The sequence below is a fragment of the Hemitrygon akajei genome, chromosome 11, assembly GCF_048418815.1.
Source record: "Hemitrygon akajei chromosome 11, sHemAka1.3, whole genome shotgun sequence".
In the NCBI taxonomy this organism is placed as follows: domain Eukaryota; kingdom Metazoa; phylum Chordata; class Chondrichthyes; order Myliobatiformes; family Dasyatidae; genus Hemitrygon; species Hemitrygon akajei.
This window is the reverse complement of record NC_133134.1, coordinates 98,004,236-98,076,324: the sequence shown is the minus strand read 5'-3', so window position 1 is coordinate 98,076,324 and position 72,089 is coordinate 98,004,236. Positions and strand designations below refer to the sequence as shown.

At 45.0% G+C, this 72,089-nt stretch overlaps 1 protein-coding gene across 1 annotated transcript; it reads right to left on the bottom strand.

The window, feature by feature from the left end:
* Window positions 1–24,326: 24,326 nt before the first annotated feature.
* LOC140736365 (membrane progestin receptor delta-like) lies at window positions 24,327–46,221 on the bottom strand. Its single transcript, XM_073062353.1, is given in 11 exon segments — window positions 24,327–24,718; window positions 27,062–27,206; window positions 27,925–28,014; window positions 28,016–28,022; window positions 28,934–29,060; window positions 35,826–35,914; window positions 38,129–38,380; window positions 40,872–40,888; window positions 40,890–41,000; window positions 42,172–42,320; window positions 45,596–46,221. Coding segments are annotated over 10 exon segments (1,161 nt in total). The 5' UTR covers window positions 42,223–42,320; window positions 45,596–46,221; the 3' UTR covers window positions 24,327–24,446.
* Window positions 46,222–72,089: the final 25,868 nt, after the last annotated feature.

Here is a 72,089-nt window from a genome sequence, read left to right as displayed (position 1 = left end):
ACTTGCTGAGTTCTTCCAGCGTTGTGTACGTATCCTATGTTGGCTGTTGTCTATAAAGTACAAAGGTCTAGGCCCAGGCAATTCATTGTTGCCCCCAGCTAGCTGAAGCTGGTGGGCACCTTGAGCCGGGTTGGCACCCTTGTCACCGTGAACCATGAGCAGCTCATGGTCATCCGACCAACTTCCTTCCGATGGAGGCCGCCCTAATCGTCGGGTGACGCTGGGGCTGTAATGGTGGGTCCTCTCCCACCGCCATATGTGCGCTGCTTAGCCGGTACTCCGTACCGCCCGATGGCGCTGCAGGCCGTTCCCATTACCAATTGATTGACAGAAAGGGCAATTAAATTAATAAGAGGCGTAAAGAGATTCTTCAGCAGGGGAATAAAGAGTTGACGTTTTAGGAGCAGATTCTTCCTCTCTGCCATTACATTTCTGAAGGTTCCATGAACTCATGGCCATATCGCTGTTCTGAAGGAAGGTCCTTCTATTCTCAGTGATTGGAAAGAATTCTTTAGCTAGAGGATGTTGAATCTGTGGAATTCATCGCCACAGACGACTGTGGAGGCCAAGTCATTGGGTATATTTAAAATTGAGTTTGATAAGTTCCTGATTAGTAAGGGCGTCAAATGTTATGGTGAAAAGGAAGGAAAATTGGGTTGAGAGGGACAATAAATTAGCCATGGCCGAACGGCAGAGTAGGCTCGATAAGCCGAATGGTTTTATTCTGCTCCTTATCCTTGGGGTCTTATGGTAATTTATAAAAAAATATGTGTATATGTATACCATGTATTACACTGTACTGCTGCCGCAAAACAAACTGTGGACTCACTTTTAAGGACTCTTTACATCTCATGTTTTTTGATTGCACGACTTGCCTTCTTTTGCAATTTGTTTTGCGCCAGTCTTTGTGTATTAATATGCAGTTATTCTTAAAATTCTATTGCATTTCTTTTTACTTATAAATGTCTACAAGATGTAGTATATAGCATATAGTATAGATGTAGTATATGGTAATATATAAGTACTTAGATAATTAGTCTTCTTTCACCTTATTAACTTTGAAAGAGCCTCATTTAGGAAGATACTCGTCAGTATGGACAAGTTAGGTCGAAGGGCCTGTTATAACTATGACTCGTTGTGGCTTCAGTGTTGGAGACTGGTTAATCTTGAGGCTCAGAGATGCATATGGAGGCTTTTCAGTCCATTGTGTGCATAGAGTCATAGAATGATAGGCACTACAGCACAGAAAGGCCTTTTGGCCAATCTAGTCCTTCCCGAACTTCTATTCTATTTATTCTAACTTTTATAAGATGACCCACTGCCGGACTGTATCCCTTCATATCCTCCTCATCCATGTACCTGTCCAAATTTCCCTTAACTGTGGCCGTCGAACCGTATCCATCACTCTGCTGGCAGCACGTCCCACAATCGCACCAAATTCCCCTCAGATTAATCTTAATAAGTCACCTTTAACCAAAAGAGGATGCCAAAAGTTTCTTCAGATAAATAAAGTGTAAAAGAGAGGCGAGAGTGGGTATTGGACCGATGGAAAACGATGCTGGATAGGTAGTAATATGGGATAATGAAATGGCGGACGAACTGAATAAGTAATTTGCATTAGTAGTCACTATGGTATACACCAGCAATGTACAGGAAGTTCCTGGAGTCAGTGGTCATGAAGTGTGTGAAGTTACCGTTTCTAGAGAAAAGGTTTTTGGGAAAATAAAAGTCTGAAGTTTGATATGTCACCTGGACCAGAAGGTGTACACCCCTGAGTTCTTAAAGAGGTGGCTGAAGAGATCGTGGAGGCTAGTATTGATCTTTCCAGGATCACTAGATTCTGGAATGGTTCCAGAAGACTGGAAAATTACAAATGTCACTCCACTTTTCAAGTAAGGATAGAGGCAGGAAACTATAGGCCTGTTAGTCTAACCGTAATGGTTGGGGAGATGTTGGAGTCAACTATTAAGGATGAAATCTCAGGGCTCTTGGAGACATATGATAAAATAGGCTGCAGTCAGCATGGGAACATCTTGTTTGACAAATCTGTTGGAGTTCTTTGAAGAAATAACAAGCAAGATAGACAAAAGAGAGTTGGTTGATGTTGTGTACTTGGATTTTAAGAAGGTCTTTGGCAACATGTCACACACGAGACTGCTCAACAAGCTACGAGGCAATGATATTGCAGGAAAGATAAAGCAGTGGCTGATTGGCAGGAGGTAAAGAGTGGGAATAAAGGGAACTTTTCTGGTTGGCTGTGGTTGACAAATGGTGTTCCTCAGTGTTCTGTGTTGGAACTGATTTTGTTTTACATTATATGTCAATGATTTGGATGATGAAATTGATAGCTTTATTGCACAGTTTGCAGACAAAATGAAAGGTAGGGGGTAGGAAGTTCTGAGGAAATAGAGAGGCTACAGAAGGACTTAGACAGATTAGGACAATGGGCAAAGAAATGGCAGATGGAATATAGAGTAGGAAGTGTTTGAGCATTCACTTTGGTGGAGTAAATGAAGGGACTGAATATTCTGTAAATGGAGAGAAAAAACGAGAAACTGGGGTGCAAGGGAATTCGGAGTGCAGGATTTCCTAAAGGATAATTTGAATTGAATTGAATTGAATGATCTTTATTGTCATTATACATAGGTACAATGAAACGCTGTTTGGCTTCCTCTCAGACAATCAAACAAAGCAGCAGATAAGAACAAGACAGTAATAGAAAAACAGTATTAAATAGATAAGTAGCAGAAAATAAGTTGCAGCAGCACCAGAATGTCACAGTAATGCACAAAGTGCCGTTAGTGCAAGTATTTGAGTCCTTGTGTGTGCTCACAGTTTCAGTCATTGTTCTGTGGGAGTGGTGTAATGGAGGCCACAGCTCTGGGGTAGAAGCTGCTCCTCAGTCTGTTTGTCCTGGCTTTTAGTGTCCTGAACCTTTTGCTGGACGGAAGCAGGTCAAACAGGGAGTGGCCGGGGTGTGTGGTGTCTCTGGTTATGCTGTTTGCTTTCCTCCTGAGTCTGCTGGAATAGATGGTATCCAGTCCTGGGAGCTTCATCCTGACAATTCGCTAGGCCGCCTTCACCTCACCAGGCAGGTCTTGTCGCTTAGCGGCTGTGCAGCTGGCATACCACACTGTGGCGCTGTTGGTCAGAATGGTTTTATTTGTGCTTCTGTGGAAGTTAAGAACCAGCTTTTGTGAGAGTTTGGCCTGTTTCTGCTTTCTGAGGAAGAGTCGTTGTGCCTTTTTTTTTTACAAGCAGTGAGCTGTTGGTGGTCCATGTCAGCTGTTTTGACAACATAACTCCAAGGAACTTTAGGTTTTCCACACTTTCCCCTACCTCTCCATGTATATGGGGGGGGGGGGTGTACTCTGTCCTTTGATTTCCTGAAGTCAATGATCTTCTCTTTTGTTTTAGAAGTGTTAAGGACCAGGTCTTTGTCCTTACACCATTCTGTCAGATGATCCACCTCGAGCCTATTTACAAGTTAAGTCTTTGGCGAGGAGGGCAAATGCCATGTTAACCTTCATTTCAAAAGGACTAGAAAAACAAGGATGGAATATTGAAACTTTATAAAGCACTAGTAAGGTCTCACTTGGAGTGTTGTGAGCAAGTTTGGGCCCCTTAGAAAGGATCTGTTGAAATTGGAGAGTGTCCAAAGGAATTCACGAAAATGAATCCAGGGTTGAATGGCTTGTCATATGATGAGTGTTTGATGGCTCTGGGCCTGCACTCATTGGACTTCAGAAGAATGATGGGTGCATTAATTAAAACCTATCTAATAGTGAAAGGCCTTGACAGAGTGGATGTGGAGACGATGCTTCCCGTGGTGGGAGAATCTAAGACCAGAGGACACGGCTTAAGAATAGAGGGGCATCCTTTTAGAACAGAGGTGAGGAGGAATTTATTTAGTCAGAGGGTGGTGAATCTGTGGAATTCTTTGCCACAGGCAGCTGTGGAGGCCAAGTCTTATTTATATTTAAGGCAGAGGTTGATAGATTGATCAGGCATAAAGGGATATGGGGAGAAGGCATGAGACTGGGGTTAAGAGGGAGATTGGATCAGCCATGAAGAAATGGCGGAGCAGACTCAATGGGCCAAATGACCTAATTCTGCTCCTGTATCCTGTGGTCTGTAATCCATCTGCTATTTCTTTGTCCAATCTCCGAACGGACATCTCTTAAGTCCCTATGTAGCCTATTTACATCTTCAAAGCTGTCTGCCCCTTCACCTATCTAAATATCGTCTGCAAACTGTGCAACAAAGTCATCAATTCCATCATCCTAATCATTGACATACAAAGTAAAAAGAATCTGTTCCAACAAAGATGACTTTGGAACACTACTAGCCAGCGGTAGCCAACCAGGGAAGGCTCCTTCTATTACCACTCTTTACCTCCTGCCAATTAGCCACTGCTTTATCAATGCTGGAATCTTTCCTGTAAATACCATGGGCTCGTAGCTTATTAAGCAGACTCATATGTGGGACTCTGTCAAAGGCCTTCTCAAGATCCAAGAACACAACATCAATCGATTCTCCCTCCTGTATCCTGTATTTCTTCAAAACATAGAAAAAACATAGCAGCATAGAAAAACCTACAGGACAATACAGGCTCTTCAGCCCACAATGCTGTGCCGAACATGTACTTACTTTAGAAATGACCTAGGGTTACTCATAGCCTCTATTTTTCTAAACTCCATGTACTTATCCAAGAGACTCTTAAAAGACCATATCGTATTTGCCCCCAACACCGTTGGCTGCAGATCATTCCATGAACTCGCCACTCTCTGCATAAAAAAACTTACCCCTGACATCTCCTCTGTAACTACTTCCAAGCACCATAAAACTGTGTCCTCTCGTGTTAGCCATTTCAGCCCAGGGAAAAAAGCCTCTGACTATCCACACGATCAATTCCTCTCATCATTTTATACACCCAAGTCAGGTCACCTCTTATCCTCCGTCGCTCCAAGGAGAAAAGGCCGTGTTCATTCAGCCTATTTTCATAAGGCATGCTCCCTAATCCAGGCAACATCCTTGTAAATCTCCTCTGTACCCTTTCTATAGTTTCCACATCCTTCATGTAGTGAAGTGAGCAGAACTGAGGACAATACTCCAAGTGGGGTCTGACCAGGGTCCTATATAGTTGTAACATTGCCTCTCGGCTCTTGAACTCAATCCCACGGTTGATGAAGGCCAATGCACCGTATGAGCTCTTAACCACAGACTTAACCTGCGCAGCAGCTATGTGCGTTCTATGGACTGGGACACCAAGATCTCTGTGATCCTCCACACTGTCAAGAGTCTTACCATTAATACTATATTCTGCCATCATATTTGACCTACTAAAATGAACCACCTCACACTTATCTGGGTTGAACTCCATTTGCCACTTCTCAGCCCAGTTTTGCATTCTGTTGATGTCCCGCCATAACCTCTGTCAGGCCTCCACACTATCCACAACACCCTGAACCTTTGCGTCATCAGCAAATTTACTAACCCATCCCTCCACTTCTTCATTCAGGACATTTATAAAAATCACGACGAGAAAGGGTCCCAGAACAAATCCCTGAGGCACACCACTGGTCACCGACCTCCATGCAGAATATGGTCCGTCTACAACCACTCTTTGCCTTCTGTGAGTAAGCCAATTCTGGATCAAGTCCCCTTGGATCCTATGCCTCCTTCCTTTCTCAATAAGCCTTGCATGGGGTACCTTAACAAATGTCTCGCTGAAATGCATATATACTACATTTACTACTCTACCTCCATCAGCGTGTTTAGTCACATCCTCAAAATATTCAATCAGGCTCGTAAGGCACGACCTGCCTTTGACAAAGCCATGATGACTATTCCTAATCATATTATACCTCTCCAAATGTTCATAAATACTGCCTCTCAGGATCTTCTGTATCAACTTACCAACCGCTGAATTAAGACTCACTGGTCTCTAATTTCCTGGGCTATTTCTACTCCCTTTCTTGAATAAGGAACATCTGCAACCCTCCCATCCTCCGGAACCTCGCCCCTCCCCAATGATGATGCAAAGATAATCGCCAGAGGCTCAGCGATCTTCTCCCTTGCCTCCAGCAGTGGCCTGTGGTATATCTCACCTGGTCCCGGAGACTTATCCAACGATGTTTCCCATCTTCTTTCTCAACATCTATATGCTCAAGCTTTTCAATCTGCTGTAAGTCATCTTTACAATCGCCAAGATCCTCTTCCGTAGTGAATACTGAAACGAAGTATTCATTAAGTATCTCTGCCATCTCCTCCGGTTCCATACACACTTCTGCACTGTTGCAAGAGATTAGTCCTATTCTCTAATGTCTTATCCTCTTGCACTTCACATAGAATACCATCGGGGTTTTCCTTAATCTTGTTCGCCAAGGCCTTGTCATGGTCCCTTCTGGCTCTCCTAATTTCATTCTTAAGTTCCTTCCTGCTAGCCTTATAATCTTCCAGATCTCTATCGTTACTTAGTTTTTTGAACCTTTCGTAAACTTTTCTTTTCTTCTTGACTATATTTTCAACAGCCTTTGTACACCACGGTCCCTGTATCTTACTATCCTTCCCCTGTCTCATTGGAATGTACCTATGGAGAACAGCACGCAAATATCCCCTGAACATTTGTCACATTCCTGCCGTTCGTTTCCCTGAACATCTGTTCCCAATTTATGCTTCCAAGTTCCTGCCTGATAGCTTCAGATTTCCCCTTACTCCAATTAAACGGTTTCCTAACTTGTCTGTTCCTATCCCTCTACAATGTTATGGTAAAGGAGATAGAATTGTGATCACTATCTCCAAAATCATCTCCCACTGACGTCCGACCAAGTTCATTTCCCAATACCAGATCAAGTACAGCCTCTCATCTTGTAGGCTTATCTACATATTGTGTCAGTAAACCTTCCTGAACACACTTAAAAAACTCTTCCCCATCTAATCCCCTTGCTCTAGGGAGATGCCAGTCAGCAGTAGGGACATTAAAATCTCCTACCACGACAACCCTGTTATTATTACACCTTCCCAGAATCTGTCTCCCTATCTGCTCCTCGATGTCCCTGTCACTACCAGGTGGTCTATAAAAACATCCAGTAGAGTTATTGACCCCTTTCCGTTTCTAACTTCCATCCACAGAGACTCAGTAGACGGTCCTCTATGAGTTCCTCCTTTTCTGCAGCGGTGACCCTATCTCTGATCAGCAGTGCCACGCTCCCACCTCTTTTGCCTCCCTCCCTGTCCTTTCTGAAACATCTTAAGCCTGGCACTCTAAGTAACCATTCCTGACCCTGAGCTAACCAAGTCTGAGCTATCCAATGGCCACAACTCCAAGTACTGATCCACGATCTAAGCTCATCCGTCTTGTTCATGATGCTTCTTGCATTAACACAGACACATCTCAAACCATCGATCTGAGCGCATCTCTTCGCTATCACCTGCTTATACTCCCTCTCGCATTGTCTCCATGCTTTCTCTATTTGTGAACCAAAAGCCCTTTCCTCAATCTGTACAGTTCGGTTCACACCCCCCAGCAATTCTAGTTTAAACTCCCCCCAATAGCCTTAGCAAACCTCCCTACCAGAATATTGGTCCCCCTCGGATTCAAGTGCAACCCATCTTTTTGTATAGGTCATGCCTGCCCCAAAAGAGGTCCCAATGATCCAGAAATCTGAATGCCTTCCTCCTGCTTCAATCCCTCAACCATGTATTTATCTTCCACCTCATTCTATTCCATTACTCACTGTCGCATGGCACAGGGAGTAATCCCGAGATTACTGCCTTTGCGGTCCTGCTTCTCAGCTTCCTTCCTAACTTACTGCTTTCAGGACTCCTCCCTTTTCCTACCCATGTTCGTTGGTACCAATATGTACCACGAGCTCTGTCTGTTCACCTTCCCAATTCAGGACATCGTGGACGCGATCAGAAACATCCCGGACCCTGGCACATAGGAGGCAACCTACCATCCGTGTTTCTTCTCTCGGTCCCACAGAATCGCCTATCTGACCCCCTAACTATAGAGTCCCCTATTACTGCTTCCTTCTTACTTTCCCTACCGTTCTGAGCCAAAGGTCCAGACTTGGTGCCAGAGGCGCGGCCACTGTTGCTTCCCCCTAGGTAGGCCGTCCCCCCCAACTCAAACAGGAGTATTTATTGTTAAGGGGGTCAGCTACAGGGGTACTCTGTAGTATCTGACTCCTGCCCTTCCCTCTCCTGGCTATTACACACTTACCTGTCTCCCGAGGCCCCGGTGTGACTACTTGCTTAAAGCTCCTCTTTGTCATCTCCTCATTTTCCCTGATCATACGAAGGTAATCGAGCTGCAGCTCCAGTTCCCTAAGCCGGTCCCTTAGTAGCTGCAGCTGGACGCACCTGGCGCAGATGTGCACTCTCGGACTTCCCACATCTGACAGCCAGTACAGAATTCTATCAGATTTGTCAGGCAAGATTTTCCCTTGAGCATATTTTACCAAATATTCTGTGAACTTATCCTTGCTAATCGACTCCTACAGCTTTCCAACCACTATGGTCAGGCGAACTGACCTATATTTCCCTTTCTTCTATCCCACACCCTTCTTGAAGTTTGGAGTGACATTTGCAATTTTCCAGTCTTCTGGAATCATTCCACAATCTAGTGATTCTTTAAGGATAATTACTATTGCCTTCACAATCCATTCATAACTCTGAGGTGTACACCGCCTGGTCCGGGTGACGTATCTACCTTCAGCTCTTCCAGTTTGCCAATAACCTTTTCTCTACAAGCGGTAACTTCACACACATCATGATTCCTGACAACTTTCACTTCCACCATATTGCTAGTGTCTTCCACAGTGAAGACTGATATTTTTTTCAGTTCGTCCGACATTTCATTTTCCCCATTACTGATTGTCCAGCATCGTTTTCCTGTGATCCGATATCCACTCTCGGTTCTCTTTTACACTATAAGTATCTGAAAAGACTTTTGGTATCATCTTTTTTTTTGTAATTTATTTTTCTATTGAAGTTCATCATCAAACAAACATTTCCGTAAGATGTATTTTAGACATTGTACATATATATATATATCACAAATCTCCACTAAGTATTTATCTGAGGTATACACTTATAGAAAAGAGTGGAAAGAAAAAAAACAAGCAAAGGGAAAGAACTATGTACAAGTAGGGAGTGATCTTTTTTTTACAACAGATTCATTGATTTGTGAGAATAAAATCAGGCCTATGAGGCATTACGTAGTTAAACCATTTTTCCCAGTATGAATCAAATTGTTCCAACTTATGGTTAACAGACGCTGTTATCTTCTCCATTTTGTAAATGTCCATTGTAATTTCCATCCATATATTTAAAGTCGGGCTCTCCTGTGATAACCATTTCCTAGTAAGAGTCTTTTTACCAGCCACCAACAGTATATTCATTAAATAGTTATCTCTTTTCAACCATTCTTGAGGTATATATCCAAAATATAGGGTCTTACTCTCTAAGGGTATTTCACATTTAAAGATGTCTTGTAGGGCATTGTGTATCCCCCTCCAATAGTTTTTGATAACAGGGCAGTCCCAAAAAATGTGATAATGATTTGCATTTTGAATTCCACAATTTCTCCAGCAAACAGGGAGGTTACTATCATAATGGGATTTCTGAGAGGGTGTAATAAAATATCTTATCAAGTTTTTCCATCCAAACTCCCTCCATTTCTGTGAACTGGTACACTTCCACTGATACTTCCATATTATTGTCCATTCTTCCTTCTCCCATTTTGTTTTAATGTATGAAGTCGAATGTGTTTTAAGATTTGACAACCCCTTATACATGCTTGAAATTATTCTACTACCATTATCTGAATTATATGCTTTTCTAAAGAGCTCTATCAAGCATGTATTTACCTTGGTTACATTTTTAAGCGTCTTATTAACATATTGCCGCAATTGTAAATACCGATAAAAATCTTGTTTTTCTAATAAGTGTTTCTCTTTAAGCATTTCAAAACTGAACAGTCTTCCTTCTTTCATTATGTTGCAAAGAACTGTTATTCCTTTAGCTGTCCAGTCCTTAAATCTAGCATCCAATTTATTTGGTGTAAAATCCGAGTCATATGCACACCATTTAAGAATTGCAATATCTCCCTCTAGATTATATTCTTTTATAGTAGTATTCCATACTTTAAGAGACAATTTCACCCATGTGTTATCAATAGTATTTATGTACCTTTGCAAATTGTTATCAGCCAAAATTGCTTGTATGGGGATGGGAAGTACCCGCTCCTCAATGTTTTTTCATTGAGCGTCATATGATGGGTTGCACCAACATATCACAGCTCTCAACTGTGCTGCAAAATAATAATCTCTAAGAGAAGGTAGGCCCCATCCCCCCTTTTCCTTTGCTAATTGGAAAGTTTTGAGACGAACTCTAGGCCTTTTACCTTGCCAAATATACCTTGATAACATCTTGTTACATTAATTGAATTGATTTTGATTAATCTCTATTGGTAGGGTCTGAAAGAGATAATAGTCTGGGCAGTATTTTCATTTTAATGGACTCAATCCTTGAACTGAGACTGAAACAAGGAATCGGGTTCCATCTTGTCACATCTTCCTTAATTTTTTTTTATATAAAGGCTGATAATTACATTCTGATAATTTTGCCAAATCTTTTGGCATAATGATGCCCAAATATTTGAAAGACTGTGTGTGCCATGCCCAGGGGTATCGACTTTCAATTTCTCTCAGTTGGCTATAGTAATATGAAAGTAATTGGGATTTATCTATGTTGATCTTGTATCCGGATAATTGACCATGTTGTTCAAAGGATTGCATCAATTTAGGTAAAGAGTATGTTGGTTGCCCTAGATAGATCAAAATGTCATCCGCATAACAAGCCAATTTATGCCCTGTCCCTTTAATAGTAATTCCCCTGATATCTCCATTTTGTCTGATGTATTGAGCTAATGGTTCCAGATATAGAGCGAAGAGTAGTGGTGACCATGCACAACCCTGTCTCGTGCCCCTTTCTAGGGTAAGACTATTTGATAAATATTCATTGATTTTAATCCTAGCAGTAGGATTGTCATATAGTGTCCGTATAGTTTTAATAATTGTGTCTTGGTAACCAAATCTATGTAAAACTCTGTAAAGAAAATTCCAATTAACCGAATCAAATGATTTTTCAGCGTCCACGCTTATCACTATTGCTTCGATTTTGTTTTTTTTGTATATGATCCATAATGTGAAGTGTCCTTCTTATATTGTCTTGTTTCTGGCGTTGTCGTATAAAACCTGTCTGATCGTTACGTATCAGTATGGGTAGAAACTCCTCTAATCGTTTGGCCGTGATGGAGGTAAATAACCTACAATCTACATTGCGAACGGATATTGGTCTAAATGACCCGCATTCCATTTTATCTTTGTCTTCTTTCGGTATAGCTGAGATGATCACTTCCTTCCAACTGGGTGGCATTTGTGCCTTTTTTAGAGCCAAGTTTAGTGTGGGGAGTTAAACAGGCCCATCTGATCCTGGTGACTTGCTTAATTTAACCCTACTAATTGCAGCTTTTAATTCAACTTCAGTTATGTCAGCAGTCATCGTTCTATTTTGTTCTTCGCTTAAAGTGGGTAACTCTAGAGAATTCAAGAAGGTGTCAATTTGGGTTATGCTTCCCCCTGGAACTTTGGAATATAGAGTTTTGTAAAACACTTCAAACGCTTCTTGAATTTCACTTAGCTTATTTTTTTTAAAATCATTTTCGTTCTTGGGTCCCTAATTCTATGAATTGTATTTTCTGCTATCGTTTTTTTTTCAATTTCCACGCCAGTATTTTCAAAGATTTCGATCCACTTTCATAATGTCTCTGTTTCAGAAGCATTAAGTTTTTCCTGATTCCTTGCGTAGCCAAATTATTTATTTCATTCCTAATTCTTTTAATTTCCCCGAATGTATCCTGTGCCAAATTCAATTTGTGTTTTTTCTTCAGTTCTTTCAGCCAATTTTGTAATTCTTCTAATGTTTTTTTTTCTTATTTTTTCCTTATATGAAGATATCGCTATAATATTCCCTCTTAAGACCGCCTCAGAGTATCCCATAAAATGGGAGGTGAAATCTCTCTGTTATCATTAAATTCTAAGTAGAGACCGATTTCTTTTTTTAATTCGTTCCTTAAAGTACGGATTATTGAGTAGACTTGAATTTAGTTTCCAAATAGTATTATTTGGTTGTAGGTCAAAATCAACAGATAAATATATAGGTGCATGGTCACTTACATCTATTGTCCCAATTCCACAGGTGTTTATTTAGTCTTTGTCTTTTCCAAATGTTATGAAATAGTCTATTCTTGTATATACAGAATGGGGAGCAGAATAATGAGTGTAATCCCTCCTGTCAGGGAAAAGGTCCCTCCATATATCAAGTAAACCAACATCCTCAAAAAGTGTATTAACTTTCTTGTGTAAAGATTTTGTTTCATAGGTTTTTCTATTGGAAGAGTCTAATTTTGGTTGTAATTGTAAATTTAAGTCTCCCACATATCAGGAGACCTTCTGCTTCCGTTACCATAATATCAGTAATTTTCTGAAGGAAACCAATATCACTTCCCTGAGGTGTGTATATATTCAATAGAGTAACTGAATTGCCGTCTATCCTCCCCCTTACCAGAATATATCTGCCCTCTTTATCTCCCATTTCGAATACTTCTTCAAAATTTACCTTACTTGAGATAATAGCCTATGTCCTATGTCTCCTATGTCCTGATTTATATGAGGAGAAAAACAGATTAGTGAAGCCCATTCTCTTTAGTTTTTTATGCTCATTATCATTTAAATGGGTTTCCTGTAAATATACCACATCGGCTTGTTCTTTTTCATTTTGGATAAAATTCTCTTACGTTTGATTGGATTTAATAGCCCATTGACATTAAAAGAAATGAACTTTACCTTGTCCTTAGCCATCTGTATTTATCTGTCAATGTATCATTAAAATTAGAATAAAACTTAATCGATCTACTCCCTCAACAAATAAGAACCAAGAAACGCAAATAATAATAAAAACGGCAAAGAACTTGTGATTCCAAGGCTGAGGTCTCTAGTAGATAACCCTGCATTGAGCTAGACGAAATGTCTAGCTGTGGGGGATAACCCCTCCTACTTGTGAGTTGAGGGCCCCCATTGCAGTATTCATAAAAGTCAGTGAACAAATCCATTACACAGAAAAGATTTCCCTGTGTACTCCTCCTATATATATATATATATATATATATATATATACATACACATCACACACACACACACACACACACACACACACACACACAAATACTTATATATATATATTCTCATTTTGGTGGGGAAAAAGGAGTAAATGAGCAAATAAAGAATAACAACTAAGTAATATAAAATCCACATTATAATAAGTATTTCTCGAGATAGGTATATCACCGTGTACTTTTGCTTCCGTTTAGCTTATCAACATTTTTAAAGTTAGCCAAACCTTATGGCTCTTCTGAAGTGGGTGTGGACTGTCTTTGGGAAACTCCCTGTCTTCCTGATTTATTTCTCTCGGCCTCCTCCAGTCTCCTGCCTTCTTGTTTCTCGCACTATTTCCCAAGCAGAGCGGGATAATTCCTCTGCCAGGCTTTCCCTCGGTTTGATCACGCTGACGGGCAACCCTCTGGCCTTCATGTCTGTAGTCGCCTCTTCCACTGTCTGGTACAACCGCGTCCCGTCTCCATAAAACACGCGCAGTTTAGCAGGGTACGGAGTTTGAAATCTAATCCTTTCTTGCTTTAGTACTCTCTTTACTTCAGAGTATTTTTGCGTTTCTGGAGGACCGCGGGGTTGGGGGGGGGGGGGGCGTAATTTTGGTCGAAATTTATCGTCTAAAAACACTCTCTTCTTACCCCAGGCCCTTCGTAGAATCTCCGCCTTGGTGCTGTACCGAAGGAATTTAATTATTATTGAGCGTGGCTTTCTATCCTGGATAGGTTTTGGGACTAACGCGCGATGGGCTCTCTCGACTTCCAGCTCCTTAGCCGGGGGAAGATCCAGCGCGTCCCGCAGTAACTTTCCGACAAACTCCGTCATGGACGAGCCCTCCGCTCCTTCGGGAACGTTGTAGATTCTGATATTTTTCTGCCGTGCTCTTCCCTCCAGGTCAAGCAGTTTACCTTCTTGGTGATGTAATATTTTTATTGTCTTGCTCAGTATCCGTTCCACGTTTTGAACGCGATCTTCCACCTTCTCAATTCGAGTCTCTGCCACCGCTATTTTTTGATTGACGCAGGCGAGCTCTGACTTGATATCACGGAGCTGCTGCTTTATTTCTTTCTGGACCTCCATTATTTCTTTCAGGATTTCGAACATATTCGCCGCTTCGCCTGAACGAGGCTCGGCAGCCGCCTCGCTCGCACGCGGTCGGGTAGGAGAGCCGCTCGCTGCACTCCTCTCAGCCGCAGGCTCCGCAGTGTCGCTTTTTTAATTTCCATTCCTTTTCCCCATTCTTGGCCCTCTTTTCAGTTCAAATATTTTTCGAAAAATATTATATTTGATTGGTTAACGGGGCTTAATACGCTTTTTTTCCGGAGGAGCTAGTGACTTAAGCTGCCATTCTCGTTGATGACGGCACCGGAAAAAAGTTGGTACCATCTTTAATATTATTGGTTAGCTTACTTTCATATTCCAACTTTACCTTCTTAATGACTTTATAGTTGCCTTCTGTTGGTTTTTAAAAGCTTCCCAATCCTCCAACTTCAGACTGATTTTTGTTCTATTATATGCCCTCCCTTTGGCTTAGTGATAGCTTGGACTTCTGTTGTAAGCCACGGTTGCGCCATTTTCCCTTCAGAACACTTCTTCCTCTTTGGGATGAATATGGACCGGTTCCTTCTGTATTGCTTCCAGAAGCTCTGCAGCATCCAAGCCATTGTTCTTTTCCAATCACTTCTGGCCAACTCTGATGACTCTGTAATTCCCTTTACTCCACTGTAATACCGATGCACCTAACGTTAGCTTCTCCTCAAATTTCAGGTTGGACTCGATCACCTCCCGTCAGGGTTCCTTTACCTTCAGCTCTCTAGTCAATTGTGGTTCATTGTAGAGCACCCAATCAACTACGAGATACTCTAAAAAGCTGTCTGGTGGACAGTCTAGAAATGATCCCTCCTGGAATCACGCACCAGTCTGATTTTCCCAATCAACCTGTATATTAAAATTTGCCTTGACTATTTTAACATTGCCCTTTTGGCATTCATTTTGTATTTCCCGTTATAATTTGTAGACCACATTGTTATTACTGTCTGGGGGTCTGTATACAACTCCATCAGGGCATTTTTACCCTTACAGTTCCTTAGCTCTACCCACAATAATCCACAGGGGAGGCAGAGCGAATTCAAGATGGCGCTAAACGGCGACTCCTTTATTTGCATCTTCGGAAACAGCTGTATTTACATCTTTAACTTTATTCTTCCATTTCAGGGTTGCTTTGAAGAACCTGACCTGGAGTTATACGCTGACTTATGTTTTGCAGGAATGGGACCCGTTCACGGTGTTTCAGGACTGCCTGTTGTTCGGAAGCGGAAGATCTCAGGGCTCTGGAGACCGGCGGATCGAGGGTCGGTGTCACCGCAGGAGACCCGTGTGTCGTCGCGGGAGTCGGGATATCTGTTGTGGGCCCGAAGACCCGGGATCTTTGCGATCTTCAGGCACAGAGCTCGAAAAAAGCGACATGACGGACTTTTAACATCGTAAACTAACGAGTTGTTTGTTATATCTCCCTTATTACAGGAGAGAAAGAAACTGCGGTATGTCGGATGAAACGCGAAGTCTTTGGGGTAACTGCAAGTCTGTATCTTTGCTATTGCTGTGCTCACTGAGGGCTCGGTGGCGGTACCGATGCTCGCTTTCTTGCCGGTGGGGAGAGGGGGGTTTGTTGCCCGCTGCAGCTTACGGGCGGGAGGGAGGGGAGCTGGGGGGGGGGGGACTTTGAGGTTCTTCTTGCCTGTCCGTGCGACAAAACGTGTATCCTTGGATATTAGGCTGCCAACTTTAATCTTCTTTCAGCTATGATTCAGTGAGTCTTCAACATCACACCTGCCAATGTGTAACTGTGCTATAAGCTCATCTACCTTATTCCTTATCCTGTGCGCATTCAGTTATAACACCTTCATTCCAGTATTCATCTGTTTCGATTTTATCCACCTGTTTCGATGCAACTTATCCCATTAACTGCAATTTTGCCCTCACAACAGCCTCTCCTCACTACACCTTGCCTTTGTTTGTAAACCATCCGCCTTTCCTACAATAGTCCTGGCAACATCTTTGCCTACTATCCCTCTTAAAGATCCATCCAGATGGATGAGTTCTTTCCCATTATTTCACGTTATTCCAAGTTCCCATGGAAGTTCCTAATACATTCTAGGTCATAATAATGCACCATGCAAGTAAAATTTTTATCTATCTTCTCCCTCCGTCCCACGAGTTAGTTTTCCCCATCATCTTCCTTGTGTGTCCTTTGCTCTCACGTACTAATTCTTCCTTTTTTTCTTATGACGCTATAAGGCAGAAAAATCGGGTTGAGAGTGATGATAAATCAGCCATGATCAAACAATGGAGCAGCTCCGATAGGCCGAATAATTCGGTTCCTATGGTCTAGTTAATGCTCCTGCCCCATCAGGACTTTGAAGCCTCTAACCCATAATTCACCCCAACCTCTCCAATGTATCCAGTCACTGAAGACTCCATCGCAAGTGAAAAGTACCAAGGAAGGTCAGAGCTCATAATAAACTTTAATGTCAACCACGATGACGTGTGAACCTTTTACTTAGAAAGGTCGGGAATCGATCTCCGCCGCTCTGTATAATTCTCAACCCTCTCCAATCATAAGAACGTAAGACATAGCAGCAGAATTAGGCCATTTGACCCATGGAATCTGCTCCGCCATTCATTCACGGCTGATCCTTTTCCCTCTCTTCAACCCTATTGCCTGGCTTTCTCCCCATAATCTTTGATGTGTACGATCAAGAACCTATCAATCTCTGTACCCAATGACCTGGCCTCTACAGCCACCTGTGATAACAACTTCCACAAATTCACCACCAGAATTTTCTACAGAAATTTCTCCGCATTTCTGTTTTAAATGGACGTTCCTCTATCCTGAGGCTGTGCCCTCTTGTCCTAGACTCCCCCACCGGGGAAACATCCTTTCTACAACTACTCTGTCTAGGCCTTTCAACATTCGAAAAGTTTCAATGAGATCACCCCTCATCCTTTTGAATTCCAGCAAGTCCGGAGCCAGAGCCACCAAGCGTTGCTCGTATGATAACCCTTTCATTCCCGGAATCATCCTTGTGAACCTCCTCTGGACCCTCTCCAATGCCAGCACAACTTTTCTCAGATGAGGAGCTCAGAACTGTTCACACCACTCAAGATGAGGCCTTAGCAGTGTCTTACAAAGCCTCGGCATCACATCCCTGCTCTTGTGTCTAAGTGTTCTTGAAATGAATGCTAACATTGTATTTGCCTTGTTCACCACCGACTCAACCTGCAAGTTAACCTTCAGGGTGTTCTGCACAAGGACTCCCAAGTTCCTTTGCACCTCAGATTTTTGGATTTTCTCCCCGTTTAGAGAATAGTAAACGTACTAATTCAGTAGAATTCTTCGACTGAATATTTTTACACCATACGACATTTGTATCGGTCAGTGCTGCTCTCTGCAGGTGCGCCGAGGTGAGAGCTGACCAAACTATTATCATAATACTCTGGTTGCCATCGGGAAGGAGGTACGGGAGCATTAGGACACATACCACGAGGTTCAGGAACAGTTATTACCCTACAACCATCAGGCTCCTGAACCTGAGTGGATAACTTCACTCACTTCAATACTGAATCGATTCCACAACCTATGGACTTAAGAGCGGTTGAAGAGAAGTTTCTCATCCTAAATCATCAGACTCTTGAACAAAAAAGAATAACTACAGTCATTCTATTTCAGATGTTCCCACAACCAATGATATCACTTTAAGGATTCTTTTTCTTGTTATTTCATGCTCTCATTATTTATTGTTATTTATTTATATTTCCGTCTGTAGATTGTTGTTCATTGACCCGGTTTACAGTTGCTGTTCTATAGATTTGCTAAGCATTCCTGCAGGAAATTAAGAATCTCAGGGTTGTATGTGATGGTGTGCATGCATTCTTATAATAAATTTTACTTTGAACTTTGAACGTTGGATTCACTTTCAAAGCCCCCCCCCAACAACTGGTTCTCAATGTTATTTATCTGTCTATATATTTAATATTTGCAGGTTGTCTTATTTTACACATTCGTTGTCAGTCTTTGTGTGCAGTTTTCAACGACTCTATTGTATTTGTTCTACTGCGAATGCTCGCACGAAAATTAATCTCAAGGTAACATATCCGTACTTTGATATTAAATTTACTTTAAATTTTAATCTGTGAACAAAGACCATCTATACAAATATTGCTTTAGAAGGCAGTTAACAAATACTCTGTTAAAACATCTAGACATCCAGTTTAAAAGCTCGGATAACGCTGAGGATAAGCAGCATTGTTTTGAGAGAGGTCTACTTGTTATTGAGGAGAAATGAGAGTTAAGATGTTTCTTTTCTTCAGACAGGAAGGCACTGTACAGTTCATAAGGCACCCAGGCAGAGGTAGGAGGTTACAGTGGGGAAGGATGAGGAACGGAGTATAGATGCACACATACGTAGTCACAGCCCTCTCCGCCTGCGACATCGGCTCCGGGCGACTGGGAGACTGTGAGCATAACAATCTGCTAAGGGATTGACTAGTTTAACTGGAACGCAGCTCCGCTCAGAACCGAAATTCAAGGGATTCTGCAGATGCTGGAAATCTAGAGCAACACACACCAAACCCTGGAGGAACTCAGCAGGCCAGGTAGCACCTATGGAGGGGAATAAACTCGATGTTTTAGACGAAGGTACTTCATCCAGACTGGGGAATGGACAACCGACATTTTAGGAACAGCTTTTCCTCTACCATCAGATATCTGAACAGTCCATAAACCGAAGAGCATTTGGAAACAATTCTGTCTCTTTTTTGCACTATGTATTGTTTATATGTTTCGTATTGTAACATATAGTAATGCCTTGCATTCTTCTGCTGCCGCAAAGCAAAGCATTTCATGACTTACCTAACTGACTACACGTGGAATTATGACATTGTAGCCATTACAGAAACTTAGCTACAGGAGGGTCAGGACTGGCAGCTTAATGTTCCAGGGTTCCGATGTTTCAGACGTGATAGAGGCAGAGGGAAGAAGGGCGGGGGTGGCATTGCTCGTCAGGGAAAATGTTACAACAGTGCTCAGGCAGGACAGATTAGAGGGCTTGTCGACCGAGACCATATGGGTGGAGCTGGGAAACAGGAAAGGTATGATCACATTAATGGGGTTGTGTTATAGACCACCCAATAGTCAGCGAGAATTGGAGGAGCAAATTTGCAGAAAGATAGCAGACAGCTGCAGGAAACATAAAGTTGTGATAGTAGGGGATTTTAATTTTCCACATATTGATTTGGACTCCAATACTGTTAAAGGTCTAGACCGGTTAGAGTTTGTAAAATGTGCCCAGGAAAGTTTTCTAAATCAATATATAGAGGTACCGACTAGAGAGGATGCAATATTAGATTTGTTATTAGGAAACGAGTTAGGACAGGTGACGGAAGTATGTGTAGGGGAACACTTTGGTTCCAGTGATCACAACGCCATTAGTTTCAATTTTATCATGGATAAAGACAGATCTGGTCCTCGGGTTGAGATCTAAACTCGAAAAAGGCCAGATGTGAAGAAATGAGAAAGGATCTAAAAAGCATGGAGTGGGACAGGTTGTTCTCTGGCAAGGATGTCGTTGGTAAGCGGGAGGCCTTCAAAAGAGAAAATTTGAGAGTGCAGAGTTTGTATGTTCCTGTCAGGATTAAAGGCAAAATGAATAAGAATATGGAACCTTGTTTCTGTAGGGATATTGGAACTCTGATAAAGAAGAAGAGAGAGATGTATAACATGTATAGGAAACAGGAAGCAAATAAGGTGCTTGAGGAGTATAAAAAGTGCAAAAAATACTTAAGAAAGAAATCAGGAGGGCTAAAAGAAGACATGAGGTAGCTTTGGCAGTCAAGGTGAAGGATAATCCAAAGAGCTTCTACAGGTATATTAAAAGCAAAAGGATAGTAAGGGTTAAAATTGGTCTTCTTGAAGATCAGAGTGGTCGGCTATGTACGGAACCAAAAGAAATGGGGAGAACTTAAATGGGTTTTTTGCGTCTGTATTTACTAAGGAAACTGGCATGGAGTCAATGGAAATAAGGCAAACAAGTAGTGATGTCATGGAACCCATACAGACTGAAGAGGAGGAGGTGCTTGCAATCTTGAGGAAAACCAGAGTAGATAAATCCCCAGGACCTGACAGGGGATAAATCCCTCGGACCTTCAAGGAGACTAGTGTTAAAATTGCAGGGGCGCTGGCAGATATATTTAAAATGTCGACAACTACGGGTGAGGTGCCGGAGGATTGGAGGATAGCTCATGTTGTTCCGTTGTTTAAAAAAGGCTCTAAAAGTAATCCGGGAAATTATAGGCCGGTCAGTTTGACGTTGGTAGTACGTAAATTATTGGAAGGAGTACTAAGAGATAGTATCTCCAAGTATTTAGATAGACAGGGACTTATTAGGGAGAGTCAACACGGCTTTGTGCGTGGTAGGTCATGTTTAACAAATCTTTTAGAGGTTTTCGAGGAGGTTACAAGTAAAGTGGATGATGGGAAGGCAGTGGATGTTGTCTACATGGACTACATGGTCTACAAGACCTTTGACAAGGTCCCACATGGGAGGTTAGTTAGGAAGATTCAGTCGCTAGGTATACATGGTGAGGTAATAAACTGGATTAGACATTGGCTCAATGGGAGAAGCCAGAGAGTGGTAGTGGAGGATTGCTTCTCTGAGTGGAGGCCTGTGACTAGTGGTGTTCCACAGGGATCAGTGCTGGGCCCATTGTTATTTGCCATCTATATCAATGGTATGGATGATAATGTGGTAAATTGGATCAGCAAATTTGCTGATGATACAAAGACTGGAGGTGTAGTGGACAGTGAGGAAGGTTTTCAAAGCTTGCAGAGGGATCTGAACCAGCTGGAAAAATGGGCTGAAAAATGGCAGATGGAGTTTAATACAGACAAATGTGAGGTATTGCACTTTGGAAGGAAAAAACAAGGTAGAACATACAAGGTAAATGGTAGGGCACTGAGGAGTGCAGTAGAACAGAGGGATCTAGGAATACAGATACAAAATTCCCTAAAAGTGGCGTCACATGTAGATAGGGTAGTAAAGAGAGCTTTTGGTACATTGGCCCTTATAAATCAAAGTATTGAGTATAATAGTTGGAATGTTATGGTGAGGTTGTATATGAGATTGATGAGGCTGAATTTGGAGTATTGTGTGCAGTTTTGGTCACCGAATTACAGGAAGGACATTAATAAGGTTGTAAGATTGCAGAGAAGGTTTACAAGGATGTTGCCAGGACTTGATAAACCGAGTTACAGAGAAAGGTTGAATAGGTTAGGACTTTATTCCCTGGAGCGTAGAAGAATGAGGGGAGACTTGATAGAGGTATATAAAATTATGATGGGTATAGATAGACTGAATGCAAGCAGGTTTTTACCACTGAGGCTTGGGGAGAAAAAAACAGAGGACATGGGTTAAGGGTGAAGGGGGAAAAGTTTAAAGGGAACATGGAACATTAAGGGGGGGGGGGGCTTCTTCACAGAGAGTGGCGAGAGTGTGGAATGAGCTGCCAGATTAAGTGATCGGGGCTCACTTTTAACGTTTAAGAAAAACTTGGACAGGTACATGGATGAGAAGTGTATGGAGGGAAATGGTCCAGGTGCAGGTCAGTGGGACTACGCAGAAAAATAGTTCGGCACAGCCAAGAAGAACCAAAAGGCCTGTTTCTGTGCTGTAATGTCCTATGGTTCTATGGTTCTATAATAACCCTGACTCAGATTCTTATTGCCTCACGCACTGTGTGATCATAGAGCCATCTAGTCGCACAACATGGAAACAGGCTCTTTGGCCCACTTACCCATGCCAGCCAAAGTGACCATCTAAGCTAGCCCCATTTGCCTACTTCCGCCTATATTTCTAAACCTTTCCAATCCACGAACCTGTCCAACTGCTTTTCACTGCTGTATCTGCTTCAACCGCTTCCTCCGGCAGTTCGTTCCATATACTGACCACCCCCTGGGTGAATACGTCCCCTTAAAATCTTTTCCCTTGCACCTTCTGACTCTTAATTCCCCAACCCTGGGAAAAATCTGAATAAACATTTGAATAAACTTTTGTAAACAAGAAGAGAAGGTACCCGAGCATCCACTGTTCATTCTCCTCCTTAGAGTCATAAAACCCCTTTTCATGAAACTCAGGTTTTCTAGACCCGGCACCATCCCTGAAAAAATTCTCGGCACTCTTTCAATGTTATTGATATCTGTCCTGTTAGTACGTGTCCAGAACTGCATACAATACTCCAAATGACATCTTAGCAACGTCTTATATAACTTCAACACAGCATTCTAACTCTGTCAGGCCAGAACAGGCAGGCAACTACTAGTCTCCACCCAGCCAGGAGGAGTCGCCTAATTGTCGCTTCTGCTCTGCCTTTGGGTCAGCCTCCTCTCGTACTTAATACTTGGATTTAAGAAAGATGCTGTCTAACCTGCTTGGTTCGTCCAGCATTTTGTGTGTGTTGTTCTACTCAGATCTGCCCTGTGGTGGTGTTGTAGGGGTCATGGGCAGAGTCAGCCCATGCAACTATTTAAACCTAGCCCAATCACCGAATAATTGACGATGACCAATTCAATTATTAATTGGCACTTCTTTGGAGTACGGAAGTAACCGGATCAGCTGGAAGTACCCCACGCGGAGAACTTACAAATTCCTTACAGACGGTTCTGGAATTGAACTCCGAACTCCGACGTCCCGAGCTGGAATGGTGCCGTGCTAACCGCTACGCTACCGTGGCGCCCCATCTCCAAGGGGAATGTAGTGTCTATGAAGGGGGAACTTCTTCAGAATCTGACACAGTCGTTTCAAAATAAGGTGCAAGGCAAAAAGACCACTCCGCACTTCCAACGTGTTCCTAACTATTCAGCGGTATTGTACTGTAATGGTTAGGGCAAAGTTTTTTTTAGCGCTCGCGATCCGAGGTTCAATTTCCTTCGCTACTTGTAAGGAGTTTGTTTGTTCTTCCCATGACCTTGTGCTTTTCCTCGTGTTCTACGGTTTCCTCTTGCATTCTAAAGCCATACAGGGTATAAAAGGGTATGGGATGAAAGCAGGCGGGTAGGGATGACTGGAAGAATTGGATCAGGGCATGATTGAATGGCGGAGCAGACTCGATGGGCCGAATGGCCTACTTCTACTCCTATATCTTATGGTTTTCTCGGTTAGGGTTAGTAAGTAGTGGACATACTATGGTGTCACTTGCAGACCGCTCCCAGCACAAGTTCAGACTGTGCTGGAGGTGGGCATAGTCTGGCATATTTGAGATACAAATGTTATATGCTACTTACAAGGTTGGTCTTGACTGCTGTCTAAGCCTTACTACATGCAGCAATGGACTGCTTCACTTGTTGAGGAGTTGTGAAGGGAATGAAAATCAGAGCATTCTTTATCTTTATCTTTGTCTTCATTTGGAACATACCAGCTCTGTACCACAATGCTCGCTGATCTCTGAGGGAGGACGAGGAAGGTCTGAAGTCCATTATCAAACCCCCGTTACACAGTGGCTGACTGGCATCAATAAGAATAATCATTCGCAAGCGAGCAATTAAATCTGCCTGGACATCCGACAATGCCCCGGGTAGGAGATTGAGGAGGAAAAATATTAGCTACGTTTGTCACATGCGGAGTGGAAAAGGCCTCAGTTAGTCTCGATAGACGATGGATTTGCACCCTTGGAAAGTTTCCAGGGCGCAAACCTGGGCAAGGTTTTTTTTATGGAAGACCGGCAGTTGCCCAAGCTGCAAGTCTCCCCTCGCCACGCCACCGATGTTGTCCAAGGGAAGGGTATCACATGTACTGTACTTCGAAGCATACCGTGAAGTGCATCGATTGCTTCAAGGACCTACACAATCTGAGAATGTGCAGATGCCGACAGGCTTACCGCACCCGTAGCATGCCCACAACTCACTAGCACCAACTTGGAATGTGGCAGGCAGCAGGAGCACCCGGAGGAAACCCACACGATCACAGAGAGAACATGCAAACTCCTTTCAGACAGCGGCAGGAATTGAAATCGGAACGCAGGCGCTGTAAAGCGTTGTCCTGTCCTGTCGTATCACTGCACGGTCGGGCTGAAATCCCGCCGAACTCCATGATGCCATCCCAAGGAGAAGTGGGAGGATGTGTGGTCACTGCCCACCCTCCCCCACCCCCCGCTCTTAACTTAGTCGGTCCTTGACTTGACCTGGTCAGATAGGGCGCTGAGGAGGAAGGGGGAGGAACCAGGCGCCAGGGCCAGCAGTCCGATGAAAAAGGAGATGACCAGAAGGTTGAGGAGCAGGGCGGCCAAGGTCACCCCCAGGGTCCCCGCCAACGAGGGGAGTGGTGCGTTGGCCAGCAGCCAGGTCCGACGGCAGCCCATGTCGGTGATGATGGCCTCCAGCTGGAAGTGGGTGCCGGCCACCGCGCAGATATGGAAAAGCTGGTGACTGTGACCTGTGGGAGGGGAAGAAGCAGAGATAGATAAGTGGGGGAGGTATTCCCTTGCGCACACCACGGTTGACCTCGCGGCCATTTAACCCGTCACCATGGGTACACGGAGATCCCAATTACAGTCCCCAGGATATCTGAATGTGTGTCAAGGCTTCCGGTCTTGAGAGGCTCTGGTGTGTTGTCACAGCCGACACTCGCACGTAAGTTCACAACGGAGTCAACAAAGCAATCCACGACCTCTGGCTCTCCCAACCCGTCTCTGTGACCCCCCCTTCGGACCCTAAAGCCTCCATGTCTGTGACATTCTCCCTCCACTACTCCCCTCCCTGTCTCTGCGACTCTACTTCCATCTCTCTCTCTGTGACCCACTCCTGTCCCTACTCCCCTCCCCGTCTCTGCAACATCCTCTCTCCCTTACACTCTTCCCCTCTTTGTAACCTCTTACTTCCCCTACACCCCTCTTCGTCTCTGTAACTCCTTCCCGGCCACCTCACCTCTCCCTATTACTGTAAAAGGCCATGGCCCCAACACTCCACCCCTATTCCCGTAATGCCATATTGTCTCAGCTTCCCCCGCCGTGCCTCCAGCAGCCTGGGTCACGAGCTCAGGAACTGTCTCCTAATTTCTCGCAGTCCGTTCTCTCATTATTGTCCTTCCTTTTGTGTGCTGAGCTTGGGGAAGTGTCGAGTTTTCAGTGGTCATAGCAATGTAAAATCCGTTGTGCAAACGGTCCTTTGAGGTTATCATAGCCGGGATGGGGAATAGTGGGAGATGAGCTCCCACTACCTCTTAAATACTCCCAAACGTGTCGCGTCTTAAATAGCTACTGACAACCAAATCAAGCCCCTGGTCTTCCCTGGAGGCTTAGCTACTGAGCCCGGCGGAGCCATTTCTAATGACAGGAGAAGTGGCAAAGGCAGGCGCCTGAAAACAAGTTGCTTCGGGCAAATGGAGTTCGTCAGCTGTGGTTGACTGCTTTCCAGGAGAAAGAGAACTCTGATTTCAAACCTCCGCTGCCTTGCAGCTCTACCATCTCATGGGAAAACTTGGTGAGTAAACTCCGAGGAAAATGCTGCAGATGGAGACTTTAAGGCAGTCCCACGTCGATTTCAACGCTGACTGGCACAGCTGGTGCCAAGTTGTATCGGCTTCTGCCGATCCCTTTGGAGCCATCAGCTGTAGGGAGTGGAGGAGCCTGCTGCACGGGTAAACGGCTTGCGCTCCGTATCGTAGTGCGCTGGTTTGTGTACTGGCTTGCGTATTCACTTCGACAGCAAACACGCACCATCTATGGTTGACCTGGCCCATATGTGTAAGCGGAAAGAACGGGGAGGTGGGTTACTCTAACTGGAGTAATCAGGCCGGTTCTGTTAAACGCCCACAGAGAAGTCCGAACCACCTCACCCACGACTCCAGAGCCCACTGCAGGGCATTGAGCGACAGCAGGGCGAGGAGGCTGTTGATGGTCTGCCAGGAGTTATTGGTGGGGGGGGGGGTGTGGGGGGTTGGTGGAAGGGCAGACCTCGTCAATAGGACAGGGGCAGAACCGCTCTGTACACAGTTTGGGCCCTAACCCTAACGAAAGGAAGTCTGCTCTTGCAGTGGGTAAAGGGTGACCAGTTGTATTCGTCCTGGGATGGGAAAGGTGTCCCTTGAGGATACGTGACCACACCTCACTGTAGTTAAGAATACAGTTATCACATTCGAAAGTCAGAGGGTGGTCCCCGAAGCCGCTTCTGGGGCTCCGGACGCGGGTTACAGATGTTGGGGGGGGGGGGGGGAGGGGAATCGTCGCCTAGAAACTTTATCACTGCGAATTTCTGAGGTTGTTCTCCCAGAAATTTGGGTTCAATCTGGATTTCCGTCTCTCTGTCTTCTCCGTCTGTCTCTCGCTCGCTCTCTGTGCTTGCCCGCCGCGTGTGTGTGTGTGTGTGTGTGTGTGTGTGTGTGTGTGTGAGTGTGTGAGTGTGTGTGCACGACCCCGTTGGTATCCCTAGGGTACTACGACACGTCTCACGTCGCAGAATCATGCAGGTCGGGCGGGGTTAATCCGCGTAAATTGCGCTGGTGAGTAGGTGAGGGTTAGAATCGGGTGAAGCCCACACGAGGTTTGTGGGGGAGAGTGCAATAGGATCGGTGTGGGATGAGGACTCAATGGACGGAGGTCTGTGACGCTATGCCCACATACTGAGGGGACGTGGGGTTTAGGAGGGCAGCTACAGTTAACGGAAAGGCTGATGTCTGAGGAGAAGTCTCCCCACACCAAGCTCTCCCTAGACCTGTACACACCACCCCTCAAACCGCCGTTTCCAACTCTGTCTCTGCCCTCCGTTGCCGGACACTCACCGATATAATCGAAGCAGCCAGGAGCCAGGCGTTCGGGCAGGTGGGAGGCGAAGAGGAAGAAGGTGAGGAAAGCGAACAGCAGGTGGCAGTAGTGTGTTGGCACCGAAGTGTTGTGGCTGCAGTCCTCACCCCAGCAAAGGAAGAGCTGTGAGGGGAGGGGTGAGTGAGAAGGATAGGGAGGTTAGCATTCCACTCTAGGACCCCAACCCAGCCTTCCCAGGAAGGTTAAATCCCTGAATGAGGTGTGGGAGGTTGTCCACGTAGAATCTTACATCGTGGAAATAGCCCCTTCGGACTATCGATTCTAGGCTGACCCTTAGCTACTCATTCACACGGTTCGAATCAAGGCCAGTCCAGGTGATGGAACGCAGGTTCTCGGCTGCCCATTGGACGGGTCTCACCGATGTCTTCCCAAATGGTCACTGAAACTCCATATCCCAAACCTCACCGGGCATCACTTCCTCCCAGAACATCACCGGGGCATCAGCTCTCCAAAACTCACCCCACCTCACCCGTTTCCCGTCCCTCCACACAAATCTCTCCCTTCCCCACATCCAGCAAACCTCGCCACCCATCATTCCTCCAAATTACACCACATCCCACCTCCTCCCAAACCTCACCCCTCGCCCATCCTCAAACCAGCTTGCGCTGCTCCCCCTCCTCCCACCTTCTTATTCCGTTAACTGGCCCTTCTTTTCCAGTCCTGTGAAGAGCCTTGGCCCGAAGCGTCGACTGTCTATTCCCCTCCATAGGTGCTGACTGGTCTGCTGGCTTCCTCCAGTATTTTGTGCGTGTTACTTGGGTGTGCCAGTGTTGGTCTTCCCCTCCCTCTCCCTCCACCCGTTCATAGAGGTCCCTCTTACCCTGTAGAAGAGCGGCAGGTTGTCGAACAGAAAGGGGTAGGTGAAAGCTGTGAGCCGGAAGGTCTTACTGAGTCTGGGCTGCTCGGACCTCCAGGAACCTGAGACGCAACCCACACTCATAGAACATAGAACATGGAACAGTACAGCGCAGGAAGAGTCCCTACAGTCCACAATGTTGTGTCGAACCAATTAAATTCGTAATCAAAATGGCCAACTAAACTACTCCCTTCTGGCCACACAGTATTCATATTCCTCCATTTTCCTCACATGCATGTGCGTACTTAAAAGTCTACCGGATAAATATGACTCAACCAGCACCCCAAGAAACGGATTCCAGGCACCCACCCACTCGCTTTGTCAAAAACAACTTGCCCCTGACATCTCCTTTAAGTTATCCCCTCTCACCTTAAATCCATGCCCTCTGGTATTAGACATTTCATCACTGAGTAAAGAAAAAATACTGGCTCTCTGCTCTATCTGTGCCTATCATAATCTTATAAACCTCTATCGGATCTCTCCTCAGCTTCCACCGCTGGAGAGTAAACAACCCAAGTTTATCGAGCCTCTCGTTATTAACACATGCCCTCTAATTCAGGCAGCATTCTGGCAAAACTTTTCTGCACCATTGCCAAAGCCTCCACAAGCTTCCTATAATGGGAGACTAGAACTGTATGCAATACTCCGGAATCGGCCTAACCAGCGTTTTATAAAGTTGCAACATAACTTACTGACTTTTGAACTCAGCGCCTGGACTAATAAAAGCAAGCACGCCATATGCCTTCTTAATCAGCCTATCAACCTGTGCTGCCACATTCAGGGTGCTCAGGGCAGATAAATTCTAACCAGGGAAGTGAGGGAATCGATGCAGGGGGACGGTGATCTGGATTGAGGTCTGGTTCCCCATGATGAGAACCAGATGGAAGGCATGCAAACAAAGAAAATGCTCAGTGTGTGACAATAATAAATCAATTTACCAATTTAACAGCACCGCCATGGTAACTGGGCCTACCTGGAGTAACAGGAGAGTGTTGTGCAAACCAGGGGAGTTGAAGGCAGCGACCGGACGAAGCAGGAATGGAGGACATTATTAACCCAACTGTCTGCCATTACGTAGGCCCGGTAGGTGATAGCACAGCCTTTGAAATGGAGAGAGAAGAAGAGCGTTGGTAGCGAGCAAGAACACATTGTCATATAGCAGGTAAAGAAGGCGAACATTAGTGTACACAGAGAGAGGGAGAGACAGAGACACAGAGACACAGAGACATAGAGAGTCAGAGAGAGAGAGAGAGAGACGGAGACACAGAGACACAGAGAGACAGAGAGAGACAGACGGAGACACAGAGACACAGAGACAGAGAGAGACAGAGACAGAGAGACAGAGAGTCAGAGAGACAGACAGAGAGTCAGAGAGAGACAGTCGGAGAGACAGAGACACAGGGAGTCAGAGAGAGAGAGAGATGGAGACACAGACACAGAGAGTCAGAGAGAGACAGATGGAGAGTCAGAAACAGAGAGAGAGAGAGAGAGAGAGAGAGAGAAAGAGAGAGAGAGAGAGAGAGAGAGAGAGAGAGAGAGAAAGAGAGAGAGAGAGAGAGAGAGAGAGAGCGAGCGAGAGAGAGAGAGAGAGAGAGAGAGAGAGAGAGAGAGAGAGAGAGAAAGAGAGAGAGAGAGAGCGAGCGAGCGAGAGAGAGAGAGAGAGAGAGAGAGAGAGAGAGAGAGAGAGAGAGAGAGAGAGAGACGGAGACACAGAGACACAGAGAGTCAGAGAGAGACAGACAGAGAGACAGAGACACAGAGAGTCAGAGAGAAACAGAGACACAGAGACAGAAATACAAAGAGATAGAGACCTAGAGAGACCGACAGATGGTGACACAGACTGGCTGAGAGACAGAGAGAGGACAGAGAGACACAGAGACATAGAGAGACAGAGAGAGACAGACAGAGAGACAGAGACACAGAGAGTCAGAGTGAAACAGAGACACAGAGACAGAGACACAGAGACAGAGACACAGAGAGTCAGAGAGAAACAGAGACACAGAGATTCAGAGAGACACAGAGACACAGAAAGTCAGAGAGAGAGAGGAGAGACAGAGACACAGAGACATAGAGACCTAGAGAAACCGACAGATGGTGACACAGACTGCTGAGAGACAGAGAGAGACAGGCAGAGAGACAGAGACACAGAGAGTCAGGAGAGAAACAGAGACACAGAGACAGAGACACAGAGAGTCAGAGAGACACAGAGACACAGAGAGAGAGAGAGAGAGAGAGAGAGAGAAGAGAGAGAGAGAGAGAGAGAGAGAGAGAGAGAGAGAGAGAGGAGACAGAGACACAGAGACATCGAGACCTAGGAGAAACCGACAGATCGTGACACAGACTGGCTGAGAGACAGAGAGAGACAGAGAAACAGACACAGAGACACAGATATACTGAGAAACAGACACGGAGAGAGAGAGAGAGAGAGGAGAGAAGAGAGAGAGAGAGAGAGAGAGAGAGACAGACAGACAGACAGACAGACGACGACCAGAGGTAGAGACAGGAAAAACACCAGACACTACTATGATATTGATTTTCTCTACTATGAATGCTGCAAGAAATGATTTTAAGAGTAGCATTAGGTGACATATGTATTTTGACAAAAAATTGGCTTCGACCTTTGAGAGATAGAGGCTGAGAAATAGAGGCAGAGGAGAGAGAGAGAGAGGAGAGAGAGAGAGAGAGAGAGAGAGAGAGAAGAGAGAGAGAGAGAGAGAGAGAGAGAGAGAGAGAGAGAGAAACAGAGAGACACAGAGAAATAAAGAAAGGAGAGAGTGAGAGAAAGATAGATAGATAGATAAATAGATAGATAGATAGATAGAGAGTCAGACAGACAGACAAACAGACAAAGAAAGGCGTAAGGAAGAGATTACAGTTTTGGCAGTCAGATAGTACACAAACCTACTTTACATTGAAATAAAACGAGTTTTTTAAAACAGTTAACCATATCGTAGAGGACATGGTGTCAGACAGGCCATATAAGGGTAGGTGTGGTAGTGGTAGTAGTGTTACGGGGGGGTTACTGGCTCTTTGTTGTGTTCGGTCTACAGTCCCCAGCCATTGTCCACTGCACTCACGCTGCCCACTGAAGTGGTTTCACAGCTCCAGAGTAGCCGGGGTCAGGGCTAACTGAACAGTAGTTCCTCGTTCCTTCTCCCCACTCCTTTATTAAATAAATTTCGCAGTCAGTGCTAATCATTCAAACATGTTGAATATTGATGTCCTGGCATTAGAGAGGGTTACGAGAATGGTTCCAGGAGTGAACGGGGTTAAACGTATCAGGAGCGCTTGAATGCCCTGGGTTTGTATTCACTGGAGTTTAGAAGAATGAGGGCGGAGCTTATTGAAACCTATCCGATATTGAAAGCCCGAGACAGAGTGGGACAAGGAGAAGACTCGATTAGCTCTATGGCCCAATTTCTGCTCCTATGTTTTTTTGGTCTCAGGAAAATCAGTTATGGTCTCAGCAACCAGTGTAGCGGTTAGTGGTTAACGCTTTACAGCGACATCTCTAAGACTGGAGTTCAGTTCCTGCCGTTGTCTGTAAGGAGCTTATTCTTTCTCCCCATGACCTCTCCGGTGGTGCTCCGGTTTCCCCCTTCATTCAAAAGCCGTACGGGTTAGCAGGTCAATTGGTCACATGGGTGTAACTGGGGCGGCGCAAAATTGCTGGGCCGGAAGGGCCTATTACTGTGCTGTATTACTAATTAAATAGATCATCACCTTAGCAACACCCTTCAATCCCCTACACAACAGGCATCAGGTCTTGTGGATTTATTGCCTCACAGTCCCGTTAATGTTTGCTGTACTGGCTTATCACCACTGCTAATTTCATTTTGACCTGAGCTGTTCCAGTATCTACAGAGTAACGGACACTGTAACCATTGCTAAATCTGAGTTTTGAACGTCTCTGTTAACTGGCAGAGGATGAAAAGTTGTGGTTGGAAAAACAATTCTCTTCATGAAACATTCTTCTGGTTTGACTCGTAAATGTTCTAAAGACCCCATCCCGTGAGCGTTACTGAGTGGGAGGCACGGTCATCCTGTAGGGCTGCTAATTTATTCAGCCCTGAGCGCTCAATAACAGCGCTGTGAATCGGGCTTTTATTAGCCTAGACAATGCCTGCCTCTTTCAGCAGTCAGAGCCCCCTGCAACAGAACAGCACGCGGGATGCAACTCGGTAATGGAGCCAGGAACGAGGAAGTATGGAATTATTATTGATGGAGGGGAGAGGGAGGAGGGAGGGGAGCGAGCGAGCGAGCGAGAGAGAGAGAGAGAGAGAGTGAGGAGAGAGAGATGAGAGAGGAGAGAGAGAGAGAGAGGAGAGAGAGAAGAGAGAGAGAGGAGAGAGAGAGAGCGAGAGACAGAGAAAGACAGATAGACAGAGGCATATAGAGACATTGAGACTGGGGAGGAGGGAGAGGGAGAATTACAGAGATACAGGGTGAGGAGAGAAAGCAACAGAGAAAGAGAGTGAGGGCGAGTAGAGAAAGAAGGACAAAGGGGGAGGAGAGAGACTGAGCAACAGAGATAGAGGAAGGAGTGTGAGGGCCATAATCAGATGGGGTGAAGAGAGAAAAACAGAGATAGAAGAGCAGGGAGAGAGAGAGAGAGAGAGAGAGAGAGGGAGGAGAGGAGAGAGAGAGAGAGAGAGAGAGAGAGAGGAGAGAGAGAGAGAGAGAGAGAGAGAGAGAGAGAAAGAGAGAGAGGAGAGAGAAACATGACAGAGATAGATGGGGAGGGAAAGAGAGTGACAACGACAGAGATGGAGGGGAGGGAGAGAGGGATAGACAATGACAGATCTGAAGTGGGGGGGGGGAGAGGGATGAGAGAAAGATGGAAGAGGGTAAGGGAGAGAGTGAGGGAGGGACATACATGGAGAAGGAGGGGGAGAGTGAGGGGGGAATGGCGGCGTAGGGTGGGAGTGAGAGAGAGAAGAATACAGGGTGGGGTGGGAAGGGAGAGAGAAAGGACAGAGATAGTCGGGTAGGGAAAGGGAGAGAGAGAAAAGGAGAGTGACATAGATAGAGGGGAGCGAAAAGAATGATTAAGGGAGAGGGGGAGGAAGGGGTTGAGAGAAAGATGGAGAGGCACGGTGAATGGGGAAGAGACCATAAGATCATAAGACAGAAGAGCAGAATTAGGCCATCAGACCATCAAGTCTATTTCGACATTTCGTCATGTCTGATCCATTCCCTCTCAACTCCATTCTAACCGCATTCTCCCTGTAACTTTTCCCTCACACCTTGACTTATCATGAACCCATCAGCTTCCACCTTAAGTACACCCAATGACCTGGACTACACAGACGCCTGTGACAATGAATTCCACATATTCAGCACCTTCTAACGTAAAGAAATTCCTCCTCATCTCCGTTCTAAAAGGCCATACCTCTATTCTGAGGCTGTGCCCTCTGGTCCTAGACTCTCCCACCATAGGAAGCATCCTCTCCACATCTATTCTGTACAGTCCTTTGAGCATTTTATAGGTTTCAATGAAATCACCCCTCTATTTTCTAAATTCCAGCGAGCACAGGTCCAGAGCCATCAATCGATCCTCACGTGATGTCGTGGGGAGCGCTGGCAATAACTGAACTCAGGTACGGAGGAATGGAAGACTCGGATGCAGAGACGGAACCAAGGGGTTATACATCCGAATTGCAACAGGGCATCGGTGACATGAGTGGGCGACACCGCAAGGCAAATAATTCTCAACACAAGGACCCCATGACGAGTGTTAAACTCTCGTAAGACCACAATTAGTAAATACAGGTGCTTCATAAACCCCAGAAGCCCAACGGTCCACGGCACGACACAGAGGACGGCAGGGCTCACGGCATTTGATAAGCTGTTCATTCCCGAAACATTCTTGTGAACCGCTGCTGAAAAACCTCTCAATGTCAGCACGCCTCCTTTCTTAGTTAAGTGGAACACCTTGTCAGGCTTGGAGATTTATCAACCATAATATGCCTCTGGACAGGAAACACCTATCCCTCTGTAATCTGTATAGGGTCCCTTGAAGTAGATGCCGCTTTGTCTCATTTTATAGACTCTGTGTTCATCTCCTGAGTAAATACAGAAGCAAGAAATCTCTTATGAACTCCCCCACTTTTTTCGGCTCCACACATAGATTACCATGCTGATCTTCCTGAGGACCAGTTTTGTCCCTTACAATCCTTTTGCTCTTAACGTATCTGCAGAATCCTTCAGGATTCTCTTTCATCTCGTCTACTATGGCATTCACATGCCCTTCCTTTCTTATTATTCTAGTCCTTCCGAAACGAATGCAAAAATTGCATTTGCATTTCTCACCACCGACTCAATGTTCAAATTCACTTTTGGGGATCCTGCACGAGGACTCCCAAGCCTCTTTGTACCTCGGATTTTTGACTGTTCTCCCTGTTGTCCCTGTGTCTGGCACCTTCTGAAAATCCAGTACACAACATCCTCCAATCTCCTTTATCTATCGCTGCTGGTCATTCCAACAGATTGGTTAGACAAGATTTTTCCTCAAGTAAACCATTCCGACCTGGCCTGCATTTTGATCATAAACCTTCAAGTACCTCGAAACCACATCCTTAACAGTAGACTCCAGCGTCTTCCCTACTACTGAGCATAGGCTAACTGGCCTAGAATTTTCTTCTGCCTTTCTCCCTTCTTGAAGAGGATTTGCAATTTTCCAGTCATCTGAAACCATTCCAGAATCTCACGATTCTTGAAAGATCATTACTGATGTCTCCACAATCTCTTCAGCTACCTCTTTCAGAACATTGGGGTGTAGTCCAGATGACTTATTTACCTTCAGACCTTAATTTTTCGAAGCAACTTCTCCGTAGTAATGGCAACCATCCTCACCTCTGGCCCACGACACTCTGGACCTTCCGCCATCCTGTTCGTGTCTTCCATAGTGAAGACTGATGCAAAATGCTTATTCAGTTCGTCCGCAATTTCCTTGTACTCATTACTACCTCTCCAGCGTAATTTTCCAGCCCACCAGTGCTCACTCTCGCTTTTACTTTTCTCTTTAAATGTCTGAAAAACTTTCGGTGCATAGTACGCTTTGAAATTTTTAGCTTACTCATTCCTCTAAAAGCTTGTTTTAGCTTTTTTTTCTGTTGTTTTTTTTTTAAAAGCTTCCCAATCCTCTAACTTCCAAATAATATTTGCTATATTATATATCTTCTCTTATGCTTTTATGTTGACTTTAACTTCCCTTGTCAGCCAAGGTTGTGTCATCCTGCCATTAGAATACTTATTTGGGATGTATCTATCCTGCGCCTTCCGAATTGTTCCCAGAAAGTCCAGGCATTGTTGTTCCACTGTCATTCCTCGACTTTCAATCAGGTTTGGCCAGCTCCTCTCTCATGCCTAATTCCCGTTACTCTACTGCAATACTGATACATCTGACTTGAGGTTCTCCCTCTCAAATTGCAGGGTGAATTCTATCATATTATGACCACGGCCTCCTAATGGTTTCTTTACCTTAAGCTCTCTTATCTGATCTGGTTAATTAAGCCCAGAATCGCTCAACCACAAGTCGTTCTAAAACACCATCTTGTTGGCATTCTATAATTTCCTCACTTGGGAAAAACCTGCATATTGAACTACCCCAAGATATTTGTACCGTGGTATTTGTATCATTGCCTTTTTGATATGCCTTTTCTATCTTGGGTAATTTGTAGCCTACATCCTGGCTACTGTTCGGAGGCCTGTCTATAACTCCCATGAGGTTCATTTTACTCTTCCAGCGTTTTAACTCTACCCACAGGTATTCCCATTTTATATCACCCCTTTCTAAGGACGTCCTGCTTTTCAGTGTTCTACCTAGCTCACCAATCCTCTCTTCAGGCCTGTCCCAATTCCACCTTCTTTCAGTCTCGACTCAATGATGCCCACAACGTCATATCCGTAAATCTCCAGCTCCGCTGCCAGATCATCTACTTTAATCGGTATACTGGGTGCATTCAAATATAACACCTTCAGTCCTGCATCCAACACCACTTCCGATTTTGCCCCCCTCTTTTCCACTGCAAATCCTCTTACTGACTGCAATTTTTTTCTATCACCTCCTCATCCTTCCTGACCGTCTGACTACACACTGCCTCTACTTGTAAACGGGGCCCATCCTCCACCAAATTAGTTTAAACCCTCCCCAAGAACTCACCCAAACATGCTCGCAAGGATATTGGTCCTCCTTGAGTCCACGTGGAACCCGTCCCTTTTCTACTAGTCATACTTTCCTCAGAAGAGATACGAATGATCCATACTGTAAATCTGAAACTCTGCCCCAGCACCACTTTCTCAGCCCCTCACTCAGCTGCCAAATCATCCCATCTTACACTTTATATAACTTCATCCATGGGTAGATGACAAGGGTGGGGGCCCGATAGCCTGGACAGATTATAAAACCATAATACATAGAGCGGAATTGGGTCATTCAGCCCATCGAGTCTGTTCCACCATCCTATCATTGAAGATTTATCATTTTTCTCAATCCCATTCTCCAGCCTTCTCCCAGTAACCTTAGACACCCTGACTAATCAAGAACATATCAACCTCATTGCCAATGACCTGGCCTCCACGGCCTTCTATGGCTATGGATTCCACACATTCACTACCCTCTGGCTAAATATGTTCCTCCTGATCTCTGTTCTAAGCGAAGGTTCTTGTATTCTGAGGCTGTGACCCCCGGTTCTGTACTCCCCCCACTATAGGAAACATGCTCCCCACGTCCATTCATTTGAGGTCTTACAATATTTGTTAGGTTTCATTGTCTAAACTAAGCTAGTTCAGGCGCAGAGCCATAAAATGCTCCTCGTACGCTAACTCTTTCATTCCCAGGACAATTCCCGTGAACCCTACTCGACTTTCTGTCATCGGTGTACAGAAGGGCGCAGGGACAGAAATGGATGAGAGTCAGAAGCAGGGGAGGCCGCTCTGCCCATTGGAGCTTGCTCCCCCATTCAGTAAGATCATGTGCACTCTCTCCAGTCTTTGCTTCACCTTCCCTACCCCCTCAGCTCCCTGTTGTTCGTCAGATTTAATGCTGGAAAAGCTCAGCAGGCCATACAGCGGCAGAGGAGAGTGAAGCAGTACATACTTAGTCGCTGAGACCTTTCATTAGCCTGAACTGTGTTGATGGACAGAGGGACTTTGCGTGAAGGAGGGTGGGGTTCACGTCCTTACTTCCCCGAAAATGTTGTCAGGGTCGAATGCAAAAGTACAGCTGCCAGCCGCCTGAAAGGACATACCACCAGGCTCAAGGGACAGCTTGTATCCCCCTGTTACAAGACACGAGAGACTCTGCAGATGTTGGAGCTCCAGAGTAACACACACAAAATAAAGGTTAACATTTCGGGCAGAGACCCTTTTCTGTGCTCATGAAAGGTCTCGGCCTGAAACGTTGACTGTTTATTTCTTTCCATAGTTGCTACCAGACCTGAGTTCTACCAGAATTTTGTGTGTGTTCAACTGTTATAAGACTGTTTAATGGAGCTCTTGTACGATAAGATGGACTCTTGACCGCACAATCTAACTCGTTCTGATCTGGCACTTTATCGTTTATTGTTACTGCTCTCTTTCAGTAACCCTTACACTTTATTCTGCTATTGTGTGACCGAATCTAGATAAATGCACTCTATAATGATCTATTCTATGCGAACAATATGCAAGGCAATATTTTAACTGTATCTTCCTTAAATGTGACGATATCAATAAGTAGTTTGTGCCGGGGTTTCCCTGGGGGAGGAGCACACGATATCCATAGGTCCAAAGGGGGATTTTAGAACATAGAACAGTTCAGTCAGTCCTTCGTACTACGATGTTGGGCCGAGCTTTTTAATCTACTCCAAGGTCAATCTACCCTTCCCTCTTACATATCCTTCAAATGTCCTTAATATATCTGCCTCCACCACCACCCCTGATATGCTCCCTTTCTATCCTTCTACATCCCTTTCTATCATGTTGCGAAAGAACTAACCACAATGAGAGCGCAGATGAAGTAGACAATTTATTAACCATAGCCCGTACGTCGTTGGAATGTGGGAGGAGGACGGAGCAACCAGTAGAGACTCACGTGGTCACGGGGAGCACGTACGAAGTCCCTTACAGACAGCGGGGAGTGAACCCCGTTCGCTGGCGTTGTAAAACATTACGCTAGCTCCCATGCTAAGGTGTCATACAGTACAGAGGGAGATGGGGGAAAAGGACGTACCCAAACTGTATTAGGCTGAGGGCTCCATAGTCGAAGAAGTAACATACGTGCCGTGCGTGAGCAGACATGGTGCTGAAGGTGTGGGCGCAGCTGGAGGTGAAAGGGTAGAGGCAGCTGACGCACAGGTAGACGAGAAGGGGCCAGGCATACGGCTCGTTGTAGAAGTCCACAGAGTGCCATAGCACCAGCAGCCGCCACAGGAAGTACCTGTCAGAGACAAGGATTAGAGGTCAACGTGGGCTGCGGGGACAGGAAAGGGGACTCGGCTGAACGCACCGTCCCTAGGTACCAAACGGACGATTCCCCACTCACCCACAACCCCGCACACTTCACCGAATCAAGGCAGGGAACGCCGGGATACTCAGCAGGTCAACCCGTATCTGTAGGGGAAAGATCGAGCCGACATTTCACCTCTAGAGCGGCTTCTGCCTATGCGTCTCTTAGCAAAACCATGGGAATGGGCTGTGCTTAGCAATGTAAAGTTAGCCACAATCCCCGTGATTTATGCCCTATGCTGGTGTCTCTCCCTTCTGTTTTTCTCCGGTCCTCTATGTCCATCGCTCCTCTGTGTTCCTTCGCCTTTACACCAACCTCCCGCTCTCCAGTTCAGAGACACCATGCTGTTGAAAGCACCGGTATTCTCTGGGAAGTCTTTCTTCCACCAACTTAGAAAACATTCAAAATTCTCTCTGTCGTTTTCAGGTCCATTGTGGAACTTGGTTCCACTAACCTAAGTAATCCCCCCTCCAAATCGTGTAACCTCCCTTCACACCTGTATCCCGCGACCGTGTCACTCCTCACGACCTTGTTCCCTCCTACGACCTGTGTGACTTCCTCTGATATCTGTTTACTCCACTCTGACCTGTGTCACCCCCCGCTTCCCTGCATGACATTCTCGAACTCTGGAACACACCTCGATCCCAGTATAACTCTCTACCTCAGTATAATCTCATCCTACCGTTGTAAACCTCTCCCTGAGCCCTTTGACCTCTGTAACCTCCTCCGACCTCAGTAAAATTTATTTTATCCTCTAATCCCTTCGGCCCTGGAAATCTCTTCCGAACTCTGTAAACCCGTCTGATACCAGTGTAACTCCCATTGACCAGAGTAAAATCCACTGATGTCAGTGTAACCTCCTTTGTCTCTGTGTCCTCCTCACATCTGTGTACCCTCCTCATCCCTACAGAAACTTCAATATCTCTGTAACCTCTGCCGACCTCTCCATTCTCTGCTCTCCCTCCGTTTCTAGCCTCCTGGTCTTCTTACCTCTCACTGTCTGAAACGTTGATAGTTAATTTCCCACCTGACTTGTTGATTTCCTCCAGAACTCTGTGTGTGTGTGTGTGTGTGTGTGTGTGTGTGTGTGTGTGTGTGTGTGTGTGTGTGTGTGTGTGTGTGTGTGTGTGTGTGTGTGAGTGTGTGTGTGTGTGTGTGTTGTGTGTGTGTGTGTGAGTGTGTGTGAATGTGTGTGTGTGTGTGTGTGTGTGTGTGTGTGTGTGTGGCATACCATAAGAATAGGAGCAGGAGTCAGCCACCTGGCCTATCGAGCCTGCTCCACCATTCAATAAAATCATGGCTGATCCGACCATGGTCTTATCTCATCTACCTGTCTTTTCCCCATAACCTTTAATTCCCCTACTGTACAAAAATCTATCCAACCTTGTCTTAAATATACTTCTGAGGTAGCCTCCACTGCTTCATTTGAACTTTCATCCTTTTATACACATAGGCCTTCCTGTAAAGGAAGGCCTCCTGTTAGAATTCCTGATCACTGCTGTACCTGTACCTGCACATTTTGTTCATGTTCTCGGTCCATACGGCCATAGAGCACAACTGCACAGAAACAGGGCATTCAGTTCATCTAATCCGTGCCGAATTATTATTTTAAAACATACACAAAATTGTTGGATGTCCTCAGCAAGTTAGGTAGTATCCATGGAAAGAGGAAGGAATCGATGATTCTGGCCGAGACCCTTCTTCAGTCCAGGACATTTCCAGAGATGATGGCTGACCTGTTGAATTCTTCCAGCATTTTGTGTGTGTTGCTTTGGATTTCCAGCATCTGTAGACTTTCTTGTGTTTGTGAATTATCATTCTGCTCATCGAACTGCATCGAGGTAACAACCCTCCACACCCCTCTTATCCATGTACGTAGTTATCCAAACCTCTCTTGCATCTTAAAATCAAACCCACGTTCACCACATCCGCTGTCATCGCATTCCAGACTCTCACCACCCTCTGAGTGGGAGAAGCTCCCCCTCAGCTTCCCCTTAGGTATTTCATCTTTCACCCTAACCCATAACTTCCAGTTCCAGACTCACCTAACTTCAGGGGGAAAAGCCTACTACTTGCATTGACCGTATCCAAACCCCTCGCCATTTTGAGTAACTCTATCAAATCTCCCCTCATTCTCCTGCACTGCAGGGAGTAAAGTTCCAAGCTCTCCCGGTTCAATAACACATTGCTTTTCACACCTAACACTTTCCCACTTTGTACAGAAACCTCAGACATTCATCAACCCGACCGGCCCCTTTTCAAACAGGTTGGGTTCTCCTCAAAACTTGCGAATCTATCGCCAGTGGGATGAGGCAGGGAAGGAGAAGAGAACGCTAACACGGAGCAGAGGGGCCCTTGAGCCTCTGAGCTGATGCTGCCCGCGACATCTCCCCCGGCTGCCATGTTTGGTTCCAACACGTACCAAGTGGGGAGGAAATGGGGTCCAGATGTTGAGCGTCTCGTTCGTCATTTGGAAGGTGCTGAGGAGGCAGTCCTTGGCTGAGCTCTGTGGGTTACGGTAGCCGCCCACAATTCCATCCTCTCGGAAAACCTGGGGAGGCGGGTTGGGTGGCAGCACAGAGAAGACAAAGTTATGGCAGTGCAAAAATTCCCCATGAACCCCTAAGCTGGAAATCCCCGAAGCTCCCCACACCCCAGGAAGCGCTCTACATAGGATTGGCTAATTTATGCACAGCACGATCCCACAGATAGCAACGTGACTCTTCGTAAGTATTCTAGTGATGACTGGAAGATAAATATTGGGTCCAAAGTTTTGGCTCACCACCATTGCTCAATCTATCCCCCTCGAATAGGCTGATGGGAGAAAGATTCTAAAATAAAGATAAACTTCGCAAGTCCCTTAGTGCAGCACTCTTTCCTCTCCGCAACCATTGGTGTGACGCTCCCTCAGTATCTCTCTTCCACGGCGTTCCCTTTCCCCAGTATCGCTTAACCCCAACAGTTCAAGACTGAGACTTAAAATCTCAAAGTTGACCGAACTAACGCCCTTCAGACTGAAGGCTGGTCAGCGGAACGTGGCAGACACAGAACCACTGAAATATGCTCAGGTTTAGAAATATTTGTGATATCTCTTCTGTGTTTTGTGTTTTTTTGTTGTTGTTAATCTCAACTGAAGTGTTATGTATTAATGTCTGGTGAACGTGTGTGGTTGTGAGCAAATACGTGGTGCATATGTGTGTATGAGAGAGATCGGGAAGAGGGAGAGAGAGACAGAGAGGCAAAGAGACACGGGGGGAAGGTTATCTAGTGACTCGCTGACAAACTTTCTGCGAGTCTCTAGCAGACTGACTTTGGAAACCTGCTGTGAGGACACTCCAGTGGTGGTGACTGCCAGGATCTAAACGGTGAATTGGCAAAAAATAAACGGGCAACATTGATATAGCAATTTAACTGTTGAACTAAAAATGTATCCAATGACATGTGGACAGGTTTGGCAGAAGAAATAAATTGAATACAGAGTATTGTTTTTGAAGTCAGAGAAACACAGAAACGGGCCCTTCGGCCACAATGTATATGCCGACCATACCATATCCATCTTCACTCGTCCCATTTACCAGCACTTGTTCTTTAGCCTTAACAGGCCTCACAAAATCTAATCCTTGCTTTGATCTACCTTGTTTTGACGCATTGAAATCAGTGAGTGGCTTAACTCCCCTGTATACGGGATGTTTTAGAGCAGATACTCGTTACCTTAGACTTACTTTGGGAACTTGGTGATTGCTTAATAAGTGGGGCAACTTAACAGTTAACATCTTGGAGATCTGTGTCCATACACAGAACCTGTGACAGAGGATCACAGTAGTTGTCGGGTGCCTCACCTCACCTCCTCTTCCTCAGCTCCATTGCTGCCTGCGGAATTTACAGCAGAGATAGGTTAGAACGAAGGACGAAAGCGTGAAGTTCCAAACAGTAAATCACGCATACTCATACACATATCTCCAGCAACGATTATGGAGCAGAGTTGGGATATGGCATCAAGCAACACTGGATCTTGAGAGAGAGAGAGAGAGAGAGAGAGAGAGAGAGAGAGAGAGAGAGAGAGAGAGAGAGAGAGAGAGAGAGAGAGAGAGAGAGAGAGAGAGAGAGAGAGAGAGAGAGAGAGAGAGAGAGAGAGAGAGAGATAGAGAGAGAGAGAGAGAGAGAGAGAGAGGAGAGAGAGAGAGAGAGAGAGAGCGAGAGAGAGGAGAGAGAGAGAGAGGAGAGAGAGAGGAGAGAGAGGAGACTGAGAGAGAGAGAAGGATGAGAGAGAGAGAGAGAGAGAGAGAGAGCTACATGGGCTCTTACTTGGCAAGCAGCCTTATGCATGGCACCTTGTCAAAGGCCTTCTGAGTATCCAAATATACAAGATCCACTGCAGCCCCTTTATCTATCCTACTTGTAATTTCCTTAAAGAATTCCAACAGGTTCGTCAGGCAAGATTTTTCGTTAAGGAAATCATGCCGACTTTGTGTTATTTTGTTCCATGCTACCAAGTACTCCATAACCTCATCCATAACAATCGACTCCAACATCTTCTCAACTACTGAGGTCAGGCTAACTGGTCTATAACTTCCTTTCTGCTGCCTTCCTCCTTTCTTAAAGAGCGGAGTGACGTTTGCAATGTTCCAGTTATTTGGCAGCATGCCAGAGTTCAATGAGTTTTGAAAGATTATTTCTAATGCCTCCACAATATCTACTGCTACTTTTTTCAGAACCCTAGGGTGCAGTTTCATCCAGCCCGGGTTACTTATGTACTCTTAGGTCTTTTCAACATTTTGAGTACCTTTTCCGTTGTGATAGTAACTGCACTCACTTCTCATCCCTACACCCTTCAACAGCTAGCACACTGCTAGTGTCTTCCACAGTGAAGACCGATACAAAATACTCATTTAGTTCATCTTCTATTCTTTCTCCAGCCTCATTTTCCCATGGGTCCTATATCCACTTTCATCTCTTTCTTCTTTTACATACTTGAAAAAAGCTTTTACTACCCACTTTGATATCGTTTGCTGGCTTGCTTATTCGTATTTCATCAATTCCCACCTAAAGATTCTTTTAGTTGCTCTCTGTAGGTTTTTAAAAGCTTTCCAATCCTCTGTGCTCCCACGTATTTTTGCTTTGTTATATGCTTTCTCTTTTACATTTACATCAGTTTTGGCATCCCTTGTCATCCACGGTTGTACTATTTTTCAATTTGACTGTTTCCTTGTTGTTGGCATACATCTGTCCTACAACTTCCTCATTTCCCCCGAATCTCACCCATTTCTGCTCTGCTGGCATCCCTGCCAGCATTTCCTTCCAACTTACTTCTGTCAACTCTTCTCTCATACCATTGAAATTCCCTTTATACCACTGAAATAGCGTCACATCAGACCTTACTTCTACCTATCAGATTTTAAGTTGAATTCAATCATATTGTGATCACCATCTTTCTAAGGATTTCTTTACCTTAAGCTCCCTTATCACCTCCGGTTCTTTACATAACACCCAGTCCAGGAAAGCTGATTACTTAGAAGGTTCAACGGCACACTGCTCTAAACCGCCATCTCATATGCGTACAACAAACTCTCTCTCTTGAGATCCATTACCAACTTGATTTTCACAATCGACGTGTATGTTGAAATCTCTCACTGTTATTACTTTTGACACGCATTTTCGATTTCTCGTTTTAATTTGTGGTCCACATCCAAGCTACTGTTGAGGGCCTTGTATATAACTGCCATTAGGGTCCTTTTGCCCTTACAGTTACTTAACACATCCCACAAGGATTCAACATCTTCTGATCCTATGCCACATCTTTCTCCTGATCTGATGCCATTCTTTATCAAGCAGAACCACGCCACATCCTGTGCCTACTTTCCTATCCTCCCGATACACGAGTAACCTTTAACATTGGGCTCCCAACTATAGCAATCTTTCAGCCAAAAATTCAGTGATGGCCACAACATCATACCTGACGATCTGCAATAGTGCAACAAGATCATCCACCTTATTTCTTATCCTCCGTGCATTGTGCCCCAGTGACTCCGTGTGTTAGATCTGGATATTTAAGTACCACTCACTGCATGCCTACAACTTACCAAAGGCTGCTGGTTGATTAGGCGAATATTATTTTTATCAAAATAAACTTTACCCGTAAATAAAAAATACAAGGATAAACCGTCTAATACCTTTTCATTCTTACATTCCTAATCAATGTTTTAAGTACTGTTCTATCTCATTCCTTTAAAACCAATTGGACTGTGGACACTTATGTGGCCCCTGGGGGTGGTGTACTACTGAGTAAGTGAGGGGCTTTCTCATCCAATCCGGGCCGTCTCTCCAGTAGCGGTAGAACCCTACACTGTGGTCCTCCCCTTCCAAGCCCTTGTGGTAACTGCTCCAACTTCAGTGTGTCACTTAGCACGTACCCGTGCAGCCTGAAATGCACCAGCCCATTGACCCTGGGACTGAGTTAATTTCATGGGGACATTTGAACACCAGCGATATCTTTCTGGGTCCGAGCTGACAGTCTAGATGAAACAAGGATGTCAGATTTACTCCCGATTCAACAGTAAGTTAGGTGTGATCTCCGCGAGGCAACCATGGATACTAGTTTTAAACGTGTTCAGATTTATTTATTTCAGTAAGTTTTAAATCCACAGTTGGCCAGAGGGAAGTCGAACTCGCGTCTTCGGGGCAGCGGCCGGGCCTGGTAGCTCTCAGGAACAGATCTGATCACATGGCACTCTCTTGGCTTCATCTGATCATCTGGACCACCCCTCCGATAGCCTGCTCCAATCATTCCCATCCCACTGTCATCAGGACGACCGCGTGTTCCGACCTCCGAAATAATCGGATCTCCCCATCCTCTCCCGCCACGCCCCTTCTGACAAACTTCAACTATTCCTGCCCTCATACCTTCTAACGTCTGTCACTACAAGAACTTTATCTCCTGTTCCACTTGGGGTAAAGTTTGAAAGTAGCAGGTTACTAACGGCGAAATCCTTACTGGAAATTTTAAATAATTTTTTTCGCAGGGAAAAGGAACACATTGCACCCGTACAGTCAGTTTCTTTCTCGCGCAAACAGTTACAGCGGTTAGACGTTCCCGTTGAGTCGTACACTTCAGTGAAACGGTCTGAAAAGGGCTCAGCGGGGTCTCACCAGTATGCAGAACGGCGAGTCACCTCCTCCTATTCGGGACTACTCGTCCCGCGGGGATCGCGGCGTTTCATGCTGCCTGTTGAGAACGGCTTTACGGATCAAAGAGGCCAACTGCCCGCTCACCGCGTCTGTGTCACTGGAAATCAGTCGCCGCCTTCTGGAACTGGGCTGATTGGAGGAAATGTAAAGACGGGGCCCCTTGTTTTCCTAGGAGCTGCCGGAAAAGAAAGCAGCCGCTTAAAGGGACAGTGTCCCTCCTCTAGCCCAGCCGCTGCAAACGACAGGATTGACTGCTGCAGTTTCAGGGAGCAACCAGCACTTCTTTAGAAATCCGATCGTCAGAATTTTAAAGGGTCTGTCCACTCAGTCTGAATTCCAGCCCGATTCAACAGTACCGTGTTGCCACTCCGGGAAACCTCCCCTTCCCATTAAAGGGGCAGGGTTCTCTTTCGTCTGGTCCCTCATACTCCGGCGGATGGCCTCCTGCCAAGGGACAACGACCTACCACAATCGCCCAGCTAGCGACTGAAGAGAGATCCGAGGCAACTCAGAAAGGAACTGGAGGAACTCAGCGGGTCAGGCAGTAGCTGTGGAGGGAAGTGGACAGTGGAAAGACCCTTTATCTGTGCTACCAATGAAGACAGATTGTCCCCGAAATATACGGCCACCAGTTTCCCACGTTAATATGATGCTATTAAACTAAATAAAGGTGTTATTAAAATATTGGCATTAGTATTAGTTTATTATGGTGATATGTACCAAGATAGTGCAAAGCTTCACCTGTGTACTCTATAGACAGATCAAATCACTACACAATGCACTGAGGTAGTACGAGGTACAGTTACAACGTAGAATAAAGTACAGCAGCTACAGAGAAAGTGCAGTGCGGGTAAACAGTGAATTGCAAATAATATCCAGGTAGATTGTAAAGCCAGAATTCCATCCATGCAAGAGGTCCGGACAAGAGCCTCATTACAGTGGACAGAAGTTGCCCTTGGGACCGGTGGTACGTGCTTTCATGGCTTTTGTATTTCTGCCCGTTGGGAGAGCAAAGAAGAGAGAATGTCCGGGGTGGGTGGAGTCTTTCATTATGGTTTACTGAGACTGGTTTCCGTGGTATGCTGAGCTCTGTTCACAATTCTTTGTAGCTACTCCTGACTCTGGTTATGGCATCTGCCATTGAACTGTTCGGCGGTAGGTGAATTTCAGCGGGTGTAGGTTGTCCAGAAAGCTGGAGTGGATAGAAGCCATGAAGAGGCAGTCGGAGCTTTTCATGAAGCCAGATGTCAAAGCCACCGTGCAGTGGTCTTTAAGGCTAAGAAGAGGACAAAGGTTTAAGATCAGATGCGAGAGATTTAAGACGAAAATCAGGTGCTGTTTTTTCATGCAAAGGGTGGTGTATATTTGAAAGGAGCTGCCAGATACTGAGGTCAAGGCGCTTACATTAACAACGTTTAAAAGCTATCTAGAAAAACAGAAGGATCGGAGAGTGTTAGCGGTCTATGAGCCAAAAGCGGGCGGATGGGACGGACATTGGGCCGAAGGGCCGCTTTGAGCACTGTGTGAGTCTATGATATCACTGCTGCTTCCGAGAAACAGACAGGAATGTTTCTGGAGATCGAGTCCCAATAAACAAAGATTCAAAACGGGGGACAAAGGACCTTTGTGCAGGAGGTCGTTGTGATCAGGAACTAAAGCCCAAAAACTCTGGAAATATTTAGTAATCATAACATATGAAAAACACAGGAACATGCCCTTCATCTCACAATGTATTTTGCCGAGCACTGTGACAAATGAAACTAATTCTCGTTTACTTGAACGTGATCCATGTCCTGTCATATTGATATTTTTGTCTAACAGACACTTAAACGACACTGTCATAAACACAAGAGGTTCTAGAGATGCTGAAAATATCATAATGGGGGCGTTGGGAGTGGACCCAAAAGCAAGACACAGACACTGAACTATCTGGAACAGGACTAGGCGTGAGAAGGAAGCAAGGAAAATGGGGAAGAAAGGACACAGGACATGACACTGGCCCCGGACGAGACAAGGACACCGGGCCTGGGCTAGGAACTGACTAGGATAGGGAACCAGGACATGGAACTGGGGACTAGGAGCCTGGGCTTGGACTCCGAGCCAGAGACTGGACAAGGACCCAGAACCTGGGTCTTGACTCGGGCCCGGACTCCAGAACCCGGCCAGTCCAAGACGTGGCAATAGGACAAGGAGAGGCACAGGGCTGGACGTGAGACTCCTGGACGGGACAAGGGAACCTCAGCACAGGACAAGGAAATCCCAGTACCGGGCTGGGCAAGGTACTGCTGTGCTGGGCGAGGCACATGGACATGACGGAAACACAGAGCCGACGGTGAGACAGGGACATGGAACACCGAGCCGGGACCAATCCTTGGACACAGGCCGTAGGGTCGGGACTCATTACACAGAACGCTGAACGCAACGAGACAGTTCCCAACGCTGGGTCGCGGCAAAACAGCTGGACCTACCTAGCGAAGGCGTGGACACAGACAGTTTCAAATAGGGCGAGGTTCCAGGCAGATACAAGGTGAGGTGAGACAAGGCTCCAGGCAGAGGCAAGGCGAGGCGAGGCAAGGCTCCAGGCAGAGGGAAGGCGAGGAGAGGCAAGGCTCCAGGCAGAGGGAAGGCGAGGCGTGGCGTGGCAAGGCTGCAGGCAGAAGCGAGACTAGGCTCCAGGAGGAAGGGATACAGACAGGGGGTTAGGACAGGAACAATCCACCAACCAGTGGCTGAATCCTGAAGCTATTTATTAGGAGAGTCCAAACAAGAATCAGCAGTCTCAACGGAATGCCGATTTCGCGAACCGGACCATGAGCAGAGCAACAGACACAAAATACTGGACGAACTCAGCAGGCTAGACAACAACTGTGGAAAGGAATAATGGATAATACCCATATTTTGCTCCTTTATCAGGTCCCTACACCGATCCTTGAGGGACACCACTTGTCACAAACCTCTATCACGAATATGTGCGTGCGTGTGTGTGTGTTTATGTGTGTATATGATGTGATTTTAGACCAAGATAATAGAACCACTTAGTGCAATCAAGCACTCAGTATAATTGGTTTATTATTGTACCGAGGAACAGTGAAAAAATCCTTCTTTCACGTCCATTGCAGAGAGATCGTTTCATCACATCAGTACAATTCCCACTGGTGTCAGCGTACACCATGCCTGCCTCCTCCCTCCACCCTCCTCAATTTTTAACTTCATCCCTCTCCTCCTTAACCTGCCTACCAAACTACTGTTTAAATTCAGCTTCGGTGCAAATATCCAGAAGGAATCCCGAGTGAAAACGAGCCGCGCTGCCCACTGTGCGGTTTTCAGGCGAGAAGTTAAACTGAAGCCGGTCTATTCATTACCACTCCACAGAAAACAAGAGAAAGTGAGCTCTTTCCGTCCCTGGAACCAATGTCTATCAATCCAGACCAGACACCATTACGTGGACGGTTTGTGGGAGCTTTATGTGTAAATATTGGTCGGTGCCTTTTCAACTTTGTAACATCGATTAGAAAAACACTCCGTTGTGTACAACTTGGGAACACAGAAGGCGTGAAACATGTTAGAAACGTCCTCGCCCGCCTCCAACACAACCATCGCTGCGTGGAAACATCGCTAAACCACTTCACCAAACACTTCTAGATTTAAAATTAACCCCGAGATAGTAGCCGCCCAGCCAACTGTATGTACTTCTCTGGAGGAAGACTTCCTGTCCTAATTAGGCCTTCATGATAAATCTAACCAGAGTCCTTTCTATACTCTCACACAGCAGAGTTAGCACTATGTAGAGTGCCTCGAGTGTGGTCTGACCAACGCGAGTAAGCGTGTATATTTTTTATGTGTTTGCAAACCGCGTTCCATCTGCGTGTACCTGGCCCCGCGTAAACAGGAAACCCGCAGAACGCCTCTACCTTTTTCCAATACAACCAAACATTTACTAATAAGCATTCTGTTTGATTCTCATCAATTACAAAGGATCTCGCCTCCTCTCTTGCGCCAACTTTACAAACCGATGAACACGCGTCTGCGATTAACACCCGGAGTTTAACTCGGTCACGAACAATGAGATGCTGCGCGGTCTTCGCGCTCTCTTACTTAGTGCAAGGTGAGTGACCCGAATCTCGAGAAGAGAAGAGCTTGGGCAGCTAGTTTAGAGGGAATGTTGATCGTTAATTAACTGAAGGAATTTGGTAGAATAAATAAGTGGATTCTAATACCGGAGGACATGCATTTAATTGAAATGGTGTAGTTTCGAAGGAGATGTAAAGGGCAGATAATGGTGGTGCCTGGAATGCGCTGGGGAGGTGATAGAGGCAGACACATTAGGGACTTTTGAAATACGTTTAGATAGGCGCATTGATGCGAGGAAAGTGGACGTTGTGTTGACAGAAGCGGTTAGATGACCACTTGGTTAATTTAATTGGTTCGGCACAAAAGGGCCCGTTACCCTGCTGTACTGTTCTATATTCTATGTCGATATTTTTGTTTAACCACCGATACCGATAATCAGAGAAAGTAGCAGGTAGAATTGGGAAGGTAGATTACTCTGGAGAGAAGGTGCGGTAAATTAATTCCCAACCCACCAGGGAATGAAGTAACTGGAAGGATTTCCAATGGAGTTTTAAGAAGGGGATTTAGATAGAATTATGAGAGTAGAGCAGCCGGTAATACAATTAACTGTAGAGACTGAGCATGCTGCTCTTTCTGTGTTCCAAAGTCTCAATTCGTAAAAAAGATGGCGCGAGGTTGAAGTCGCTGTGTTATCAGTGAGAGGACCACTCTGTGATCAAATCTTCCTTCTCTCAGTTTCTGTGTCTCAGGCCGCCTTGTTCCAGTCTCCGCCGATTCAGACCGTCCATGTCGGAGGTCGAGCCGTCCTGAATTGCAGCCGGGACACCGTTGCGCTTGCTTTTATAAACTGGTATAAACGGAGCGACCAAAGGCATCTGCAGTTCGTTTATAGGGTAGGCAAATTCGTGAAAGCGCAGGGGAGGTTCTCGGGGGAGGTAGACGAAAAATCGGCCACTTACTCCCTGGAGATTGAAAACGTCCAGCGAAGTGATTCCGGGATCTACTTCTGCGCAGCCCAGCTCTATGGCGAGTTCGGCAATGGATCCAATCTAGTGGTCACAGGTAACCCGCCGAAACAAGTTCAGCATTTCTGCTGATCCCGGTACCCTTTTTAAAAGTCCTTGCCCCCTTCTGGGCGTAGGAGCTGAAAGCAGCTCGCCAGAGTCCCCTGTCCTGGGCCACTTTCAAATTGTCCCATTTTGTAGCCCATATTCGAACGTACTTCTTCTCCCAGGGAGCTTCTGTTTGCGTAACTGTAGCATTGAAGTTTTACAGGATGGGCTTACGAACCCCATGCCCAACCCTACTTCTTTCTAGCCGGGCTTCGGACTGTATATGGCGGCGTTTTGCTGGGGACCAGAGGGTACGTAGAGGATATAATTGAGACGGGAATTTGACGGGGATTTGTGATGCTGTTGGAAGTGCGGAGATTAGGTTTGAGCTGCAGAGCGACTGATGAGGTTAATTCAGTTTAGTTTAGAGATACAGCACGGCATCAGTCTCTTTCAGTTACGAGTTAATTTTCACGTCTTTAGAATGTGGGAGGAAATCGGAGCACTCGGAGGAAATCCACGCGTTCTCGTACTTACCACTTACAGGCAGTGACGGGGATTGAACCATAGCCTTACAATTGGCTTAGTAAAGCGTTGCCATAACCGCTACGCTACCGTGCCACCCGTAAATGTGGTCAGACAATGGTAGATGTAATTTAAATCTGAAAAATTTGAGGGGAAGTGTTTTGGAAGCTCGGGAGCAGATATAATGAACAGCAGTAGCAAAGGAGACTTGGAGACAAGGTGGTGAAGCAAACGTACCAAATTCTTGTCTTCATTTGCTGCGGAATAGAATCTAAGAGCAAGGAAATGGGTATATTCAAACTGTGTAACACATTAATCAAACCAAAATTGGAGTCATGTGTTAAAATTGGAGCCAGGACGTTAATTGGAGCAAGGGAGCGATTGCGCTGGAGAGGATGCAGAGAGGATTCACCAGTTTTGCGTCCTCGAAGTTCTCCAATATTTAATGTTCATCATAAAAGTCTCAGATCGGATCTTTAAGATCCGACAAGAGAGGTTTTCAATTAAGGAATTTCAATTAACGTTTTCAATTAGGAATTACTTCCCTATGAGGGAAGGAATGCTACTGGACCGTATCTAAGTGAATGAAGTTTGTGAGAAAACCATAAATATCTCAGCAATTTCATGGAAAATGTATTTTCCCTCTCGTTCCCATTCTCCTGTCTTCTCTCCGTAACCTTTGATTTCCTTACTAATTAAGATCCTATCAACCTCTGCTTTAAATATTGGTCTGCATAGCCCCCTGCGGCAATGAATTCCATAGATTCACCGGCTTCTGGCTCGTCAGTTTGAAAAAGTGTTAGCTGGGGAGCGGTTTTGGAATAGTGGCCGTGACTCCACATATTTCAAGTGGGTATGGAATATAAAAGTTCGCATGAACCAGAAATAAACCTCTTAGACTGGGCAAATCCATGTTCGTTAATATTAGACAGGAGCAGGATAGAGTTCAATGGGAACACCCGCTTGCCGGTAAGTCCCTATGTGTATGGAAGAAATAGGAAGAACTCAGGACCAACATGCTCCTGTAAGTGTAAAAGGAAGATGTCATAATCTCAGAGAATTATGGACGACAAGGTTTTTGAGGATGGATAAAGATAAAAAATGAAACGTATGTTATGTATAGAAAGTTAAAGGTGATCGAAGCCCTTCCTGGTATCAAAATGGAAGGAGATACTTAAAAGGCAGATTAAGTAAAGTCACAAAATATCAATGGCAAGTAGATAAGAGTTTATCTGCAAGCCACCTAAAAGTGTATTAAGGGCGAAATATCATCCAAGGAAATATTAGAGCCCATTACCAGCAACGGACGAATCTGTCTTTGGAGCCAGAAGGTATTGGAATTAAATGAGCACACTTCATCAGAATTCACAAAGGTAGCGCACCTTGTAGATGGAAGCATCAGTGAAGAGAAAGGTGAACTTTTGGTGTAAATCTCAATAAAGTAAGAACACGCGTTTGAAGCCATAGCGGCTTTAAAAGTCAAAAATCGCCGGATCTATCCTAGGATTTTGTGACAAGCAAAGTGTGAGGTTGCTGGGTCTTTAAGTGAGGTATTGTAAATATTCGCTGTGTACATGTGAGGCTCCTGGAAGGTAGCAGTTGGAGTACCAGGGAAAAGACTGGCAAAAATAGACCTATGAGTGGTAGGGTTCTTAAAAGACTGAACTTCGAGGGACAGGATTAATAATATGTTGCAGTGACAAGGTCTAATCAGAGACAGCCAAGCTGGCTGTGTCAATAGCTGATCATGTCTGAGAAATCTGAATCAAAATTCTTGAAGAGATAGCCAAGTCTATGATATAGACAGTGCAATCAATGTATGTTTTACATGCACTTCAGAGACGCCTCTGACAAGGTCCCACATAGACATGGACCAGGGCAATTTGGCAAACGATTCCACATTAGACTGGCAACAAGGGCAAGGGAAGGCTGGATGCCTGTTACTAGCGATGTTGTCCAAGAATAGTTGGTGGAACCTTGGCTCTTTGAAATATTCTTGAATAGTTTAGATTCTGATTTCAGAAGCAAGATCAGTAAATTTGTGGAGAATACAAAAAAGGGAGAAATAGTGTATAGTACAGATAGTGTGAAAGTTAGTCTTTGTCCAAGGGGTGATACTGAAGTGTTGATGAAATACATTATAAATGTTAATCCGGAACAGCGCCAGTAGATGCGTTTTGGGAGGATTAATGAGGAAAGGACACGAGAAACATAGAGGTTGAGGAACAGAAGGACCTTGGATTACAAATCCAGTGATCATTCAAGGTGGCATCTCGAGTACATACTGTGATTATGAACATAGAATATAGAATAATAGAGCACATTACAGGCCCTTCGGCCCACAATATTGTGCTGACCCTCAAACCCTGCCTCGCATATAACCCCCCACCTTAAATTCCTCCATATACCTATCTAGTAGTCTCTTAAACTTCACTAGTGTGTCTGCCTCCACCATTGACTCAGGCAGTGCATTCCACGCACCAACCACTCTCTGAGTGAAAAACCTTCCTCTAATATCCCCCTTGAACTTCCCTCCCCTTAACTTAAAGCCATGTCCTCTTGTACTGAGCAGTGTTGCCCTGGGGAAGAGGAGCTGGCTGTCCAATCTGTCAATTCCTCTTAATATCTTGTACACCTCTATCATTTCTCCTCTCATCCTCCTTCTCTCCAAAGAGTAAAGCCCTAGCTCCCTTAATCTCTGATCATAATCCATACTCTCTAAACCAGGCAGCATCCTGGTAAATCTCCTCTGTACCCTTTCCAGTGATTTCACATCCTTCCTATAGTGAGGCGACCAAAACTGGACACAGTACTCCAAGTGTGGCCTAACCGGAGTTTTATAGAGCTGCATCATTACATCGCGTCTCTTAAACTCTATCCCTCGACTTATGAAAGCTAACACCCATATGCTTTCTTAACTACCCTATCTAACTGTGAGGCAACTTTCAGGGATCTGTGGGCATGTACCCCCAGATCCCTCTGCTCCTCCACACTACCAAGTATCCTGCCATTTACTTTGTACTCTGCCTTGGAGTATGTCCTTCCAAAGTGTACCACCTCACACTTCTCCGGGTTGAACTCCATCTGCCACTACTCAGCCCACTTCTGCATCCTATCAATGTCTCTCTGCAATCTTCGACAATTCTCTACACTATATACAACACCACCAACCTTTGTGTCGTCTGCAAACGTGCCAACCCACCCTTCTACCCCCACATCCAGGTCGTTAATAAAAATCATGAAAAGTAGAGGTCCCAGAACAGATCCTTGTGGGACACCACTAGTCACAACCCTCCAATCTGAATGTACTCCCTCCACCACAACCCTCTGCCTTCTGCAGGCAAGCCAATTCTGAATCCACCTGGCCAAACTTCCCTGGATCCCATGCCTTCTGACTTTCTGAATAAGCCTACCATGTGGAACCTTGTCAAATGCCTTACTAAAATCACATCCACTGCACTACCCTCATCTATATGCCTGGCCACCTCCTCAAAGAACTCTATCAGGCTTGTTAGGCACGATCTGCTCTTCACAAAGCCATGCTGACTGTCCCTGATCAGACCATGATTCTTTAAATGCCCATAGATCCTATCTCTAAGAATCTTTTCCAACAGCTTTCCCACCACACACATAAGGCTCACTGGCCTATAATTACCCGGACTATCTCTACTACCTTTTCTGAACAAAGGGACAGCATTCGCCTCCCTCCAATCCTCCGGTACCATTCCTGTGGACAACGAGGACATAAAGATCCTAGCCAGAGGCTCTGCAATCTCTTCCCTCGCCTCGTGGAGCAGCTTGGGGAATATTCCGTCAGGTCCGGGGGACTTATCCGTCCTAATGTATTTTAACAACTCCAACACCTCCTCTGCCATAATATCAACATGCTCCAGAAAACCAACCTCACTCATATTGTCCTCATCGTCATTAAGTTCCCTCGTATTGGTGAATACTGAAGAGAAGTATTCATTGAGGACCTCGCTCACTTCCACAACCTCCAGGCACATCTTCCCACTTCTATCTCTAATCGGTCCTACCTTTACTCCTGTCATCCTTTTGTTCTTCACATAATTGAAGAATGCCTTGGGGCTTTCCTTTACCCTACTTGCCAAGGCCTTCTCATGCCCCCTTCTTGCTCTTCTCAGCTCCTTCTTAAGCTCCTTTCTTGCTACCCTATATTCCTCAATAGACCCATCTGATCTTTGCTTCCTAAACCTCATGCATGTTGCCTTCTTCCATCTGACTAGATTTTTCACTTCTCTTGTCACCCATGGTTCCTTCATCCTACCATTCTTTATCTTCCTCACCGGGACAAATTTATCCCTAACATCCTGCAAAAGATCCTTAAACATCGACTACATGTCCATAGTACATTTCCCTGCGAAAACATCATCTCAATTCACACCCGCAAGTTCCAGCCTTATAGCCTCATAATTTGCCCTTCCCCAATTAAAAATTTTCCTGTCCTCTCTGATTTTATCCCTTTCCAAGATAATGCTACAGGCTAGGGAGCGGTGATCACTGTCCCCCAGATGCTCACCCACTGACAGATCATTGACCTGACCCGGTTCGTTCCCTAATACTAGATCTAGTATGGCATTCCCCCTAGTCGGCCTGTCAACATATTGTGACAGGAATCCGTACTGGACACACTTAACAAACTCTGCACCATCTAAACACTTGGAACTAAACAAGTGCCAATCAATATTAGGGACGTTAAAGTCACCAATGATAACAACCCTGTTATTTCGCCACCTTTCCAAAATCTGCCTCCCAATCTGCTCCTCGGTATCTCTGCTGCCACCAGGGGGCCTATAGAATACCCCCAGTAGAGTAACTGCTCCCTTCCTGTTCCTGACTTCTATCCATACTGATTCAAAAGAGGATCCTGCTACATTATCCACTCTTTCTGCAGCTGTAATAGTATCCCTGACTAGTAATGCCACCCCTCCTCCCCCTTTTCCCTCCTCTCTATCCCTTTTAAAGCACTGAAATCCAGGAACATTGAGAATCCTTTCCTGCCCTGCTGCCAGCCGTCTCAGTAATGACCACTACATCATAATTCCATGTATCTATCCAAGCTCTCAGTTCATCACCTTTGTTCCTGATGCTTCTTGCATTGAAGTACACACACTTTAGCCCTTCTACGTTACTACCTTTACACCCTTTATTCTGCTTCTTTTTCATCAAAGCCTCTCTATTTGTTACATCTGGCTTTACTCCATGCACTTCTTTCACTGCTCCATCGCTCTGGGTCCCATCCCCCTTGCAAATTAGTTTAAACCCTCCTGAACCATGCTAGCATACCTACCTGCAAGGATATTGCTCCCCCTCGAGTTCAGGTGCAACCCATCCAATCTGTACAGGTCCCACCTTCCGCAGAAGAGATCCCAATGATCCAAAAATCTAAAACCCTGCGCCTTGCACCAACTCCTCAGCCACACATTCATCTGCTATCTCCTCCAATTCTTACCATCACTATCACGTAGTATTGGCAGCAATCCTGAGAACGCCACCCTTGATGTCTGTTCTTCAGCCTTCTGCCTAATTCCCGAAACTCACACTTCAGGACCTCATCCCTCTTCCTGCCTATGTCATTGCTCCCAACATGTATCACGACTTCTGGTTGCTTTCCCTCTCGTGCCAGGCTGTCATGCACCCGGTCAGAGACATCCCGGACCCTGGCACCCGGGAGGCAACAAACCATGCGTGTGTCCTTCTCACGTCCACAAATTCTCCTGTCTGCTCCCCTGACTATAGAGTCTCCAATAACGACAGCTCTCCTCTTCTCCGTCCCATCCTTCTGCACCACAGGGTCAGACTCAGTTCCAGAGGCCTTGCCACCGTGGCTCACACCTGGTCGGTCATCCTCGCCAACAGCATCCAGGACGGTAAACTTATTATTCAGGGGAATGGCTACTGGGGTGCACTGCACTACCTGTCTACTCTCCTTCGCTTTCCCCCCTCGGACTGTCACCCAACGACCTGCTTCCGGCAGCCTAGGTGTGGCTACCTCCCTGTAGCTCTCATCATGAAGGGTAATGGATATTGGTCTTTCATTAGTCAGGTTATTGAATTCAGAGACAGGGAGGTTATAGACACGAAGTAATCAGCAGGAGGCCCTTCCATACATTTGAGGTAGACAAACAAAAGAGCAAAGATTTATTATAAGGTAGAAGATTTTCGTGGGGAGCTGAAGAGGATCAACCATCATAGAATGGTTGCAGTAGATTTGCTGATAGCATCTAAGAGGTGTCTAGATGTAATCAGTGAATACTTAGACAGAAGGGTCTTTGCTAAGTGTAGGAAGATGGGATGAATGTGGATTGGTGCCACTGGTCGAGATGATGAGCCGTATTGTCTGCTTCTCCGCTGTGGGTCTCTATCACAACGATGCCGTTTCGTTTGCAAGGAGCGGCTGTAACGAAGCTTTGTTTTCCTTGGGGTGGAGAGGGTAAGCTGATAGAAGTGTGAAACATTAGCTGAGCCTAAACACGGTACAATATACAATGACGAATTAGCCTACTGACTGGTACGATTTTGGACTGTGCCAGGAAACCGGAGCATCCGGAGGAAACCCACGCTCTCCACGAGGAATGGCGTTTCAGGGCGACAAACTCCCTACAGTGGAAGCCGGGGTTGAACTCCAAACTATGTCTCCTTGAAGTATAATAGCGTCGCGTTAAACGCTCTGCTGCCGGGGCGCCGGTAAATGTATCGATAAACCTATATAGAGGAGGGGTGGGAGATTTAGAGAAGGCTTGAAGAAGGATGTTTCTCTCCGAGGGGCGTTGGGATCTCACTCCCTGAAGGGGTAGCGATGCAGCTACTCGCACAGTTTTGGAGGCGAACTATCACAGACAGAGGGCCTTATAAACTAGGATTAGTGCAGATATGTACTTGACCGCCAGCACGGGGAAGATGGCCAGAATAGCCTGATTTTGAAACGGTGATTAAAATTGGCCATCCAATTAATACAGCGTTGTTGTGTTTTCCGCATTCAGAGCAGCGTCCCACCATATTCTTGTTAGCGCCGCAAGCGGATCAAATTGCCCAAATGCAACTGGTGACATTGATGTGTTTGGTGAGAGGCGTGTCTTCCCACTCGCTGAGCATCCGCTGGAACATATCAGGAAATACCAAAGAAGGTCGCGTTGATCCCCCGATTTTTGATCCGGACGGAGGCTACAGCGTTAGAAGCCGCTTCCAGATCCCGGCGGAAAGTTGGCGTAGCGGCGCCGTCTGCACTTGCACCACTGGACAGCTGGTCAGTGACAGTGTCTCCGCTCAGAAAGGTATCGTAGAAACTAGCGATTCCCATTAGCTTTATGACGCGAGACCATTCGGCCCTTTGTATTTATGCCTAGCATCGAGTTAAATCCCGCACTCCAGCGCTATCTACGTGGCCCTAACGGCTCTACTGCCGCATTCAAACACTGCGGTAATGTAAGCAGAGCTTCTCCCCCTCGCCACCGATCATGGAAACTTTCACCTCTTTCCGAGTGAAAACCTTTCCCTCATTTCCTTTATCATCACTCAAAATTAACTTTTAATGGGCACCTCTTGGTTTGGCCACACTGCTGAGGGAAATGGTCAGAATCAGAATCAGATTTATTATCATTGACTTTTTATTCATAATAATTCATTTTTGTTTCTTCAAACTACAAAGTACATTTATTATCAAAGTAATTATATGTCATGATATATCGCATTGATATCACAGACATTCACAGTAGAACAAAAAAGAAATACAGCAGAATTTGTGAAAAGCTATGAATAACGAAGACTGACAAACAACCGATGTACAAACGAAGTGAAATCGTACAAATAATAAATAAGTTAATAAATAATAATGAGTTGTAGAGTCCTTGAAAGTACTCATCTCCCGACACACGACTCCGATAAATTTTGGATAGATAAGCTTTAATTGTCAAGTGTACTTCGAAAAATTCAGTGAGCTGCATCTTTTGCGTCAAATCAAATCAGTGATGGTGTACTGGGGCAGCCCGGAAGTGCCGCCATGCTTCCGGCGGCAGCATAGCATGCCTGTAACTCACTAACCCAAACCCTATGTCCTGGGAATGTGAGGGCAAACCGGAGCACCCAGAGGCAACCCACGGGGTTACCGGGAGAATGTACAATCTCTTTACAGACAGCAGCAGGAATCAAGCCACTATCTTTCAGCCGGCACTGTAAGTCGTTTCGCTAACCGATACGTTACCGCACGGACCTATAAATTTCCCCATAGTCACCTCAGAATTTATACAATGGGGGAAACCGGTTACAAAACATTCAACTCATCACAAGACATAAGTAGTTCAGGTCTGAAAATGACCTATTCACCGCCGACTCTCTATTGGTTAACCATTCCCCTCTCCAGGCCAATATATCGCTTCCCAGCGTCTGGCGCACTTAGCTGTGACAGATTGAACAACTCTGAACATACACGACCCTGTAGGTTCCAGTTCGCCTTTACTATCATATTTGCTATAATCTCAAAAGTTAGTTAATTTCAAACTCAAACGCCCTGGCCCGGATGTATATCTTTATGGGCCCTTTGAACAGAGCTCTTACACGATTTAGATAGGAACATGGATGAAAGGAAAATGGAGGATAATGTAGAAGGGAAGGAATAGACCGATTTTAGAGTGAAAAGGTCGGCGCAGCATCATTATATCTGTACTGAGCTGTACAGATTTCCGTTCCGTGATCTATTCATCTCAAAAGCTAGTCGTCACGGCTCTTGCATCTTGTTATTCACCTACACTTGCGCTTTCTTTGTAACTGCAATACTTCATTCCCCAGTTTCTCCTTTTGTGCTACTCTGTGTTTTATGTGCGATATGATCTGTCTGGATGGCAAACTTTTCACCGCATCTCGGTTTATGTGATGATAATAAACCTGATACTAATTGCTATAATCTTCCAAGATTTATTACATTCCAAATTAGACTCCAGATACAAAGCTTGCAAAGGAAAGTGACCAATAAGATCATTTTCTATGACATTCCCTCAGGCTCTTACAGTCCTTAATCTCGTGCTTGTTATTGGCCGAGTCAGGACTTGAAACACACTGTCCCCGATTTCTGACTTTTGTATCCCCTTTAACCTTGCCGCACAGAAAGGGAAATCATACTTGCTTTGATTCTTTGTTGCCACATAGTTACCAGCAGCGCCTTCCTAACTGTGAGGCAGCGGGAATATCTGGTGGAATGCCACATGATCACGCGGAAATGTGCACACTTCACAGAGGGGACATTCTAGAGCTGGATCGAAATCGTGACCTTAGAGTAACGAGCGAGCTTTACAATAGAATAGAGCGAACATATCCGAGACAGAGCGACGTTGGCCAGCAAGCGAAGGTAATCAGAGACTACCCTCCCCAACCTTGAAAGAAGTGTTGCAGTAAGGACCGTTAATGCTATTGGTATTAACCCAGTGTCAGACTAGAGCAGAAGTGGAAGAACATGTAAATGCCACTGGAAGCCCAAGTACCAGTATGGGGTTGTTGGGCCGAAAGGCCAGTTCCTGTGATGAGTAGAGAGCCATTTGGATAGACTGTTGAAGAGATCTAAGGTCAATATTTTCAGACGGAATGAGAGATTAGAGCATAAGACCACAAGACGTTGTATTATTCAGCTCATCGTGTCTGCTCTGCTATTCCATCGTCGCTGATTCACTATTGCCCTCAAACCTATTCTCCTGCCTTTCCCCGAAACCTCTGATGCTCTTGCTAATCGAGAAACCATTAACCTCCCCTTTAAATATAACAATTGTAAACTCAGCTAGCTCCATCATGGCCTACAGTATCCTTAGTATCCAGGACACTTGCAAAACGCCATGCTTCAAAAAGGGGCATCTATCATTATGGACCCCATCACCCAGGACATGCCTTCCACGCATTGCTTCTCTCAAGATGGAACTATAAGAGTCTGAAAAATCACACTCAAAGTTTTAGGATCAGCTTCTTCCCCTCCGTCATCAGATATCTGAATGGATAATTAACCCACCTATGAACACCACCTCACGATTTCCCTCTCTGTTTGCCCGACTTATTTAATTTGCAGACAGACTGACAGCCGGACACATACATATAATTCCCATTGCAATTTATAGTTTTGATTATTGTGCATTGCAATATACTGCTACAGCAACACAGCAAGTCTCACGACAAATGCCTGATTCTGATTCTGATAATACCTTGAATTTATGTACAATCTGTTGAGTAATTAGGACACACAGGCCAACAAATGCAGATTGGAACTGATGGTAAATTATTTTCAGTTGAAAGTCGATTCTATGTCCTTCAGACAGACTGCAGCTCCAACTCTGTCATGTGCTTTCACTTGGCCTGGCGGCGACCCTCGTGTTCCTTGCTGTAGGGGCGACCACTGTGGCCATTAGGAAGTATCGGAAGGAACGCAAACCAGGTAACGTGCTGGCCTTAACCCAATCATGACCTGAACTTTTCACCAAACGGTGAATAATCCCTTTGAAGAAAAGCTCACTTTTAAACATCTCTTTCAATCAGTAAAAGGAGAAACGGCAGGAAAAAACACCACCACCTGGCGAAAGGATCGAGAACGTGATGTAAGTACACACAATTTCAAGTACACCTGTAAACCTGCTCGTTAATGCGATACCCTGGCGTTTTCTGGCACACCATTCTGTAGAGCTTACTGAGGCTGGTTTAAAGAAAAACAAACAACAGTGGCAGTGATGTGGACGAAACCGACTTGTTAATGAAACAGGTTAGAGGAGAATGAGCAGACTGGTTCAAGCTGATAGGAAGACGAAAGTAACTTAAATCATCACGTGTTACGACAGTGGTGTCAGAAGAGCATCTCTGAGCGCACAGTGCGTCGAACCTTGAAGTGAATGGGCTACAATGGCAGAATACCACACTGTGTTCCACTCCTGTACCCAATGATGCCATTTATAAGCAGGTAATTGCTTTGCGCTTAGAATAGTACATCACGAGAACAGGTCTTTCAGCCTACGATGTTCCATTGAGCTAATTGAATTAGTGATCAAATACACAACTACACTAAATACTTCCGCTTGAAGAATGTCCATATTCTTCAATTTCCAGCACATCTATGTGCCGATCGTAAAGTATGCAGAACCGCTCTATGGCATTTTCCTCCACCAACACCTTGGGCAGCGAATTCCGGGCTCCTCCCACTCTCTGTGTTAAAACATCTTTGAACTTAACCCAGTTTACCTTAAATGCTTGCCTCGTTCCAACAATGTGGAAAAGCGATACTGGCTACCTTTTCTATCTGTCTCTCACAGTATGTAAATCTCTGACAAATAGCCCCTCAGTCTCAGAAATTCCAGAGAAAACAAGTTTGCTCAAGTTCAAGCTCAAGTTCAGTTTCTTGCCATTCAGCTGTACATATATATATATATCGCCAAACGAAACAACGTTGTTCTGGACCAAATTGCGCAACACAGTACATATAACTTACACACTACACATTAAGTAATATAACCATAATAATCACAAATATATTAACAAATAATACAATGCCTGCGGCACAAGTCAAAGGTAAACAGTATAACGCCAATGACACTTCATCCGTGCTGAGACATGGGTGGTGGCAGGGAGTTTAGTAGTCTCATGTCCTGTGGGATGAAGCTGTTTCCCACCCTAAAAGTTCTTGTTTTAATACTCCGGTACCGCCCGCCTGATAGTAGGGGATAAGAAAGATTGTTGGAGGAACGGGAGGGATTACTGCCAATGTAAGAATTCGTATGCAAAGCCAAACTCTCCTTACAGCAGATGCTCTCCATTCCAACCAGCATCCCAACAAACTTCTTCAACAACTTTTCCAAAGCCTCAACATCCTTCCTATAATGGAGCCGACCAAAACTGAATTCAGTGATATATGAACTCAACTCCAAAATCCCTCTGTATGGCACTGGTGTTAAGGGTCTTGCCATTAATAGTGAACCATCCGTTTATAATGGAACATTTCTCACTTGTGGGATTAAATTCTGTCATTTGCCCGTATCTGCAACATATCTGCATCCTTTGGTCGCCTTCTGCACTGTCCACAACTTTAGCATCATCTGCAAACTTACTAACCCACCCATTTACATTTTAATCCAGGTCATTTATATATATCACATATATATCACCTATGGCGGAGGTCCCAATAGAGATCCCTGAGGGACACAGCACCCCCCCCCCCCCCACCAGCTGGAATAAATCCCTTCGACCGGTACCCTCTGTCTTCTATGGGAAAGCCTGTTCTGAATACAAACGATTAATTCACCATAGAACCCATGCATTTGTTCATAAATCCGGTCGTTAAGAATTATTTCCAGTAACGTTCTTCCCACTGACCGGAGACTCACTGGTCTAAAATTCTCAAGATGAACCCTATTTACTTTCAAAAATATTAGAACATTAGCTATTTACTAGCTCTGAGAGACCTCGCCTGTGGCTAGAAGCTACTGAGATATTGGTGAAGCCTCCAGCAATCTCATCTGCTGCCCCTCTCAATAATCCGGAGTATATCCTATCAGGACATCCACTTAATGTTCTTTAAGAGACCCTGTACTGCCTCATTCTTTATCTCATAATGCACAAGCAAATTCGTACCCTCCACACTAATCTCGCCACCTTCCACATCTTTCTCCTTGATGTTAAGCACTGAACCACATTCTTCAACATCCATGCACATGTTCCCTCATTTATCGTTCAGTTGCCCTACCCGCTGCTAATTATCACCTTGCTCTTGATGTATGAATAGAGCGTCCTGGGATTCTCTTTAATCCTACTTGCCAATGAATTCTTAAGGGATCTGTTTGATTTTTTAGCTTTGCAAACATTTTTTTTTACCAAAAGATTCCCTTTCCTTCTGGACCGGATTCGCTGTCTGTCTCGATACCTGTGCCAAAGCAGCTGTTCCCAATTGACGCTGTCCAGTTTCTGTCTAATATTCACAAATTTACCCTGTTCGAATATAATGGTCTTTGTAATATTCTTATTTACGGCTTTCTGAAAAATTATGGATTTGTGATCACTGTTCCCTAAATGTTCTCCCAGTGAACATTTGGCCAGGTTCATTATCAAACTCCACTTCAATTTCTTGTTGGCACATCTGTAGATCGATATAGAAACTATTTAGGATTCAGCAACAAATGCTGAACTGTATAAATCTCTTGCTTTAAGAAGATCCCGCTCTGTTAGGAAAGTTGAAGTCACACACAACAACCCTGTAGTTATCATACCTTTGTGTAGGATTCAGTGTTCTAAAACACATTCCAGATACAGCAATAAACAGAACGTAACACCAAACTATAAGTTCATGTGACCCGAAGCTGGTCCCTCCCGGTTGGCGGGGTGTCTTTAAACGAGGAGCAGTCGGGTGTCCAGCTCCGCAGCAGCGAACATTGACAATGTTAGCGTTAGTCCGCAACAACAGAGAGCAGAGATCTTGAGAAGTCGTGGTGTTGCGGAAGAAGAGAAGGAATACAACAGGGAATGGAATTAGATGGAAATTTGAGGGGATTTCAATTGCAGGGAAACAGCTTAAAAAGGGAGTTACAGATCGGCGAAGAGAATGAGGTTGTGTGCTGCATTGATAAAGGGGTTTAGGATTTGGACGAATTACACAGATCGAAAAAGGGTTAGATGGGTTACACAGATAGACAGTTTCGGGGTTGGAGGGGGCCTAACGGAGTGGTATACCGGCGGGAGGGGTTACGCAAATAGGCTGCTGTGTAGGTGCTTAAGCAGTGCAGAGACTGATGGGATTTACATACATAGATAGGGAAGGACATTGGTGCTAGTGGCGTTAGATGGGAAGGGAGACAGGGAAGATGTTATGCCGAAAGATACTGCATCTAAGGGACAACAGGACGTTCATGGGCCGTAGGATATTATGGATGTGTTAGGTCCAGGGCTGGACAAGGTTACACAGAGCACGGACTGAAGAATAATATTGAAATCGGAAGGACATCAGAGGGGCAGGTTCAGGGATTGGACGAGAGGGTCCTGCGTTTTGTTGTTGGCTGTAATCAGGGAAATTAAAGGTGAATGAAACTCTTTGCTCCATAATATCACATCACATTGATTTGGAATTAACGCGTGATTAAATTTCCTCATACACACAACCTGGCGAGGAATGGTGCAGGGTGGGGAGTGATACAGTAACCAATCTCATGCCATTCCCTTACAGATCTACGCCCAGCTGGCGATTGATACTAACTGATCTGGAAAGGCAGAGTGAATATTATCTTCCGTGAACAACGACAGATTTAGACCTTGTTTCGTATGTGCGGAGCAAGAACAGCAACGGAGTAGTATGATTAAATGTTTTTAAAGTGTTAGTAACGGCACAAGCTGAGCAAGTTACAGTGCGGGAGAGACAAACCGGACCCGCCGAGAAAAAAAACGTGCACACTCGAAAGAAAACCCGCGCGCAGAAGGCCCAATTGATTCACGGCGCCATCGATTGGCCGCATGAGCACTTGTCATATTCCCGGATCTCTCCATCCAAAGCCTCACTCAGAGCTCCCTCAGTCTCAGACCAATTGGTAATAATGAACATCAGTTAATCTGTAGTCCCATCGCTGATCATGTACAGCTTACTAGGATTAAAATTGACCCTTGCCCTAACTATTGCTTTAATAAATTAAAATTTGGCATGAAATGTAGATTTTTTTTTCTTGGTCATCTAAACGCCGAATTGGTGGTGAGCCGCTTGTATGTAATGGTTCAAAGGTTTATTGCACAATCTCCGCTGGAGACAGGGATCCCGAATTATCACTCCAGATCATGAAATGTTCCCACTGAAGGTACAGAAAGAAATCCTTACTGACAGGAGGACAAGAAGATTAGAGAGTTAAATGCGTGGCTCAAGCATTGGCGTGGGAGAAGTAGGTTTGAATTCATGGAAAATTGGCACCACTATTCGGGACGGAATCCGACGGGCTCCACCTGAACCGTGATGGGACATGGATTCTTAGCAAAACGCATAACTAGGGCTGTTGATAGGGCGTGAAACAAATAGTAGGGGTGGGTTTAACAGATTGGAGAAGTATGGGTAAAGTAACAAGGAAAGATTTGGATAAAGTAAAAGCAAAAAACAAAAAAGAGAAAAGTAGTAGTGGAGTGAAGAAAACTCAAGTGGAAAAGAGTAAAAGATTTCAAGATTTTAAAAGCACAATGAATGTAAAGGCACTTTATTTGAATGCCGATAGTATTCGTAACAAGATCAGTAAACTTGTAGTCCAAATCAATATGATTTAGTGGCCATCACAGAAACGTAGTTGCAAGCTGGAGAAGATTGGGAATTAAATATCCAGGGATATCAGGTAATACAGAAGGATTGGCAGGAAGGTAAGTGAGATGGGGTAGCGTTTTTAATTAGAGATGAGATCAGGGTGATAGTGAGAGACGATATAAGATCTAATGAGCAGAATGTTGAATCCATCTGGGCAGAGATTAGGAACAGTAGTGAAAAAAAAAGTCTCTGGTGGGAGTTGTCTATCGGCCGCTGAATAATAACATTACAGTGGCACAGGCAATAAACAAAGAAATATCTGAGGCATGTAAGAATGGAACCGCAGTTATAATGGGGAACTTTTAACTTGCACGTAGATTGGGTGAAATAAGCTGCTAGACGGTGGCTTAAGGAGAACTTCGTAGAGTGACAGGTGACAGCTTTCTTGAACAGCATGTTACCGAACCTACAAGGGAACGTCCTATCTTACATCCGGATCTGTGCAAGGAGACAGGTAAAACTAGTGATCCTGTAGTTAAGGATCCTCTTGGAAAGACTGATCACAGTATGATTAAGTTTGTCATAGAAATGGAGAGTGCAATAGTTTGATCTGCAACCAGTGTATTATGCCTAAACAATGGAGAATACAATGGGTTGAGGGAGGGTTTGGTTAGTGTAGACTGGGAACACAGGCTATATGGTGAGACGGTTGAGGAACAGTGGAAGATCTTCAAAGGAAGTTTTCACGGTACTCAACAAATGTATATTCCAGTTAAAGGCAAGGACGGTAAGGGTGGGGAGAGCCTTGGATGAGTAAGAAAATAAAAGAAGGCATTAGACTAAATATTCGTGTGTACAAAGTCGACTAGAGTAGTGGGAAACAGGAAGATAGGGAAAGCTTTAACTTTAGGGAAAACAGCAAAGAACCACTAAGCGAGCAACAAAGGAAGGGAAGCCAGACAATGAAAATAAACCAGCACAAACTATAAAACGGATCGCGAAACTTTTACAATTATACAAACCGGAAAAGGATGGCCAAGATGAACGTGGGTCCCTTAGGAGTCGAGAATGGGGAATTGATATTGGGTAATGAGGAAATGGCTGAGGCTTTGAATGACTATTTTATATCAGTTTTCACAGTGGAGAACATGTCTAACATGCCAAGAGAGATGATATGGATGCGATAGGAGATGAGGACCTCGATACAATAACTATCACTAAAGAGGTAGTGCTGAGCAAACTTGCGGGTCTAAAGATAGACAAGTCTCCTGGTTCTGATGGAATGCATCACAGGATACTGAAAGAAATGGCAGGGGTTATAGTTGAAGGCTTGGTCATATGTTAGCAAAATTTTCTGGACTCTGGCAGATCCCGACGGATTTGACGAAGGCGAATATCACTCCACCATTCAAAGGGAATGTAAGCAAAAGGTAGGTAACTGTAGGCCAGTTAGTTTAACATCTGTAATTGAGAAAATGATTGAAGTTATCGTTAAAGAAGAAATAACGAAGCATCTGGAAAGACGCAGCATGGATTCAGCAAAGGCAGGTCCTGTTTGACAAATTTACTGGAGATCTTTGAGGATATAACAAACGCAGTGGATAAAGCGGAACACCTGGATGTTATTTACTTGAATTTCCAGATGGCTTTATATAAGGTGCCACATAAAAGACTTATCCATAAGATGAGAATGCATAGACTTGGGTGTAATGCATTAGCATGGATAGAGGATTTGTTAGCCAATAGAATGTAAAGATTTGGGATACATGGGTGTTTCTCTGCTTGGCAATCAGTGGTGAGTGGTGTGCCGCAGGTGTCGGTGCTGGGCCTGTAGCTGTTCACGATATACATTAATGATCTGGAAGAGGGGGCCGACTGTTTTGTATCTAAGTTTGCTGATGACACTGTATGGATTGGAGAAACAAATCGTGCAGAAGTAACGGAGAGCCTGCAGAGAGATATAGATAGGTTAAGCGAGTGGGAAAGGGTCTGGCAGATGGAGAAAAATGTTGGTAAATGGGAGGTTAAATACTTTAGAAGGAAAAATCGAAGATCAGATTGTTATTTAAATGGTTAAAAGATTGCAGCGTGATGCTATGCAGCAGAATTTGGGCGTGTTTGTGCATGAATCGCAAAAGGCTGGTTTGCAGGTGCATCAAGTTATCAAGAAGTCAAACGGACTGGAGGTCATTGCTAAAGCTATTGAATTTAAGAGTACGGAGGCTATGCTTCAGTTGTATAGGGTACTGGTGAGGCCGCATCTAGAGTATTGTGTGCAGTTCTGGTCTCCTTTCTTGAGGAAGAATATAAAGGCTCTGGAGGCTGTGCAGAAGATGTTCACCAGGTTGATTTCAGAGATGCGGGGGTTAGACTATGAGGAGAGATTGAATCGCCTGGGAATGTACTTGCTGGAATTTAGAAGGATGAGAAGAAATCTTGTAGAGACTTATAGAATTATGAATGGGATAGATAAGATTGAGGTAGGAAAGTTATTTCCACTGGAAAGTGTGACTAGAGCTAGAGGACATAGCCTCAAGATTCGGGGGAGTAAATTTAGGACGGATATGAGGAGGAACTGCTTTTCCCAGAGTGGTGGATCTGTGGAATTCTCTGCACATTGAAGCAGTGGAGGCTACCTCAGTATGTATATTTAAGACAAGGTTGGATGGAGTTTTGCATAGTAGGAGAATTAAGGGTTATGGAGGAAAGGCAGGACGGTAGAGATGAGTGCATAGTCAGTTCTGCCATGATCTTATTGAATAGCGGAGCAGGCTCGACAGGCCAAATGGCCTACTCCTGCTCCTCTTTCTTATGTTCTTATGTTCTTTAACATGGCACCTAAATTCCTGAACTGTCTGCGCAGAACTAATGAATCCCCTGTTGACAGACCGTGCGTCTTCTCCCCTTCCCTTCTGAGTCACAGAGACAGAGCCAGTGCCAGAGACCCGACCACAGTAACTTTCCTCTGTTCGCAGTACTCGAAGTGCGGTGCAACCAATATCTTATAAATCCCCGGAATTACATCCTTGCTTCTATATTCCAGTTTTCTCGAAATGAATGCTAACATTGCATCTGCCTTCCTTACTACCAACTCAACTTGTAAATAACCTTCAGGGATTTCTACAGAAGGACTCCCAGGGCTCTTTGCTCCTGTGATTTTTAAATTTTCTTCCTGTTCAGAAAATAATCTACGCCATTATTCTTTCCACCAAATTGTATGATCATACACTTTCCTGCTCTTCATTCTATCTACAACCTCTTTGTCTATATCCAGTTCTGTCTATGTCCTTCTGCAGACACGATGCTTCCTCAACACTACCCATACCTGCAATTGTCTTTGTATTGCCCGTAAACCTGGCCACAAAGGAATCAGTTACGAAAACCAAATCGTTGTCATAAAGTGTCAAAGGAAGCGGTCCCACCACCGGCCTTTGTGGAACACCGCCTGTCTTCGGCAGCTAATTTATCCATGCTAGTATCTTTCCTGTAATACCATTGGTCTTATTAAGCAACCTGATGTGCGGCACCTTATCAAAGGATTTCTGAAAATCTAAGTAAGTAAAAGCCACTCACTCTCCTTTGTCTCTCTTGCCTGTTATTTCCTCGAAGATTTCCAACAGACTTGCCCGTCAAGATTTCTGCTAAAGGAAACCATGCCGACGTTGGCTGACTGTATCATGTGATTCCAAATACTTTGAAACCTCAGCCTTCGTAATGGATTCCAACATCTTCCCAACCACTGAAATCAGGCTTAATAGCCGATAATGTCCTTTCCTCTACCTCTGAAAGAGTGGACTGACAGTTATAAATTTCCAGTCCCCCGGAACCATTCCTGAATCTAATGATCCTTGAAAGATCATTTCATAGCTACCTGCAATAAACTCACCGATTATCACAGCTACCTGACCTATACCTCTGACCACCATGTTACTTGTAAAAATGCCACGCCCTTGTCTCAATTCCTCAGTCTCCACTGCATCTGCTCTCAGCTTGAATCTTTTAGTTGCAGAACTAACACTTTCTCCTTCCTCAAAGAAAGGGATTTCCCTTTCTCCACCATCAATACAGCCCTCACCCGCATCATTTCTATTTCTCGCAGTCTACCCTCACCTCATCCACCCGCCACCCCATTAGTGAAAGGGTTCCTCTACCACCTCACCAGCCTACCACCTACCACCTCACCAGTCGCCGCGTCCAGTATGTAACTCTGCATAACGTCGGCGATCTCCAACGGGATCCTACCATCAAGCACTTCTCCTGCCACTACTTTCCGGTTTCCGCAGGGATCGCTCCCTACGCGATTGTCTTGTCAATTCCTCCGTCCTCACTTATCCCCCTCCTGACACTTATCCTTGCAAGCGGAACAAGTGCTATACCTGCCCCTACACCTCCACCCTCAGTATCATTCAAGCCCCAAGCAGACCTTGCAGGTGAGGCGGCACTTCACCTGTGTTCCCGGTTTGGCCTCCTGAATATTGGTGAGACCTGACGTAGATTGGGAGATGGCTTCACCGAACTCCTACACTTCGCCCGCCAGAAAAGGTGGGATCTCCCGGAGGTCACCCATTTTAATTCTACTTCACATTCAGTTTCTGACATGCCAGTCTATAACACCCCTACTATCGCGATGAAGCTACATTCAGGTTTGAGGAGCAACTCCTGATATTCCATCTGTGTAACCTCCAACCCGATGCAATGAACATCGATTTCCTGAACTTTCGGTAATTGCTACCTGCTTTCCTTCACCGTTCCCCATTCTGATTTCCCACTCTCAGCATAACTCCATACGTGCCCATGACCTCCTTCTGGTACTCCTCCCCCTTCCCATTCTTCGTGGCCTTTTGTCCCCTCCTGTCAGATTACCCCTTCTCCAGCACTTTATCTCTTTCACCGATCGACGTCCCAGCTCTCTGCTTCACCCCTCTTCCTCTCCAGGTTCATCTATCACGTAGCAGCTTCTATTTCTTCCTTCTCGAGCCCCACCTCTTACTCTGACGTGATCTTTTTTCTGTAGTCCTGATGAAGGGTCTCTGCTCGAAACACCGATTGTTTACTCTTTTCTATTGACTCTGACTGTCCCGCGGAGTTCCAACAGCATTCAGTGAACGTTACTTATTTCATAATGTTTTCGGCTGCCTCATTTACAACCCTGAGGTGTATCCATCTGGCCCAGATGACTTAACTACCCTCAGACCTTTCAGTTCCCAAGCTTCGTAATAGCAACTACACTCATTTATGACACTCTGAAACATCTGTCCATACCGCTCGTGTCTTCAATAGTGATGACTGATGGAAAACAGATTAATTTTGTTTGCTGTTTCTCAGTTCCCCCATTATTACTTATTTAAGTTATGTTCCAGAGGTCCGACATTCACACTAGCCTCTCCTGTACACACCCACACACACACACACACACACACACACACATGTGTGATTGTATGTGTGTGTAAAAAAGGTTTTGGTGTCCTCTTTTACATTATTGATTATTAACCTCATTAACATTAACCTCATATTAACCTCATATCCTTAATATTCCAGCTTAAGGAACATGGAACCAGAGACGATGAAT